At 40.7% G+C, this 60,948-nt stretch overlaps 8 protein-coding genes and 1 long non-coding RNA gene across 18 annotated transcripts in view; 5 read left to right on the top strand and 4 right to left on the bottom strand.

Moving 5' to 3' along the window:
- Nucleotides 1–218: 218 nt before the first annotated feature.
- On the top strand, nucleotides 219–8,543 carry bend3 (BEN domain containing 3). The gene is made up of 4 exons (XM_075448155.1): nucleotides 219–397; nucleotides 2,619–2,673; nucleotides 2,798–2,976; nucleotides 4,836–8,543. Exons 2-4 carry the CDS (start codon nucleotides 2,622–2,624, stop codon nucleotides 7,032–7,034), a joined length of 2,430 nt encoding a protein of 809 aa, XP_075304270.1. The 5' UTR covers nucleotides 219–397; nucleotides 2,619–2,621; the 3' UTR covers nucleotides 7,035–8,543.
- Nucleotides 8,544–8,734: 191 nt separating this feature from the next.
- On the bottom strand, nucleotides 8,735–11,898 carry mtres1 (mitochondrial transcription rescue factor 1). Of its 2 annotated transcripts, none has more exons than XM_075447676.1 (4): nucleotides 11,822–11,898; nucleotides 10,010–10,451; nucleotides 9,224–9,296; nucleotides 8,735–9,136 (listed from the first exon to the last, which is right to left on the bottom strand). In XM_075447676.1, the coding sequence occupies exons 1-4, from the start codon at nucleotides 11,838–11,840 to the stop codon at nucleotides 8,954–8,956; spliced, it is 717 nt and encodes a 238-aa protein (XP_075303791.1). In that variant the 5' UTR covers nucleotides 11,841–11,898; the 3' UTR covers nucleotides 8,735–8,953. The 2 variants fall into 2 exon arrangements, with proteins under 2 accessions (XP_075303791.1, XP_075303792.1); XM_075447677.1 differs by having other exon boundaries at nucleotides 10,010–10,445; nucleotides 11,822–11,877.
- A 7,178-nt stretch (nucleotides 11,899–19,076) lies between these two features.
- Nucleotides 19,077–25,674, bottom strand: tmem151bb (transmembrane protein 151Bb). The gene is made up of 2 exons (XM_075448666.1): nucleotides 25,165–25,674; nucleotides 19,077–22,812 (listed from the first exon to the last, which is right to left on the bottom strand). The coding sequence occupies exons 1-2, from the start codon at nucleotides 25,327–25,329 to the stop codon at nucleotides 21,403–21,405; spliced, it is 1,575 nt and encodes a 524-aa protein (XP_075304781.1). The 5' UTR covers nucleotides 25,330–25,674; the 3' UTR covers nucleotides 19,077–21,402.
- Nucleotides 25,675–26,593: 919 nt separating this feature from the next.
- LOC142366093 (uncharacterized) lies at nucleotides 26,594–30,780 on the top strand. Its single transcript, XR_012766715.1, has 3 exons — nucleotides 26,594–26,849; nucleotides 28,814–28,966; nucleotides 29,172–30,780. It is a non-coding gene; the product is annotated as an uncharacterized LOC142366093 (long non-coding RNA).
- Nucleotides 27,669–29,615, bottom strand: grxcr1b (glutaredoxin and cysteine rich domain containing 1 b). Its single transcript, XM_075447890.1, has 2 exons — nucleotides 29,084–29,615; nucleotides 27,669–28,930 (listed from the first exon to the last, which is right to left on the bottom strand). The coding sequence occupies exons 1-2, from the start codon at nucleotides 29,501–29,503 to the stop codon at nucleotides 28,886–28,888; spliced, it is 465 nt and encodes a 154-aa protein (XP_075304005.1). The 5' UTR covers nucleotides 29,504–29,615; the 3' UTR covers nucleotides 27,669–28,885.
- A 915-nt stretch (nucleotides 30,781–31,695) lies between the features above and the next one.
- On the top strand, nucleotides 31,696–41,801 carry utp25 (UTP25 small subunit processor component). Of its 2 annotated transcripts, none has more exons than XM_075447600.1 (12): nucleotides 31,696–31,874; nucleotides 32,478–32,517; nucleotides 33,276–33,462; nucleotides 33,536–33,751; nucleotides 33,831–33,919; nucleotides 34,011–34,427; nucleotides 36,012–36,228; nucleotides 36,312–36,514; nucleotides 37,554–37,736; nucleotides 39,140–39,249; nucleotides 39,425–39,670; nucleotides 41,155–41,801. In XM_075447600.1, the coding sequence occupies exons 1-12, from the start codon at nucleotides 31,774–31,776 to the stop codon at nucleotides 41,408–41,410; spliced, it is 2,265 nt and encodes a 754-aa protein (XP_075303715.1). In that variant the 5' UTR covers nucleotides 31,696–31,773; the 3' UTR covers nucleotides 41,411–41,801. The 2 variants fall into 2 exon arrangements, with proteins under 2 accessions (XP_075303715.1, XP_075303714.1); XM_075447599.1 differs by having other exon boundaries at nucleotides 31,697–31,874; nucleotides 33,533–33,751.
- A 4,392-nt stretch (nucleotides 41,802–46,193) lies between these two features.
- On the top strand, nucleotides 46,194–52,024 carry LOC142366222 (b(0,+)-type amino acid transporter 1). The gene is made up of 6 exons (XM_075448049.1): nucleotides 46,194–46,910; nucleotides 48,129–48,262; nucleotides 50,404–50,533; nucleotides 50,624–50,748; nucleotides 50,822–50,909; nucleotides 51,794–52,024. Exons 1-6 carry the CDS (start codon nucleotides 46,194–46,196, stop codon nucleotides 52,022–52,024), a joined length of 1,425 nt encoding a protein of 474 aa, XP_075304164.1.
- A 1,062-nt stretch (nucleotides 52,025–53,086) lies between these two features.
- On the bottom strand, nucleotides 53,087–59,147 carry adprs (ADP-ribosylserine hydrolase). Its single transcript, XM_075447570.1, has 6 exons — nucleotides 58,032–59,147; nucleotides 55,698–55,794; nucleotides 55,409–55,616; nucleotides 55,127–55,314; nucleotides 54,941–55,041; nucleotides 53,087–53,802 (listed from the first exon to the last, which is right to left on the bottom strand). The coding sequence occupies exons 1-6, from the start codon at nucleotides 58,216–58,218 to the stop codon at nucleotides 53,420–53,422; spliced, it is 1,164 nt and encodes a 387-aa protein (XP_075303685.1). The 5' UTR covers nucleotides 58,219–59,147; the 3' UTR covers nucleotides 53,087–53,419.
- A 1,207-nt stretch (nucleotides 59,148–60,354) lies between these two features.
- Nucleotides 60,355–60,948, top strand: part of LOC142366616 (zinc finger MYM-type protein 4-like) — a 56,992-nt gene continuing 56,398 nt past the window's right edge. For 4 of the 8 annotated variants that reach the window (XM_075448565.1, XM_075448562.1, XM_075448570.1 and 1 more), the window contains exon 1: nucleotides 60,532–60,567. Coding sequence is in view for 3 of the 8 variants with exons in the window: in XM_075448566.1 (XP_075304681.1) it covers nucleotides 60,529–60,567 (39 nt within the window). In the remaining 5 variants the exon portion in view is untranslated. Of the gene's footprint in view, nucleotides 60,568–60,948 lie in introns of all 8 variants that reach the window. The other 4 variants (XM_075448568.1, XM_075448567.1, XM_075448566.1 and 1 more) reach the window with 3 other exon arrangements.

The following is a 60,948-nucleotide window of genomic DNA, read 5'->3' as shown; positions in this document are numbered from 1 at the left end:
AGGAATACATTAAAGAACATTCAAAAGTCTTTCATTTTTCTTATTATTTACAAACTTAAGAGACTTGAAAAGAGCGGACATTTCTAACATAAAAACATTAAAGAAAGGCTGATTTTTCTGCCATTTTTGTTTATGAATAAAAAACTTAGCTTGCAAAATATAAAAGTTAATTTATTTTCCAGCCTTTCTCTCCGGAACTGTGCGGAAGTGACACAGCAGGCGCGCGCGCCCCGTCACGTCACGTCACGCGAGACAGCATTGAAGCCGAGCGAGGAAAAAAAAAGAAAAAACATCAACAACAAAACATCAAATCCCTGCGATTTAACCACGGCGACAGTCTGCAGACATGTCCTGCGCCCCCCAAACGGTCCTGAGGGATGTCATGGACTCTTAAAAGGTGAGCTCTGACCGGCGGTCACGCGCCTTTACCGTTAATTTACCAACAGTCACAACAGGAGGAGGGGGTCATCACCGCGTCGTTAAAATTAACAAACAAATTGCGCGTTGAGGCTCACGGCGGCGAAAAGTGTAAACATGGCGGGTTTTGTCGCGGCTTGTTGGGAGTCACATTCGGGTGGTTCGGTTCTGTTTTGGTTCAGGGGTTCATGGGCGGAGGAATGAGGAAGTGGCCGGTGTTGTGCCGAGAAATGCGTCCCCATTCGCGGGAGCGCGCGTAAACCGTTTCAGGCGTGTGGATTATTACATTTTTCCAATAAAGTTACAAGTGATGATATTGAGCTGACAATGTTTTTTCATTCGTATATCTTTTTTCTTCGTGTAGATGAATAATACATGTACAGTACACTTATGATAATCCCACAATTGTACAGTTTAGAGCATCCCTTACACCTATTATTATATTATTATTGTACAAATATTCCAAAGTGAGGGCCGTGACTATCACTTTTGCAGAAAGGAGACATTTTCTATGAATATCAATCTTTACTCAATGTAGCCCAGATAAAATAATCCAAAAATTAACTTAGAACTATGAAATTTGACTATTTAAATTTAATTTTAGAGACAATTTTGGACTTGTTGAAATTCGCATCTGTTAATTTAATCAGGTAAACAAATTCTAATGTAGTTAAATTAATCCATTCCAGACTCTCTTTAAAGCAGGGGACCAGCAGGGGATGCATTTTTCGGCAGGCATGCATTTCTCGGCAGGCATGCACTTTTCGGCATAACACCGGTTATAACTGCTGCTGGAGGTGAGCTAGGAGGGAACTGCGGCGTGGACAGCAGATTTACGCCCCCTCCTCCAAAAAGAAAGGCTCCTAATTTATTTTTCGGGTGTAAATAAACCGTCAGGTTTATGTTTTTTTAAGACAAGTTTGACGGACCCCGGCAGAACTAGATTATGTTGCTTAGCTACAGACCCACCGCTGGTCACGTGTTCGCCTTAACGGTTTCTGTTAGTGTCTTAAACAAAACAATATTTTTATCGATCATAGCTGGATTAAAAAGTAAACCCTCGTTATTAGTAATCTGCTACAACATTCATGCACTTTTCTTTTGTATTTTTAACCAAATATTTGTCCCTAGAACTGCAACTAACCCGTATTTCTTTATTAATTAACCAGCTGCTTGTTATCTCAATAGCTCACTTTAGGGTTTGGCTTGTTAAATTTAATTGAATTTTAAAAGAAAAAGACTATCACAACCATAGAGACCCCCTGGTGACATCTGTTGGGTAAAAATATTGGATGGTATAGAGAGATAATTGTGTGGCTGTGGGTTAGTAATGTGTGAAGAACTCATTTCCACATATTCTTTTCTTATGTAAAATAAGGGCATTGTAATAAGCCTAATAAAGTGTCTTTTATTCGTTATTAAGATGCAGGATATCATTGGAAATCATCCCAAAATGAAAGATTTAATAAGTTATCCGTGCTTCATGCAGGATAATTATTCTCTGTTTTAAGAACAACAGATTCTTGTATATTTTCATATCCGGCATTACTAACTCAAGGCCACTCAACTCAAATTAATTTCTACTCAGTCAAACAAGGCTGTGCAATACTATATTTCCCACTTTCGTCACCAAGTGGACACAACGTCGAGCCGAAATGTTGAAGCTTTTACCAAGAGGTAATCATGTGTATTGTAATATTTCCTCATTAATCAGTGGGTAATAAATGGTAAAAATGGGGCAGCGATGAGGATTTAAGCTCCTTAAGGAACAGTGTCTTCATCTTATGAGGTTTTTCCTTTTGTTACCTGATTATATTTAGCTTTATTTGGCCCAAAAAGAAAGAAGAAAAGACGTAGAAAAGGGACCGTACTGGATAAAAGATGCACTGTAAAGGAACAGGATGAACAATGTGAACTGGATTACTTAACCCGATGCACTTTGTCTGAGTTTAAAAGTTACAAATGACCATGAGATTACAAAGGTAAAAATTCTGAAACCTTTGTTTGTTTGTCGTGGACACAGATGTTTACTTCCATCGGTGTTTGTCCTCAAACACAATCAGTGCAAGCGGTTTCCTCGTAACATCATGCGTAAACGAAACCCTCAACACCCAAAGTTCAACACGGCTTGTCGTCAACTTCTCCACAGAAGAGGGGCCTTTAAGTTTTTTCACGTGTTTGTTATCGATTTTTTTTTCCAGGCTATGAATTCCTGTGAGCATGGAGAAGTTTCAGATGAAGCGATGCTTGAGAAAGGCAAGTCCCGACCTCTTTATCTTTGCTTCTGCTACAGGAAACTGGTTGTAGTGTGGCGTGGCCGTGTTAACTTATTCCATGAAGGAAGGGAAGTAAGTTGCCGTGAATCTTGTTTTATTTGCAGAACACAAGCATGTCCAGGATGTTAAGGAGGAGACAGAGGATTTTGCTATTTGCAAGCAGCCTCAAGGACGTGAAGGAGGATCTCCTGGGGCTGCGGAGGCTGGGAAAAGGTCATCCGCACAGATGGGCCCTGATACAAATCAGTCCGGCAGCAGTAAGAGACCCAGAGTCTCCAGTGAGGTAAAATAAGCTCAGATTGTTCGGTTGATCTGTGTAAAACTATAAGAACACTAGGGATGGGAATCGAGAACCGGTTCCCAGTGTTTCAATTCCTTGGAATCGTTTGGCAATTTTGCAATTGATTCCAGTGGGTGTGAATGACGTCACCACGCAACGTTGGGTGGCGAGTCCAGCGCAGCCAGCAGCCAACATGGCGCCCAAGCGGTACAAACGCTCGAAAGTTTGATTACACACCCCTAAAAAAGATGACAACAGGGCAATATATATATATATATATATATAATATTTCACCAGAGGGAGGAAATACTACCAACATGCAATAACTATGAATGAATGTCGCGTTTTCGATCTGCTCCGGACTAACGTTGGTGAATCTGAACCCAGCAGCAATGTTAGCAACGTTAGCATGTCCTCGGCTAACACTGCAGGTAACTAACTAACTAGACCCTCCAGAAAAACGCGGACATTAATCCTTGATTACGCGGGCTAAAATGCTTGATCTTGCGGGCTAAAATCCTGGATTTTGCGATTGAATATGCGGGTTTTTTAATGATTTTATGCCGTGAAATTGCGAGAAGTTGCGGAAACTTGGGAATTATGCAAAAAGTTGTGAATTATGCAAAGTTGCAAAATATGCTGCTACTGAATGAAAAAGAGTCATTTTAAAGACCTCCTATGATAAACAAGCATACTGGAACCAAGTTACTTCACAGAAGGTTTTTTTATTTTAACAAAAGCAGTTTCACAATACATACACACGCGCACACACACACTTCTCGGTCTCATTCTGTTTCATTTATTCTTTATTTGGCCAATTTCAAGCTTGTACGCTACTCACCTCGTTTCTGGTAGCCCTCGCAATGGTTTTGGAGGTTGATGCCTCGGTGAACGTCAGCTGTCTGGCTTTCCTTTCCGCAGCTGTAGAAAGAATTTTAAAATGTTTCGCGCTGGTAAAGTGGCACGTCACCGACGATTTTCTTTTATGCTCCAACACACAGTTGCACGGGGTGCAGAATAGTTTCCCCCCGCTTTCGTGCAAGACATTGGGGTACTGGTTTCCCGGTCTTTGGCAGTAATGTGCGTCGGTAGGTGAGATCGATTTGCTTTTTTAATTTTGTCTCTCGTTAATTTTCTACATTTTTTTCTCTTCCCAACTTTATGCAGAAAAGTGCGGAGATAGTGAAATCAAGCGAGTCCTGCATATTTTGCATATTTTGCATGGAAAATGTGATTATTGCGGTGAATATGCGGCTTTTTTTTAAATATTGACCCCCGCATAAATCAGCGGTATTTAGCTGATTTTGCAATAAAATCAGCGATCGCAAAATCGCGTTTTTCTGGAGGGCCTAACTAACTAACTAACTAACACTGCCTATCATGTTAGCACCATTTGCCTCATTGTAAAACCTGCTGTTAGTAACGGTTAAGGTTAAATGAATGCCTTCTCAGGCATTACATTTAGATGAAATCATGAGAGACAGAGCCTGACTGGCTCAGAGCCAGAGGCTGGTGGTACTACCCCCAGTTCACGTCTACCTCCAGCTTCTCCTTTCACCAGAGCAGGAAGAGTTAAATTACCCAGGCCAGGATAGACCAATGTGGACCTCACCGTTGTTGCGTTTGTGAGGTCATGACTCGTGTTACTTCTAAACTAAACAAAGTTGATGCTAATCGACCGGTTTGTTGTCCTTTTTCTCCAAATGAGAATCGATAAGGGAACCGACAAAGAACCGAATCGTTAAGCAGAATCGAAAATGGAATTGGAATCGTAAAAATCTTATCAATTCCCATCCCTAAAGAACACACAGCGCAGAATGAGTATTTCCCATGTTATGCTACCATGTGTTTTATCTGTTTAGATGAGGCGGCGCTTGATGGATGACAGCAGCAGACACGAACCACTTTGCCTCACCACCACCGGAGAGAGGAGGGACTGCGTCCAGGAGAAATCCAGAGTGTCCTACAGAAAGCCTCTTTTCAGCATCTCCCACAGGATCTCGGACAAGAGGAGCACGCCGAGTCTGGAGCCGCAGAACAATCACGGCGGCTTGAATCAGCTCAACCTCTGCAGCATCCTTTCGTCCAAGCTCCAAAGTCCAGAGCAAAACGGCTCAACGGAGACCTCCGCCAGCGCGGACGCTTTAGGCCCGGCCGCGTCCGCGGAGTCCAGCCTTTATCCGCTGATTGAGAAAATGTTTTTCATTCTCAACACCCTCAATTCAAGCATGACTCAACTGCACAGTAAAGTGGACTTGTTAACCCTCGAAGTCATGCGGATAAAGAAGCAGATCAAGCCGGCCGAGAAGGTGACGGAGTTCCAGCCTCCCCCCGAATACCTGCTGACGAGCGACGAACTGAACCAGCTGATGGAGCAGACGTCGGGCGCGGGGGAGCTCGGCTGTCGGCTGCTCGTGCATCTGTTCCCGGAGCTGTTCAAAGCCAGGGAGTGCTCTCACGACTGCATGGCGAGCAAGAGAACGCTGGAATCCCTCCACCTGCAGCTGATCCGGAACTACGTGGAGGTGTGCTACCCCTCGGTCAAAAGCAACAGCATCTGGCAGGAAGAGTGCCTCCTTCAGGTTAATGACTTCTTTAATCGCTTCTGGGCGCAGCGGGACATGGAGAGCGCTCGGCTGCTCAGGAAGCAGGCGGCGGCGGGCGCCGGAATAAAAGCCGAGCATCCTCAGTCCTATCGTTTCATTAACGAGCAGGGCCAGGAGGAGCACATATCTGTGGATACCCAGCAGGAACAAGCCACACAAGAGCTGGATGAGCTCTCCTCCCCCGAGGACTTTGTTATTTTTCTTATGCATCGTCTCTTCCCCGAGGTTTTTGAAGAGGGGAAAATGCCCGAAGGCTCCGGCGGTTTTAGTAACGCGGGGCAGCTGATTCTGGACTCGGATAAGATGGAAATTATAAGAAAGTACATGGAGGCTAATTTCCCCGACGTGCCCGAGGACAGCTGGCTTCAGGTGTGCATTCAACACATGGAAGATGCACTCGAGGGTCCTCACAGTAGCGGCAACGGGAGCGAGCCCGACAATATCAACGACGAGGGCTACGACCTGGCCAGCCTTCCTGAGGACGTTTCCATCATTAAGGTTCCGGAGGTGAGTGACTACGAAAGACCCGGTCGCAAGTCCAAAAAGTCGCTGCTTTCACCCGTGGATTTTGACAATCTGGCGATTCCTCTGCCTGACTTTACTGTCCCCCAGGAGTACATCTTGTCCCGGGATCAGCTGAGGAGCAACTATGAATGTAGCTTGTCCATCGGCAACTTCGCCTCTCGGCTTCTGGTGCTCATGTTCCCCGAACTTTTCACCCAAGAGAACGCGCGAAAGCAGTACAACTGCAGCGGTTCTCTCGGGAAAAAGCAGCTGGACCCCGTCCGCGTGAACCTGATCCGTCACTACGTGCAGCTGGTCTACCCTCGAGTGAAAAACGACAGAGTGTGGATGTTGGAGTTTGTGGGAAAGCTCGACGAGAGGTGCAGGAGGCGCGACACGGAGCAGAGGAGGTCCTACCTGCAGCAGCGCAAAGGTTACAGCACCGAGTCGGAGCAGGAGTTTCTCTGCCAGGTGAACCAGTTCAATCCGGACAACGCCAGAGAGGACCCAGATATTCCGTCTTTACCCCCTGAGAAAAGCAGCAAAGACTTCTGTAAAATCCCCCTCGACGAGCTGACTGTTTCCAAACCCGACTTCCCCGTGCCGTCCGTCCACCTGCTCTCGGACGGCGAGGTGCGGGAAATCGTCCAGCAGAGCCTCTCTGTTGGGAACTTTGCCGCCCGGCTGTTGGTGCGCCTCTTCCCGGAGCTCTTCACCCAGGAGAACCTCCGGCTCCAGTACAACCATTCAGGTGCCTGCAATAAGAAGCAGCTGGACCCCGTCCGGCTGAGACTGATCCGTCACTACGTGGAAGCGGTGTATCCCGTGGATAAGATGGAGGAGGTGTGGCACTACGAATGCGTGCCGAGCATCGACGAACGCTGCCGGCGCCCCAATCGCAAGAAGTGTGACATTCTTAAAAAAGCCAAGAGGTCGAGCACTGTGTCGTAGTCGGAGTTTTTTTTGCAGTTAGTCAACACTTTCAGTCATGAAATGCTTGCACACTGTTCTAAGCTGAAGTTGCATTGTTGAACTTTTAAAAAAAAGACTGTCTTATGTAGGATGAAGCCAAGCTGTCACAAGTTTCTTCAGCACTATTCTCACTCATATTTTACCTTTTTGGCTACAGCAGCAGATACTCTAGTTTGTGTAGTCTTATTATTGTTGGATTATATAAAAAAAAGAAGAAAAAAAGCTAAAAATGCTCCTATTTATAAGCCAAAACTGTCATAGGTCGTCTAACATGCTTTGTTGGTAAATGTTGTAGCCTTAAAAACAGTAACAATGATAGTAGCTAACAGCATAGGTCACACAATTCCTCTATTAATAGAAAAAGAATCACAGTGATGTGATGTATTTCCATTACAGTTACTAATGTAGCATTGTGCCACCACTGTTTTAATAACAATGTGCTTACAGGCGGGTCCATACGTATTCAGACAAGTAGGTTATTTTAAAGTGTTTTTTTTGCCTGTGTACGCCACCATAACAGAGTTTAAATGCAGCAGTTAAGGTGTTTCGTTCCGTATTTACAAGCTAAAAAAAGCATCTGTGATTAACGTACTTTAAGTTTAGGAAACTTTAATATGCGTCTTTATGGGTCCGTCTTTAACGCAGAAGCGAGCGCGCTCAGTCGGCTCGAGTTCAGGTGTTTTATTTGACAACGTGCTTTATTATTACTCGTTTATACCGTGAAGCAGCGCCCTGACAGTTCTGTAGCGTTGAGCTAAATCTCAGCAGGATTCAATCTTCATTATGCCGCTTCTCTCAGCAGTGATTGGGTTCCACTGACAGCCATGAATGCCAGTGCACATTTAGATCCAATCCCATTTCCTCTCCTTGGCCTTACCCCTCTGTTTTGCAGGGGTAAGATGCCCCCTTTTCTATTCACGACTAGTGGTAATTTATCAATCCAAATGGCCCCAAATGCTCAAGTTGATTTACTTGACTGCTACGCCTTTATCCCCAAATGAAAAAGGGCGGCTTGTCCCTTCAGAACAAAGGGGTGGAGCAATGGGCATCCATTTAGAGGATGTTTTTATCCAAAGCAACACACAAGCTTCTTTACAGTAAGAAACCCTGAATTAAGTGACAATAAAAGTGGAACAAATACAGAAGTAAGGGCTGGTTAGGCATGAAATACAAAACAAAAAGTCTGGATTTAGGCTCAGAGGTCGCTCATCGTGTGGATTCTGGTCCGTCTGTGAGGCTTATTTTTGTCTAAAAGATCGTTAGACAACTCGACATGCTTATCAACATTAGCTGTCACTTCAGTTGCATCTTAACTGCCTAATTTAACGAATAATTGTTGCGTACAGAAGCAAAATATGCAAATACTTTGTCTGAATATTTATGGACATGACTGTATGTTAAGCCTTCTTATAGAAGTTTATATTATAAAGATAATTTAACATGGCAATGGATCATGATAACCTATTTCTAATAAAAACAGTTACAAGTGACACGCAAAGTAAGATGTTTTTACTGTTTTTAGCACTAACATGTTCCTGTTGTAGGTGTGTTGTGAGGTTTTTATAGCCACCCATCTATTTTCATTCTTCTCATCCTTCTATTTTACATCTTTTTCCAGAGGATGAAGATTAACTCGAGACACGAGCAGCCAACAAACCACCAATTTGCTAAATCACAACTTTAAAATTCCACCTTTCTTTTTTTTTTATTCGTAAAATCTCACATTAGAGACAAAAAGGTACAACATTCAACTGCTTAATGTCTGCAACCACTCAACTTTTAACATTAAACCTCTGTAATCCGCTTACGGTCCAAAAGTCCTGAAGATCCTTCAGATTCCATTTCCCTCGTTCTGACCTCATTGGGCAGTAGCGCTCTGCGATGCGTCCGATAGAAGTTCACGGCTTGAAAGCCTCGTTCTTGGCGAGCTCGAGACATTTCCACCGCCTTATGGAAACTTTATATTTCTCTGTGTTACTGGTGTCGCCAAAAACCTTTCTGAGGACGACTCTCATCAGAGTAACAGTGTTTGTTTCGTGGTTTTCTGACACTACCACGTCCAAAGTGTCCCCGACTTTAACCTGAGCAAATGACAACACGAGTTAAAACGAACAGGAGGGCAGATGACTGTGCAAACATGAGAGGTGGAGGAATAGGTCGACACTCACCGATTTACTTTTCTTGATGAGTTTCTGTCCGTTTAGTCGTAGCTTGTTGCTGTAGAAGGCATCTTCGATTTTACTGTTACAAGAGGAGATTTAATCTGTAAACGGGTTGCTTTTTTTTCAGTTAATTCTGTATATGCTCGTTTAAAAGTTGTTATCAGGGCTCTAAATTAACTTTTTTGATCACCAGCCAATGTGGCAAGTAAGTTTCTGAAGTTACCAGCCAATCAGAATTTCCACTAGCCACATATTTTTCCGTGCAAAAAAAGACAGATGAGAGCCACTGAATTAATTTGATCAATTTATTAACTAAGCTTTAAATTAATTTTACAGTGAAATTGGGCATGTATATTTAATTAAAATGATTACAATAATTAAACTTATGTACATACAAAACTTATTTTAACATTTCATTACTCCTCAACCCTCACATACTATTCAGGGTCACATTTTTTGTACATAAAAAAATAAAAAAAATAACTTTAAAACTGATTTATATTCATGTGAACCCTGAATCTACAAAAGTGGAAATATTTAACAACTTTCTAACCATGTTTTAGTGCAGATAATGCACAAAATTAAACACAAAACTATGTGCAGAGATTAATTATGAAATTATGGATACTGTAGATAAATGTAAATAGATGGTAAAGTTCCTCATTTATCATCGGCCAAGCCGGCTAGTGAGTTTTTTTTAATACACGCCAAAAATGACTTTCACTTGCATTTGGCGGGTGTTAATTTAGAGCCCTGGTTGTAATCATCCAATAACAAATTTCCCAGACTCACTTGCGTGCTATATCCAGTCCAGCCTTTACGATGACATCATAGCGGAAAGACTGCACGTGTTTTTCCAAATCCTTGTAGTCCTTGGGTAGATTCGGGTCTTCGTCTTCATATTCGCTCTCCTCCGGGTCACTTTCGTCCTCAACCACGTCCTCCTCCTCCTGGGTTGAACCGTAAGCGCTTTTCTTCTTGCTTTTAAACCTCTGAGGATGCACAGACCAACCCCTGACAGTGTCTCTACCACGGAAAGCGGGCCTGTGGCCGCCAAGTGCCGGGAAAGTCGTGCAGCCCCACAGCTGGCGTGTGTGGATGGTCCTGGGACACCACTCGGTCAGCCTCAGGCCGTATCCAGCGGCCAGAAGGTGGCGAGGGCTTAACCTTCCAAGCTGCCTCATGGCGAGGGCCTGCACCACCAGACTCTGCATGTTGCTTCCCCAACCTGTCACTGGGAAAATGCAGGGCGATAAAACTGAAAACACTGACAATTTAGATGTAAAAGTCAGTTTGTCAAAACTATTGTCCTGAAAAGAATTAGCTCAGGATCACCAAACCTCCTTATGATTAAGTGAGAAAAAGTTGGCAGCATCCACCTGAACGTCTACTGTAGAGGTAATGGCTGCCACCTCCCCTGGAAATGTGGTTGTTTTCTTCAGCCAGTCAACGAAACTAAAGTTACAGCATCATCTCCATGTCCTATGCAAGTGATTCATCTCTGAATGTCACTTTCATCCAACCATCCAGTCCACTGTGACCTTGTTTTCTATCTTTAGGTCTTAGTGAAGGTTTATGTTTGACGTTTCTGGATGGAAAACGCTTTTTTTTATTTATTTTTTTTAGACACAGCAGACTAGGAACAACCAACATCTTTTGTCACACTCTGAAATTGAATCACCTTCTTTAAGGAGTTTTGAATAATTTCTATTGTTACCACTGACACCTCTCTGTTTGGGGCCACATTTTCTGTTAATTGACAGCTTGAGGTCTGCAACCACCACTACCTGCAACCTCATTTGCATATTAAAACTTATGCAAGTATTTATTCTAGAAATGAAAATCACATTGTGATGCCATGATATTTTCCTCGCTTTGATATTAAAATATATACATTTTTTAAAACTATTCTATTTAAATTCTTTTAGGCGTGTTTCACAAAGCCTAAATGTTCCGTTTGTAGTACAGGTTTGTGTCTTCTGTTTAATTTATTATTCAATTATTTTTTGACTAAATCAAACTAAGAAAATATCCTTTATAGGTTGGTGGTGTCAGATTTTTGGAAGTGATTGTATGACCAAATTAAATTGATCAAATTAGGGGCCAATACTTACTGGATAAATTTGATTCCCATATATAATTTGATTAAACCTTACTTTATTTCCAGTACCAGTCTGTATTGCTCATATTGAAAACATTAATTAAATAATTAAGAAAATGAAGAAGAAAAAAAATTGGCTAACTTTGTTTGTTGATACCGGAAGTTGACTCTCTGTCATCCGGTCAGTCAAAACAAAAATAGATATATACGACATAATCAGTTATCATGTTTTTACTTCAATTTCAGTCGCTTTTTGTGCATGTTCCTTCACAATTTTAAGTGTTTGTGTTCAAACAATAATAAAAACAATCAGGCTAAAGTTGTAACCCAGCTGAAACATGTACGGTTAGCTAGCTTAACTATTCCCTCAATGCGCTCGCGAGATGTTATTTCGGCCCATGCGCAACACACCGCGAGCTACTAAAAAACTAAGTGGGGCCAGTTTCACTGCATTGTCAAGCAGTCTTAACTTAATGTTGTTAGTTATTTGGTAGCGCACTCACCTATTGAATAACCTTTCATAGCTGATGTCTGCTCTTCGTCGGGTTCTCTAACGGGTGTCTGTGGCAGCGGTTATACACATACCGCCACCTATCGCATGGACGGAGAACTACATTAAACTGGTGACTGAAAACCAGAGCTATAGAGTAATACAGAGTTGCGACACGCTTTGAAGTCGCCGCTAGGGCTGTCACGTGGTTCATGTGAGCCTCCGGAGTTCCAAACATCACAGCGCTGTCAGTCAGTTTGAACGGGTTTTAGCGGGACGGAGCACAAAAACGATAACTTTAACATTTACGACGCAATTTTCGGTAAATATTGACCCATAATGTGCATTGATCACTTCACCGACTATGTATTTTAATCAACGTTTTTCTTTTTTGGAGCACAGAGACACATTTATCACCATTTTAAATCGTAGAGGGTACACCTGCATGCTAGCAGGGGGCAGCTACCTCGTCCTCCTTTATACTGAATCATGCCAGTGGTCCAGCTTACCTTCAGATCTACATCCTTCAACAGAGCCTGATGTTACTGTCTGTTCCCAGGATCTACTCCTGTTGTCCCAAACACTCCATCTGTAGAAGATGTCATTCAGTCTGTCTGTTCTCTCTGGTGTCAGATGGACAATGAGCCCCGCCCCCCGCGACCCGATCGACGGATTCAGCGGGTATAATGGATGGATTAAAATATGAATTTAACTTTTTTTCTGGTTAAAACCATATTAATGACAAAATAAATGTGTCAGTTGTGAAAAAAAATAAACAAAACAGATGTAAACCAAACATTTTATTATAAAATGTCATCATGGAAAATGTAAAACAAGCCTTAATAAAGAAGTTATTTTACTGCTATTTATACTGTTGGGCAGATTAATCTGCAACAATGAACTGTATTGGATCAAATTTAAAGCTGCAGTCTGCAAGATTTATTGTTGTCATACGTAAAGTCCTAATTTTTGGCATTTTAAGAGTTTACATGATCTATCAGAACGCTTGAAGTTGAAAACGGTGACCTCCGTAGTCGCAAAATGCAAGAAATGCTTATTTTTTAACCGAAAAATAAAAAGTTATTCAACTTCCTGTCCCGCCCCTTCAAAACACATGAGAACTCGTGCACGTAGCCAGATGCGCCTACACGACTCCTCATTCATCAACTCACCTGTCATTTGCGATCATGGAAGACACAGTAAGTAGACTAGCCCGTAATGAAGTTCAATAGTCTAGATAAATAAGCGTGGGGACGAGCCTACCTTGTATCGCGCGTGCACGATCGATGATTGACAGGCAGCAGAGCCCAGCTCGTAACCTGATTGGTTACCTTTTACCGGTCCGGTCTGCAATTTTGTAAACAAACCTGCTGGCTTTGGAGGGACCTAGCGGGACATATAGGGGACCTAGAGAACTCATTTTTTTTGTATTGGGGTATTTAATGTACTACTTTCAGAATCCCCGGACAGTTCCAGGCATTATGCTTGAAAAAGAGTTGCAGACTGCAGCTTTAAGGGTTTGGACATTGTAGAAATGTGCTGAAGACCTAATGAGGGTTGATCCATGGCAGCAGCGACCACCACATCTGCTGACCTCCCTGACAACAACAGAGAAATTAATAAATTCATTATCACAGCTGCAAAGTCATGCTGAAAAAAACTTAATTAAAGAACAGTCAGCTAATGCCTCACTATGCCAAAAATGTAGTAATTTAATCAATTTACCGGAGAAAATACGTCAGAAATACCAAAAATGTATTAAATATATAGTATTTTGGTAATGTTTTAAAACCTAACAATCAAAACAACTTTACACAATGTCACCTGACAATAAAAAGTTAACGGACTTTAGTGAAATGACCACGTTAATTACCTCACGTTAGCCTCTGTTACCAAGCTTTAAGCTAGGTCCCTAAATCCATTAAATTTTTAACATCAACATCGACATTTCATGCTAACCAAATGTAAAAATAACGATGTCTAATTGTTCTTGACGAGCAATTGAGGTTAACGGAGCTGCGTCCGTTGTTTGGAACTGTGGCGTCTCCGTGACCCACGTGACTTCCGCATTCCTTTCTTTCTATAGAAGTCTATGGGAGTGTCGCCACTCTCTTTTTACACCACTCTGCTGAAAACCAAACAAAGAGACGTTTATCTCTTGTTTTTTAATGCTTTTAGAAGCAGACTTCTCAGATTTCAGAGGCGTATATTTTATTTTTTTCTTATTGTAGAATTAATTACGTCAAAAGAGGAGTACAATTTAAAGTGTGGTTGGAGAGGCTGAAATGTTGTGCATGTGTTTTAATGTAACACTTGGAAATAATGAGAAAACTGAAGGTTGTAGCCATGTTTAACTCTCTGCTTTCACTATATTATTATTCACAGGCAGCAAAAACTTCTCTCAAACTCTTTGTTTGGTACGTTTTATTTAATAATAAACAAGGAAAATGCAAGAAGCGGAAATCTTTGTGGAGAAGGATTCGTTCTGCAGAACGATAATGAGCTTAAACTCAAAGACTGACGACTTTGTTGGACTTTCCTCCACAGTCATTTGACCTCAACCTCACTGCACATTTATGAGAAAGACAAACATTGCTGATATGACAAGAGACCCTTTAAGTCTTCATCAGATCCGGCTGGTAAAACATGAACAAGCATTAGAAATCCATGCAGTTTGAGGGCTGCTGTTACTGGAGCAAAAGTCAATAAATACTCAGATTTAGCTAAATCCATTACATTTTTCACAGATTCAGCTTTTTCACTTCCTACTTAGGCTTCCATGGACATTTTTTATGCACATTTAAAAGTTGCACATCTAAGAAAAACTTTTTATACTAACTTAAGGCAGTTTTTGACTCGATCATATGACCAATCAGCTGTTCATGCTCAGTGCTTGCTAATCACAACCTCTGGTGTAGTGATACCCAGAAATGTGTCTATACTTAATTTCTACTCTTTCTACTCCTTTTTTTTTTTTGTTATCTCTTAAGCAGCCTGTCAAGCAAAGGATAAACAAGGATAGAAACAGGGATGTGTAAGAGAATTGATCCCAAAATGGGCCAGTAGTATTTGGACTTTGTCACATCGTCTGCTGATTGAAATCAGGGAGTAAGGATCAGTGTGAAATTATTGCCTCAGCCGAACAACTATCCAGTGAAAGTGTAGAGTTTTGTGCGTTTTTAGGGTTTTAGGTTATAGGTTTTTGTTTTCTAGTTTATTCTGTACCTTTTTTTTGCTCTTTTGTATTCTGCTCGTGTCTTGTTTTATTTCCAGGGTTTCTTTACCAAGTCCTTCGAGTAGTTTCATCTTGTGTTTAACTCTGTTTGTTCTCATGTTGGTGTTCATGTTTCTCTTGAGTTTGAATGCTAAGCACCGCATGTCCTGTAAAGGTTCTATCTACCGTCAGTCCTTGGTTTAGTTAAGTTAAGTTCTCTTATTCTTGACATCATCCTCAGTTTTCCTGGTTTTCCCAGCTCTCCATGCACACTCTACTCATCGGCCCTCTCAGTATTTGTAGCTCTATTGTCTTCTTAATCATTTCCCATTTGCTTGTTTGTGCTTTACTTTTTTTATTTCCCTCATCTGCAGCTCCTTTCGTTTGTTTTACATAAAGATTTATTTGGTCCACTGTTAGTCTGCATTTGGGTCCACCATCATCTCCTCTTCAACGCAGGTTATGTCTTTGCCTTCTTATGAAAAGTAAAAACGGCTTTGTAACAAACTACTGAAGGTGAAGCACATCACAGCAGGTTAGAAGTGAGTATGTTCTACGATGACTAAAAAAATAAATGGGCATTCCTGCGTTGCACCACAGATCACAACATACCGCAATGAAAAGAATTCCTAAAGACCGTTTTCCATTTTTCTCTCAAACAGCGAAGCCCTTTCATGCTTTTATTTGAGTCCTAGAGTTTTTTTTCTGATGAGGAACTATTCTAACATAAGAAAATTCGTGTCTGAATGCCTAAAAAGTGTCAAAGTAGCAGCCACAATAAGAGCAGGTTGAACTGAATTGAAACCAAAGCTGCTTCGGGGCTTCCTTTTTTTTTATTTCTGTAGTAAAGGAGACACTTGACTGTCCTTTAATGAAAGAATGGAAAACATTTGATCCCACTCTATTATATCAATGCAGTTTAACTAACTGTGATTTGTGTAAATGAATAAAGACAAGAGGGTGAATGTGAGCAGCCTTACAATACTACAACAAATGCACACAGGTCCTCATTTAACGTTCATACTAAATCAGAAACTCTCTCAGAGGTGTACCCTGACAATAACATCCTGGAGTTTTTAGATATAAGAACAGCAACTTAACCGAGAAAATTAAACTTATGACAAGTTGTACCATTTAAATGTAGGGAGTTTCTCATATTTAATCACCCACATAGACCAGAAATAACACCTTGTATGTTTGATCACTGAGCACAACAGTGAATAAATATTCAAACATGATGTAGCAGGGCAACAGTTAATAAATGTAAATTGTGACAGGCCCATTTGTGATGATATGATTCATGCACTGAGTCTAAACTGACCTCAAACATACTGTGAATGTAAAGAATCTGAACTGCATTTAAGAATTAAAATGTTTTGCATTGTTTCAATCACAAGAATCTGAGCTTTCCACCGAGGCCTGTCGGAGGAGGGTTAACTTAAAGGCTGTGACACCAGAAAACGTAGCTGACACTTTGATAAGAAAGTGGACTTAAATTTAAGAATTAATACAGTTTTGAGGTCCCTCCCTCTCTGCTGTGCTTCAGCTCTTCTTTCAAAGCTTCTCTATAGACGAAGCTGTGACACTGGTTCGACTCTTTTTAGGTCTTTGACTGCCTGTTTTCACTCAGGCATGAGGAAATCATGCTAATTGCACCAGGCACACTAAGAGGAGCCAGAGGAACCCGTTTTTCCTTCTCCATATCATATCTCTCATGTATTACTCAGAGCGTTTTGTTGTGACAGTTTCGTCAGATGTAGCTAAGTCTGTTTGCAAGTTTTGCTTCAAATAAGAATTGTGAGCTAAGTTAAAAATCTTGACATCACTTATTGGTATGTGTGGTTTGAATTAGTTACCGATAGTTCATGTGAATAGAAAAACAGCAATTATTTTTGCATTAGATATTTTAAGAACTGTTGCTGATTCTTATCTTTCTTACAGTTACACTGACTGGAACACTTTTCAGGTTTTAGAGGCTCTTTTTACAACAGTCACAGCAAGAAGAAAAGCAAAAGGAGAAAGGAAGAGTGGGGTGAGTTGGCCCACTCTCTGTATCTTGGCAACCGTGCACTTTTATTGTAATTTGCTCATTGATTTTGGAAGCACCCATCATTTCTGCCACTTGTTATTTAACTGTAATGTTCATTAGTTTCAGTGACAAATGGACTCCAGCTCCCCGTAACCCTGAATTGGATTAAGTGTGTATAAAAAATTAATGGACTGGTTGTTTGTGACATTTATTTATTCATTCTACGTCAGTATTTCTTTAGTTAAGTTACCATTTATAGAATGAAATTAGTTTTTAAAAGATGCAGGTTCTCTTTAAAATAGGTTTGATTTAGATTCAATCGGACCTGAAGTAACTTTCCCCTAAACTGGGGCACACTGAGCCACGGGAACACTTTTTTTTAAACAAGAAGCCATTATTTTTAGGACTCTTTGTCATAGAAAACTTCTGACTATTTAAACCGGTTGTCCTGATGATGCTCTGATTGTGGTGTTTGGTGTTGAGCAGGCTGCAGGTCCTTTCCTTCAGGGTGGAGTCCGGCACACCTACGTCTCATCAAGCCTCATCAGGATTATCTGACCTGTCTCTGGCGTAGTAATCAGGTCGCTCTCACTGTGTCTTTGAGTTATGTTGCTTTAAATACTTGCCCGTGTTTCCCTGCGCCTCTTAGTTCTCTCCTCGATTCCTGGGAGCGACAATCCGTCCTGTGTTCGGATCTGGTTCTGCAAACGACATTCATACTCGCCTCAGTTGCCTGTTCGCACTCTTACGACTTAACCTTGTAGCAACCATAGTTGCAGATATGCAACAAGCTTTTTATTTATTTATATTTTTATTTACATTACATTATTTGATTTTTTAAATTTACATACATTATTTACATTCATGTGTAAAATTTTTTTACATTTTTTGCATTTTATATGTGCTTCACTTTTTCACAACAAAGATCTGTGAAATCTGTTTGATTTGTTGTTAAATGGAAAGTTTATGATGGTTGCGTTGTGCACTTTGTATTAAGAATGTTCAATAAAGGTCTATTATATACATTTTACTGTGGTAGCAGCAGTTACTGGTGAACTTTCACTATACCTTTTTTGCCAAACGATCTGCAGAGAATGACTTGGTTTTGTGAACAAAATTAATCAGGAAAGCCCACAGTTGCAAATATGCAACATTGCCTAAATGATCAAAAATAGCCCAATTCCAAAAATTCCAAAAATATTGGTTTATTCCCACCCAAAAAGATGCAAGAAGAGCCAAAATGATTTTTTTCAATGATTATTCATATGCTTGGGTGCTACAAGGTTAAGCACCTTCACCGAACAACCAGTGCCTCCCCTCAAAATCCCACCAGACCAAAAGTCAAATGTTGCGGTCTATGAGCAGATCTACGTTGTTTTTGTGGATTAAATGTAAACTCTTCAGCTCACAGAGGATGAAATATGAATTTCCCTGAAACTTTGACCTCTTTGGCTTGTCTTTTAAATCAATTTACCCATATTAATGGCTTACTTGTCTGTTTGCTTGGCTTTTTTACAAGTGTATTTATGTTTAATTAGTCTTATAACGTGAGCATTTGGGCTGATAGCATGATGGTCTGAGTCTGGGGTTTGCAGTTGTAAAAGGAGATGACTTCAGTAGTTTTCTTATCTCAACCTTTTAACTCAAAAGCTCAGACTGGCACCACCAGGCTGTCACCAGATATACCTGCATGTTATATGAGTAATCAAGCATCCATAGTCGGGGATAGTCAAGTGGATTTATACGTGATGCCATCTACAATAGCACAGCTGTCGCTTTGTTTCCCGTTCATTGTTTAAATCCTACAAATCCAGATGTTTCGGACAGTCTTCCTCTATACGACTTCCTCCTATAGTACGCAAACACGTCAGTTAGCTGCATAAGGCAAGAATATTCTTGCCTTGAGGTGTCTAAATTGAATTAAAAAGTCTGAATTTCATTAGTTACGCCTCTCTTCTTCCTACTGATGCGTGTAAAATTGTGTTCAGTGAAAGTTTGAACCACTCACGAGGGGAGCTCCGGACATTTATTTCAACTTTATTCTTTCCAGCATAATATTAATTCAAATCCATATTTTGAAAGGTAATCAAGTTATTAATACAGCCCATTTGATTGCAATGACAATAACGTTTGAAACTTTGTACAAGAAGCCTTTTTTTGTTTCATGTCTGAGCATTTATGTGGTCGTAGACGATTCACAGCAACATTCATCTCAACTACAATTCAGAATTTCTCGTGTGCATAATACTGATGTCACCACATTATCAAAAACAATAAAAGATGCCATAAAAACGTCTGTATTATGTGTGTAAATGCAAGTGCATTAACATATTTGCATATACGGCCTGTAAACTCCCCCCAAAACGAGTCTCCTTCAGTGGTGTGGTGGATCTGTGAAGTCACCATTTTACAGGTTAAAAATGGAGCACCGTCCCTTTACTACAGACACTTAATAACATACATTATATATTGATGCTGGTGGTTTACATTCATGTATGTTTTATTATGTTAACACAGTGTCTTTTGCTGAGAGAAATCATGCAAATTTCATGCATGGCTTTCCCGGTCTTCTCTTTTCCCACTTTTTTTCCCATTTTTTGTTGTTTTCCAGACGACGTCCTTTTTGTTTTCTGTACATATGATGGTGTACTGGCATGTCGATGTGTTTGTAGCACAGTTGCCGGCAGGTTTTGTCGTGGCAGTTGGCAGCAGAAAAGTAAGATTTAAGACAAAATTATTCATGTCGCTCGCTTCATTTTGGGTGATTTGAGTCCGTTAAGGTGACGATTTTTCAGCTTCAAAGCAAATTAACCAAATGTTGAAGCAAAAATCCATTCTTAACAAAGTTAAAAAACCTTTGATGAGGCTCTTTTCTTTGCGTGTGTGTGTCTTAGACCCTTGTAGATAGCAAAACTGTGCCGTATTGTAGAGGTTTGAATGTTTGCTGCCACATAGCACCAACAGTCAACAGTCACACCAGCAGGAGAGTTCATTGTTGAAGGAGCCGAGATGCACAACAACGTCAAATGACCACAAAACCGGTCTTTTCATTGTCCTCCAAACAACACGGAAGCTGAAAGGAAGCTCAAACCTGTAGTTTGTGGTTTGTTAAAAGGCATTCTGGGAAACGTAGGAAGAAAACAGATGAAGCTATTGATTAACAAAAACATAAATTACAGCACTTCACATGAGTAACGAAGATGTTCAGACATCACAGAATGTTTTCGTTTGTCTCGTTTGATTCGGAGCTCTCTGTGTTGACCACTGTGAACTGCATAAGAACAACATTTTGACTGATATTCCTCACTTCAGATGTTAACTTTGCTGTCAGTGTTATTGCTGTGATGACGAGTGTGCTGCGTGAACTCCTCCATCCGCTGGTCGATGATCGAATCAGCCCCAGCTTTACCTTTCTGGTCACGTCTGAAGCGTTTGTGTCGCTGAAATACGGTGAACGAACATGAGATATTTGATCTCTGCTGAGGTCTTGTGAGGTAACTGCAGCTTGAGATTTGATGTGCGCTGTACATACTGAGATCTCCAAAGCTATGGCGATGGTGTAATGTAACAGTCTTTGTCTCCTTGGTTGTTTACTGGAAGCCAAACAGATATAGTTTGTCCGTGTGTGTGTATCTTTGTAGGTTCCCAGATCTCTCTGTCACACACACTCAGAGCCGGCCCAAGGCATATGCCAACTATGCGGTTGCTTAGGGCCCCCACGCCACCAGGGGGCCCCGAGAGCAATTTTGAATTTAATTTTGATTACAACTTTATTTTTCTGTAAGATAATGTGAATGTCATTTGATTCTATTTTGTGTTTGTATTTTGAACATTTTGCACATCATTGCACATCTGAAAGAAATTAAACTATTTAACGTGTTTACTATAAATGCAGTCTCCAGCCTGCTGAGGTTACTTTCAAATAGTTAAATTAATGAACCATACTTATACATCACTCTTTATGTAGAAGTTAATTAAACCATATTTATGAGTTTGCTATCCCTTTAAGGTTAAAAACAAGAATGACACCTGTATAATGTAAGAGGATTACAAATAATGCTAATGATTGTGGGTCCGTTACACACATAACAGTGTAGCCTATGGAATAATGAGGCATCCGGAGCTGAGGTGATGGTAGGGGGGTCCCAAATTAAATTCTGCTTAAGGCCCCATAAAGGCTTGGGCCGGCCCTGCACACACTAACCACCGTTATTGCTTTGGTGATTCACACATTCAGGATTCAGGCAGTTGTTTCTGATACTCTGTGACATTACAGCATGAATCAGTGAGTCTGCACACCGGTTCACATGCTACAGAGGTGCTACACCGTGTTGCATCAGTGACTTTGTGATCACAGAGAAGTCTCCACGCAGGAGCCGTTTCTGTGGAAAGATCTGTGGCTGTGGCAGTTCTCACTGCAGTGGACGATGAGCACCGGGTAGCAGAGCGCGTCCTCGTAGTCTGGAGGCCCCTCCTCGTCCGTGGTGTGGCGCTCTGACAGGCAGCGGGTGTTTTCGCTGGGACTCTCCTGGTCGTCCAGGCTGCCGCTCCTCCAGAAGCAGCTGCGCTGGGAGCCGTAGCGCCGCGTCAACGAGAAGCGGCTGCCGCTGAAGGGGATGCGGGAGCTGGCGCCGGTGCAGATGCTGAGGGCGCTCCTGGAGAACACCGAGGAGCAGCTGATGGCTCTGTGGCAGCGCTCGCAGTTCTGACGCACCCCACTGAAGCTGGACGGACACTGGGCCAGGTCCATCAGGCCGGCTTCAGAGTAACTGGGAACCAGCTGCTGGTTGGAGCGAATGTGCCATTCCAGCTCTGTGCTGTCGATGGTGTTAACTCGAGGGATTCGCCGCCAATACGGCCGATCGTCACACGGGGTCACGGGGAGGTAATCGTGCCCGAAAAGCTTCTCGACTCGATAGTGAACGTACGCGGTGCGGTACTCGGTGAAGACTCTGAGAGGCCAGGAGAAAGTGAGGAAAGATGCAAACCAGAAGACGTAGTGGGACAGATACCAGGGGTGGTGCTCCGGGTCAGAGAGCACCAGAACATACTCCTTCAGGTCGATGTTTTTCAGGTGCATGCCCTCCCTGGCCTCCATGTAGTCATCCAGGCCCTCGTTGTCTGTGAAAAACCTCGCTCTCTGCGTCAGGTAGGAGTTCTCCGACTCGACGTTGGCAAAACTAAAGCACTTTGTGAACCGCATCTTGGTGAGAGGAGACTTCTCCAGGCCCAGCAGCTGTTTGGAAACATCTTTAACGCCACAGTGGCTGTAGTCGAACTCGGCCTCCGCCACGTGCGTATTTACGCGCTCGTGATAAACCTGGGTGCTGGTGTAGGCGTCTCCGTTGCGGTAGCGTGTGACCTGTCGGGTTCGGCGGACGTAGTGGTAGCTGATGGCCTTCCACCAGATGCAGGGTTTGGCCTGCTGCATCCTCTGGGTGCGCTCGCTGATGCCTTCCACGTCCACTTTGTGCTGCAGCTCGTTCTTCACGTGACAGTGCCAGCACTCCACGAGGTACACCAGGTAGAGCATGCCCAGCAGGGCCAACGGGATGTAGATGTAGCCGTCAGAGCAGGGGCTGTCGTGGTACATCATGGACTTCCCTTTGAAGGCACTGTCAAAGGTGAGGCGGGTCACCTTGGTGACGTGACACCAAACCATGGCTCCCATGCAGCCGTACATGAGCACGGACAAAAGAAGGCATTTCCAGAAACTCTCCCGGCACAACGACTTGCTCAGAGACTGCTTCAGAGGTCTTTGCTGTTGATTCAAAGCACAAACAAAACAAACGGGGAAAAGATAAAGAGTTATTATAAGATAAATAACCTGACACCACCTAAACTGCTTGTTGTTACATTACATTACACAGTGTTGTATCAAAGTAAAAATACTTCACTACTGTACTTAAGTATATTTTGGAATACTTTGTACTTTCCTCGAGTTTCACATTTTTGGACAACTTTCACTTTTACTTCACTATATTTCCAAACTTAATTGCATACTTTTACTCCGATACATTTTCATTGTTCGGTTTAGTTACTCGTTACAAAAAAAAGAGAGAGAAAAAACGCTTCAGATAAGCTTCAGTTTTCTCCTATTTTTTTCTTTAAACTTAGTTTATAATGATGGCAATAACAGCAGCAGCCTCTTTTGGTTCATTTTTTTCTTAATGGTGTAATGTACGCCTCATTTTCAGCACTGACCTTACTTGAAGAAGAAAAACTTAAAGGTTCACAAAGTTTGTATTTTCTGTCCAAACCTGGTCTAAACTTTGCCTGCACTTGGTTGTGTGTAGATTTTTAAGTGTATTTCACCTTCAAAGTTTACAAACATTTAAAAAAATGTCATTCAAACTGCATTTGCCTTGTTTACTTTTTACTTCTACTTTTCATTACATTACTTAAGTACATCTATTTTTACAGTAATTCTCATACTTAAGTACAAGACGTTTCGGATACTTTAAGACTTTAACTCAAGTAACATTTCAGTCAGTGACTTTTACCAAAGTCATATTTTGGAGGGGTACCTATACTTTTATTTGAGTGTGAGATTTCAGTACTTTATACAACACTGACATTACATTACATTACATTACAATACATTACATTACATTACATTACATTACAATAGATTACATTACATTACATTACAATACCGTCATTTTGCAGACGCTTTTATCCAAAGTGACTTCCAATAAGTGTGTTCCACATCGGTAGGCAAAAGAACTTCAGGTCACAAGAAATCATAAGTGCATTTCCTTCCAAAACCAAACAGCTAAGAGCATAACTAGTGCTCAGGGGTGGAAAGTAACGAATTACATCTACTCACGTTACTGTAATTGAGTACTTTTTATGAGTAATTTGTAATTTTCTGAGTAGTTTTTGAAATGTGTAATTTTTACTTTTACTCGAGTACATTTTGACCCAAGTACTTTTACTTCGCTACATTTGAAACCCCTCACGTTACTGAGTAAAACAAATATTGATGGTGAAAAATTGAATGCGGGCGGAAATTTAAACTTCCGTCCCGGAACTGAAAGTCAATTGCGTGGCCTTGCCTTGCGCGTGCCCTTTCCATTGTTAAATAATCTGGTGTGGTGGATCTAGTAGGCTACCTGCGCTTTGGAAGATGGCTGTTGCTAACCTAGACGTGGAGACTTTGGAGGAGGAAAGGTCCGAAGATGAAGAGGATACACATTCTGGAGGAGACGAAAGAAAAACCCGTGGCCAAATTTAGAAAAATTATTCGTTTTCAAACGCACGAAAGGCAATAATGTGATTATGCAGTGCAAGATGTGCCTGCCAGCCAAAACGGAGCTTTCGGCTTTCAGAACATCGACTTCAAACTTACTTCATTAATACACCTCGAAATCGATTAAAACAACTTGCACTGAATTTGATTCATGACTCATCCTTTTTAGTAAGTGATTAAGTAACTTTTACTCAAATTACATTTTAAATGAAGTAATTTTGTACTTTTACTCAAGTCAATTTTGAGATGGGTAATTTTACTTTTACTCTGAGTAGAATTTAGGCAAAGTAAAGATACTTTTACTTAATTACAATTTTTCAGTACTCTTTCCACCTCTGCTAGTGCTAGTAAGTGCAGTAAGTTAGGTACCGAGATAAATGGGAAGACAATTTAGGAAACAAATAAGTGTGTAAGGAGCTGGGACGAAACAGGTGATGTCCTAAGAGGGCGGATCAGGGTAGTGTTTCCTGAAGAGATGAGATTGTTATTGTGCATGATTAGACTTAAACGAATGAACCCAGTTACTAAGAGTGAGGTGTTACAGAAAACAAGGCTCTGCAGAACATGCTGCTCGTCAGGTGAGATTTTTTCAGGCCTTCAGAAAGGTGTCAGACAGGTGAAGATGCTGCCTGGACAACCACACATAAAAGCCACCTGGAATCCTTGCCTAAGATGACCAAAACAGGCCGTGATAGTAGAGAAATTTCTATTTCCCAAACCATAAGACAGTGAGATTTACGATTTTTTTTAAAAGAAATCCTGTAAGATAAGTCACCTGTGGGGTGTTTCATCCAGCACAGCCCTCAAGCTCTGCGACAAACCTAACAATCTCAACAAAGGGCTTCAAAGACGGTAACAAACCTCCTCTCTGGTGTCCTCCTCGAGGACGGTGGTCGTGCTGCTTTCACTCGCCGTGGCCGCGGATGCAGGAGGAGACATGGTTGCTATTGATAAATGATGACAGGGCGTGGAGTGGGAGAAGGGAGCGATTTCACTGCCTTTCTCTGCCTCTGCAGCGTCTCTCATCCGAGACGATCAGCGCTGCGTCTGCAATCATTTTGGGTCGAATTTCGGGACGTTTTGAGCCGAGTCGACCAAAGCCAGAATAACGGGATCATTCCGCTGGTTGGGAGGCGGCGTGTCTACGGGGGAAGCCCGCATCCCGCCCGCTGCTTTATCCGTCGGTGCCGCAGTAACATGATGGAAGATGTTGCCGGAGGATCGTGCCCTGCCCCTCGGGGAGGATCCGTCCGCGTGTGTGCAGGAGGTGGCGGTCCGCGGGGAGCTGTCCACGGTGCTGACTGAGGCAGGTGAGGCGTTGTTGCATAAATCTGCCGCTTAAAGGGAAAGTCCGACCCAAAACCGACTCGTTCATTTTGGGTTGGTATGATCAATGTCGAAAGAAAAATAAAGAATTAATTAACTGACCTGGTTGTTTGAGGCTGCCCACTGATTTACACGATTTGTCCTCATGACTTCTCACCCTCATCACCAACTTTTTTGATAAATGCAAATAATGAGTAATTATTTCTCATTATAATCTCATTAATCAATATTTTATTCACAATATAACATAGAAAACGTATGAAAAATGTAAACGTGAAACATTTTACTATTTAATTTTAAAATAGCAGCTCGTTTTTAATTTAATGGCAGCAACATGTCTCATAAAAGTTGGGACAAGTCCATGTTTCCCACTGTGTAGCCTCCCCCGAGGGCCGGCCCAGCCTTTATGGGGCCTTAAGCAGAATTTCATTTGGGGCCCCCCTACCATCACCTCAGCTCCAGGTGCCTCATTATTCCATAGGCTACACCGTTATGTGTGTAACGGACCCACAATCATTAGCATTATTTGCAATCATCTTACATTATACAGGTGTCATTGTTGTTTTTAACCTTAAAGGGATAGCAAACTCATAAATATGGTTTGATTAACTTCTACATAAAGAGTGATGTATAAGTATGGCTCATTAATTTAACTATTTGAAAGTAACCTCAGCAGGCTGGAGACTGCATTTATAGTAAACACGTAAAATAGTTTAATTTCTTTCATTTAAAAATGTTTAAAATACAAAATAGAATCAAATGACATTCACATTGTCTTACAGAAAAATAAAGTTGTAATCAAAATTAAATACTTAAATAATAAATACAATACTTAAATAATTTTGCCCAACGGTGGCAGCAGCCAACAGGAGGCATTAATAAACCTAGTATTAGTATTTTGTCAAAATAAAAATAAAAATTTCTGGTGTAATACAATTTCGTTTAAATTATTCAATGTTATTTTAATTTCATGTATATATTTACTTTTTTATCACAACGTCTCGGTGCTCTCTGGGGCCCCCTGGTGGTGTGGGGGCCCTAAGCGACCGCGTAGTTGGCATATGCCTTGGGCCGTCTCTGCCTGCCCCCTTCATTTAACAACAGTCTGGAAACATCTGGGAACTGAGGAGACCAGCTGCTGGACCTTTGGGAGAGGAATGTTGTCCCATTCTTGGCTGATAGAGGATTCTAGCTGTTCCTGGGTCTTCAGGTGGTGAAAGGTCAGTCCAGCACCTTGACTCTTCTACTACGAATCCATGCTGGTGGATGATAGATGCAGGGTGTGGTTTAACATTGTCTTACTGAAATATGCAAGGCCTTTCAGCATTGATGGAGCCTTTCCAGATGTGCAGGTTTCCAGTTCCATAGGAACTAATGCCCCCTGCTTCTTCATTTTATTAATAAGTGCATCAAGTCTGGCTTCCTCCTGACAGCATTTCCTAAATCTGAGTCCTTGTCCCTGATTGAATGGTAACAAACACAGGAAGGCTTCCTCGGTTGACTTGATCAGAAACAATGAAGAGGTACAATTTGAGACAAATTACATGTATATGTGTTTTTTTTAATTATCTGTAGACAACATTGTTGAAGATGGAGGTTTTTGTTGATGTCAAATGCAGTGAAAAATAAGCAAATAAGTTGGTTAAGGTTAGAAAGGTGAGATTATTAGATTTAAATCAGGGAGTAAAGCTTGAAAAACTTTGAGGATTTGGATTTCAAACGGATGAAATCAAAGAGATCTGTGACAATGTTTGGGAGGTTTTGATGAGTAATGACCTGTAACACGTTACTGTGATTTGTCATGATTTAAAACTAGAAATGAAGTTAATAGCAGATCAACAGAAAATTAACTGACAGCTACTCAGATAATTGATTGTTTATCAGCTTTAAAACGACAGAAGTCTGATTTTCTGCCATTTATGAAAGCAAACTTACTACCTTTGGACTGTTTGGAGAAGACGTTTAATTAACATTTTCTGACAGACTCAATTATATTTATTCCAAAAAAAAGAGAAAACAATTGATCAGTCATGACAAATCTTCATACAATATGAGAAATGTTTCCAAAAACCTTTGTAAGATTGAATAAAAGTTGCGAACAAAGCTGTATATGGAGCATAAAATCTAATGCAATGGCTGAAATAAGGCAAAAGTTAAAGTTTATGCAATATTTGTGAATCATGTGATATATGTAATAAGAAGTACAACCAGTCCTGTAAGAACATACAAAATGTTTACAAAATATTCCCAAAACTCACCTATTTAATGAGAGAAACTCCACCAGATATCAAAATCATATGAAATTCTGAGCGACATTTAAACCTCTAACATCTTATAAAAATACAAAAGTGTTTCCCCAAACTCCTCCTGTGTCTCTGAGCATGAAGTGAACCTCTTTAAATATTTGGTTTAGTTGTTTAAGTTGCACTTTTCTGTCCTTATTGAAACACGGTGGCTTAAATGGAAACTTTTCTAACTTGATTTCAGCAGGTTTGAATGTTTTAATCACCTGAAATTGTAGCCAGAATATAATGTAATGTGCTTACAAATGCATTATGGTCCATTATTTGATCTATAATCTTTTAAATTATTAGAATAGGGATACATATGAATCAGCACCCACACAGACTGGGAAATTGATATTATAAGGAAGCATTTGTTGATGAAGAATCCTCAAAATTATGTCTTATATCTTAAAAATGATGAGTTAACATCTAGAAAAGTTTCCTATGTCAAACATTTGGTGATTATATCTCATAAGTATGAGATTTAATGTCAGACTTTGAGATATTATCTTGAAATATCACACCATTATCTCAAACTTTTCAAATAATGAGTTAGTATATAAACATTTTGAGTTATTAGATCATTATTTTCTGAAAACTGAGATATTAACCTGTGTTGTTGTCGACATATAAAATGAATTATTTATCACTATAAGTGCTTTAAATTAGCAGAATTGGACTTTTTGGTATTAGTTGTAGCAATAAAAGTCAAATAATGAGTTAGTAAATAAACATTTTGAGTTATTAGATCATTATTTTCTGAAAACTGAGATATTAACCTGTGTTGTTGACATATAAAATGAATTATTTATCACTATAAGTGCTTTACATTAGCAGAATTAGACTTTTTGGTGTTAGTTGTAGCAATAAAAGTCACTGATGAGTATCTCTGTGCCCAGATATTCGTAAATTAAAGATGGATCCTGTAAGGCAGTCCTCAGCTGGTTCTCCCTGTTGAAATTCAACACCCATCACTCTTTTTCCCACGGCCTCCTTCTCTGGTGACGGAGGGAACCCTTAAAGGAGGAGAATAAAGCTCATGTCACCTCAAGGTCGGTTCGTTTTACAGAGGTGTGTAGATTTCACGGGTATTAAGACGAGGCACAAATGTTTGCATGATTCTTGGAGTTTAATTTTTATAATTATTTTATTATTTTGGAGCTACTTACCGAGTACGTGTTGGAGAGGTTGTTGAACAGCACTTGGCCCGCGCTCACTTTGTTCCTCACCCCTCGTATGGTCCCGTTCTTGCTGCAGATGTTGATCCTCTTGTTGCTGAACAGCATCTCTCTCTTGGCACTGGCGTAAAGGAGCAGGTCGTCGGGTTCGCAGCCGTTCTCGTCCACGGAGGCGTCCGCCGCCAGGCCGTTCAGATGGCGGTTGGCCTCGCTGGGGGTCAGCGGGCCGCCCGGCTCCGCCTCATGGCTGCCGGTCCCGTCAGAGTCCACGGAGTCCGCCGCTGAGACGCACCAGGTCCTCTCATCCTTGAACACCTCGGTCAGGACCCGGCCGCTGTTGGCAGATGCTACTCTGAACCTGACGGTTTTCCCAGCTCCTTCTTTCTCCTGTTTCAGTTTTGGCCCCTCCATGGAAAATACGTCTCACGTGTCTGACATCCCGCTCAGAAAAAGACAGACGGGATCTCTCAGCTTAAGCCATAATGGTGCACAACAGTCAACAATAACATCCTCACTGACATGAGCCGAAAATACCCAGAGTGCGACTACCACACTCCCAAATACTTAATAATAGATGGGCCGTTACCATGGTAACAGCTAAACCAGGCAAACAGTAAAGCGATATTACCAGGTTCAATAATTGATCGAGGTTAGTTTTCAAACTGCTCACACCTGGTGTCTGATCCCATAAAAACAATACAACCCATAATAACCTCCTTCATAACATTAATGTGCGGATTCTGTAACACTTCAAATGTCTGGAGTCTAACGTGTTTTAGCAGAAGGTGTTTACAAATACCTTCTTACTTACTCGATGATCGTTGATGGCTCATGAGAGCTGAGCATGAAATCAAGAGTAAATCAAACTAATCTTACTTTAAATCCAGCTTTCATCTGGATAAGTCATGCTGCTCCTCAGAGAAACTCATAAACACATCAAGGTATAAAAGGGAAAAGTGATTTCTTTTAAACAATTTGGATCTGTGTGCATGCATTTAAAGCATGTTTTCATTCACGTTGATGTCTAAAATGTGTCACTTTTTTTGTATTTTGCTCATTCGTTTCAATAGAATGTAAAAACTGAAGTTGTTATATGTGATGATCGGTGGGTTTTTGTGTTCTGGTGTCTTAGTTTTTCTATGCTCTGGTTTTCCTTTATATTTTTGGTTAACATCTCATTATTTCCTGTTTTATTTTGGTAGATCCTGATCTTTTGCTGTTAGTTTTACCACCTCCCCGTCGTTCATTTTGTAGTCCTCCCTCAGTTTATATTCTCTGGGTTTTCATGTGGTTCTGTTGTCACTTTCTGTTGGTTTTTCATCCTCTTTCTTCTGTGTTTCTCAGCCTCATCAGCGCCTTCTGTTTAGTTTTATTAAAACCCTTGTTCACCTTACCGCCTGTCTTCGCCTCCTCATCTGGTAATCCTGCATTTGGGTCCTTAACCTCAAGCTCAACATGAATTTTGACATTATAGCCCTCAGATGTAAGCACAACATGTTTGATATGATCAGAAATGAATGCAAATGGACCAGTTTTGAATTATTGGTACAGAAGCGTCTGAAGGCTGTTTTGGTTGGGATCAATGAGCCTGCATCAATCCCATCAAACCAGCTCTAAAAAGAAATAAATAGATAGATAATTAAATCTAATTACAGTGAATTATACTGATGTCCTGGCTATACCACCCTTGTTGGTCCCTGTGCGGCTCTCCAGATCTTGGCCTGGTCCCGTATCTGCTCCACTGCTCTGAAAGGTTCTGGTCTATGTAAAAATGTTGTACGTTTAGAATATTTATCTAAATTGTCTCATATTTTGCAGATTTTCCTCCCATTTAAGATGGAAATTAACTGTAAACACACTTGTAAACATGTACAGGGCTCAAATATGAATTCAATTCAATTAAATTTTTATGTATATAGTGCCAAATCACGACAAATATCATCTCAAGGCAATTAAAGTCCAATTCATTGTAATATAACCATAATCCAATCAAATTCAATTAATTAGATTCCAAATTAGTCTAGTTCATACATACAGAGCCAATTCAAAGAAAGTTGGAAACCAACAGATTGCATTGAAACTTCTCTTCAATCTGATCTTGAAAGAAAAAACTCCCTTTTAACAGGAAGAAACCTCCATCAGAACCAGAACCAATAACAGCCCATCTGCCTCAACCGTGTTCATATCTTACTTATACCCTGATTTATGGAACATTTTATTATATAAAAGAAAGTTTCTAATTTATTTTTTCGTGGCTGTAATAATTTTCTGTTTTAACGGTTAATTTAAGATATCTCTTTCCCCTTCAGTAAAAACATTAGACTGTAATATGTCACCAAACTGTAACAATACTGTATATTTAAACCATGTCTTTTTCAAATCCTTTTATTTCTGCCAAGGAAACGTATACAAACGACCTGACATCTTGATGGATGATACATAAATTACATAATTAAACTTAGAATTACTGTAAACTTTAAAGTGATAAAAATGTCGTAGTTTGATGGTGTTATTTGTTAGTTTAAAGGTAGTTTTTTACTACTGAAGCGTCTGTTTGAGTTAACAATGAACGTGCTGTTCCACTCCGCTCCTGTAGGTGGCGCCACAAAACGCTGCTGCGATTAAACAGCCATAGAAGAGGCTGGACCGTCACACGTGTAGCGGCATTTTAGAACCACAACATGGGGAAACGAAGGCAGAAAACGCAGCATTTCACTAATTTATCCAAGAAACAGAAGAAACACTTGAAGGAATATGGAGAGGAGCATCCGTTTCACGACGTGTAAGCCGCACAGCGATCTGTTTTAAACTGATAATGTGCTATATTTTATTAGCCAACTAGCTAACTATCGTTCAAAGTGCTGTGAGAAAGTTGACTTATTTTCAGCTAAAACTTTAAGCTAAAACCCCTCGACAGAGTTGGCTCATTAAGACTTAACGTAACAGACATCTCAGCTCATAAATTCCCGACATATTTTTGAACGTGTTTTGCTGAAATACCTGAAATATATCCGGTTATTTGGACTCGTAAAATTGTAAATAATTCGTCAGGATGCATTTCAAGTTAAATTTAAATGACCGGATTGTAAGTATTTAGTTTGGGAAGTGTTTAAAACTAACAAATCGACCTGTAATAAAGCACAACAGTATGTTTACAACATGACACAAATGTGTGTACTATAATCACTTTTTAATTTAATGTAATATGCACACATAAACTCATACTGACTGTAAAAAATTAACTTTTACAGTAAATAATGGTGTTATATGTTCAGTAAACAGCAGAAATTGATGCATTATTTTATTAAATGTCACTAATCAAACCAATAATTTTCTAACCTATTTATAAGTTTGTTGTCTAATGTGCTCTTATGTTTTTTTACAGAGTAAATGAAAGACCTGTAAGGACTGAAATTGTGGAACTGGTAAGAAGAGTTGTTTAATTTTAAAAACCCTGACATCAACTTACATTATAGTGCATAAGTCTTAAGTCTCGTTTCTTCATATATTGCCAAGAAAACAGGAAATGGGTGCAGTGGTGTTGCTAGTTCTAAAATTTAATGGCACTCTCTCCTTAAAAGCACAGTTTTGTTTTAAAATGGGAGAATATTTGTGGAACGTGTCAGTATTTCGCCATCGTTAAAGTTGTGTTTGGATTAACTGGGAATGGTTGATGTATGAACAACTGTTAACCCTCTAAAAAGAGACTTTGGTCATTTTCTGGAACATATAAAGTCCGCTCAGGGTCATAAATAGGACCTTTTTTTATTTTTATTTATAGAGGTATGAGATGCTGCGTTTAAGAGTTTAGGATTGGAAGTGTAGATTTATAAGACTGTGAAAAATTCAATTAAAAAACAGGGGGAAAAACAGGCTTAATTTGAGATTACTGAACAAAAGTAAACTGGTAGAAGATATGAAAAAGGAATTCAAACCCTACATAAATGAACATAGTAATGGAGAAACTGACCAAATGATCATCTGGGGTGTCTGGAAGGTTTGAGGGAAAACAAACAAGAATTGTACTAAGAGGTTCTGGGAATTAGAACGGAAGTGTTACGAATTACGAATGATTTTTATAGATCATCAGGTTAATAAATGGGCTTCAGATCAATCAAACTTTGATCTGAACGTATAAGGAAACAACAGCAGAATTTGTGTTTTGCTCTCGTCTCTGTTGTAGCCATCAAGCCCCGAACAATCAGATGCAGAGCTTGGTGAGCTGGAAGAGGAGGAGGAAGAACCAGAGCAGAAAACGGCCTATCAGAAGCTTCTTTCCACTTTAAGTCAACCCACCGCTGACACCCAGAGTGGAGAGGAGGAAAGCAGTGATGAGGAAGAGGAGGAGGAAGAGGAGTTTCTTGAAGACGGTAAGCTGTTTGTCCCTAAATCAAATTTTGGTTTGTTCATTTAGTTGAAAACTGTTGTCTTTTGATGCAGAAGGCAGTGATGGAGGTGAAGATGGAAGTGAACATGGTGAAGAAGATGGAGGGGAGGAAGAGGAACCTGCAGATGGAGAGGCAGCAGAGGAGAAGAAGGAGGCGGGGGATGAATTTGTAGACAAGGAACACGAGTCCGAGTTCTGTTTGGAGACTAATTTCGTGGGAAAAGGAGAGCAGGAGGAAGAGGAAGACTCTGAACAACATGACGACAGTAAAGGTAAGAAAGACATTTTTCCATAGAAAATGTTGTGAATATGCAGATAAAACATGATTTTGTTTTGATTCTTTACTTGCAGACGTGTTTTTACAACATTTGGACGCAGAGCTGACTGAGGAGGATGTAGAGAAGATAACATCTGGCTGCAAATCCAAGACTCAGATTACGGTATTAATCGTAGTTTCATTAAATAATCGTCCAATTTTTCCTTTAGAGTAGATTTAACTTACAGTTTCTGCCTATTTCTTCTCTTTCTTAGTGGCCAAAATTGGGAACTCTTCTCTGCACCAATCCCCTCGAGAAGTTCGGCCCCATTGGTCCTCAGAAGGACACGAAACTCCCAGTTTTCCACAAACTTTTGGAGACCAGTTGGAAGGATATGAACCAGGCTTCAAACCCTAAAGGAGCAGCTGAAGAGATCAGCCCTCTCCAGCTGGAGCTGCTCGCTCTAATGGGCTCTTACAGGGATCTGTATCACCCAGGGACATGTCCTCTGAAGCAGGGCCCACGTGTGCGCAGTGCATACTGCCTGCATGTCCTCAACCATGTCCTGAAGGCCAACTCCAGAGTTCTGGCTCACAACGCCCTGCTAAGGGAGCGGAAAACTCAGGCTAAAGCTAAAGCTGGAGCTGAGCCGCACGATGAACCCAGAGACCAAGGCCTGACCCGACCCAAGGTGAGCTACTAAAATGCACATTTGTGAGTTTTTCTTTAGTCGTAAATTGTTAATGATTGCAAATTGTGTGTGTGTGTGTGGGGGGGGGGTTCCTGGGCAGCCGTTCTGTTGTCATCAGGACCGAGAGTCAAAGTAGATGAGGCTGGAAGAGTCTTTAGTGGAGAATATTCTTTAAAACTGTGTACCTAGGGTCATACAGCTCACATGCATCAGAGTTAAGACCTCGAACAAAGAAATCAGGTCCTATTTATACTCTTAAGGTAAGTGCAAAGCAACACGTCTGTCTTCAGGTGTTATCGTGTGATTTCTAGAAGGAAAGTCCAGACATCTTGGTGCCATATATCTCAAGACTGACCCTTCCAGGGTCATGCAGCATTAATCAGGTCTCCCAAAACATACTATCAAAATGACCATTATCTCCCAAAGTCTGGAGGATGTTTCAGACACTTTGTTTTTATAGAATAAATCCCCTTTAACAGATCCCTCCAGAAGCGGTTAAATGTTTCAGATGAGTCTAAAAAAATTCACAAACTGTTTTAAACGATTCAAACATCTGTTGCATTTTTAATTTATACTGGTATTCTTTCAAATGAGGTATGGAATCTGACACCACACTGATATAATCTAACGCTATGTGCTACCAGTGTGTATTTCTTATGTCTTAGCAACATGCTGAGCTGTACGTGCTTAAAACGTCTTATTGTTGCCAACTTAAAGGGTTTCATATTTAACAAAGCAACTCCCTTTATGCCCGGTCCACACAGGGAGCCGGTGACGAGTTCATTTCAGCTCTCATTTGGACAGATTAGAGCACCCAGACCTGCTCTGTGATGGAGGTCAAGTCAGAGACACAAAAAATACAGCTTACCTCCTAAGTGATGGTGATTTAATCATATTTAGTTCAATTCAGTAGTTGCATGTGAGTGCTCTCATGGTGCTACTGGGCAGCTTTCACATTAGAGCTGAAAAGTAAAATAAGATGCTTTAAAATGCAGTGTAAGGAAGTTGAGACGGTAGGAGAGAAGCTAACAGATGTTAGCACAGCTGTACAATAGATAGAAAGCTAATACCTGCTGTTCTATGCTCCTGTTATCAATATCAGGAGGTTTTTGGCCAAATCATCCCAATCGTGGCTACATATGAGAGCCGGTTATGATTTAAATTTATCTCTTTTAAATAGTTATTATTGTTGAAGTATTTCTCGATTAATTGAATGAATAATCGATAGAACAGTCGATTACCTAAATAATAATTTGCAGCAGCCCTATTTCACATCAGCTGCATAAGATAGAAAACTGTATTTCTGTCATATTTCAGTCATTCCTAAAGGCAGTTTTATTTGTTTATCTAAATACCACCGCGACTTTTCACAGAAGGTGCCCAAAAGATGGTGCATTTTAGGTCACAAAAGCGTCCTGCAAAGTCCTGGAGAGGCTGAATATCATTAAAGGTTGATGATTAACCATTAATGATTAATTATTGGTTATCTTAATGATGATGTTATCCCTAAATCTGAAGCGTGAGCCAAACCAAAGCGCACGTGTTAGTGTTTAGGTGTTCACGGTGCTCTCCTCTCCGCGCCAGGTTCTGATTCTCGTCCCGTTTCGGGGCGTCGCGCTCCAAGTCGTCCACGCGCTCATCAGTCTGCTGGAGACCAAAGGCAAGAAGATCGCCGTCAGCAACAAGAAGAAGTTCAAAGAGGAGTTCGGAGAGGAGGCGGATGACAAGCCGCCCAATCTGCGCCGACCGGACGATTACCACGCCGTCTTTTCAGGCAACGTGGACGACCACTTCAGGATAGGTGCGGCCCGCTAACGGCAGGAGTTTACGGCGGCGTTCTGAGTGTGTCTCTGACGCTCTGCTGCGCTGCTCTCTCCTCTCCAGGTGTGTCCGTAGTCAAGGGCAACGTGCGTCTCTACGCGCCCTTCTACTCATCTGACATCATCATCGCGTCGCCGCTGGGCCTTCGCACGGTGCTGGGAGCAGAGGGAGAAAGTAAGAGAGACTTTGACTTCCTGTCGTCCATCGACTTGGTGGTGCTGGACCAGGCGGACGTCTGCCTCATGCAGAACTGGGAACATGTGTTGGTAGGAGACTCGCACCGCTTCGTGGCATCTGTGTAAACCTCTGCTTTGTACATCTGTGGAAGAAGTGGCGCCACCTGCTGCCCAACAGCATGTTTAGTTTCTATTCTTACCTGCAAACCAGTTATGAGCAGATTTGTTTTCAGGGCTCTTTTCCTTGACCAGGTGTTACTTTTTAAACCCTCACCCAGGGGTGGAGCAGCGATTTTAAATGTGGGGGTGTTACATGAGCCCCACATCAACCCCATAGACACGACGCTGAAGTTGGCATCCGATTCATGAATTAAATGGGCATAAAGGGCCATTTTACTGCATTTTTTTGCAGTTTGATCGCCCTAAACTAGGTCCTGTATGGAAACTACAATAGTTACACTGCTTAAATCTGGATGGAATTATTCTAAAGAGGCTGTAGATTCATTAAAACCTGGTTTGGGATTTGTGAAACCTTTTTCTGATTTGTGAAAATGCAGAACAGGGCCATTTTACTGCATTTTTTTGCATTTTGATCGCCCTAAACTAGGTCCTGTATGGAAACTACAATAGTTACACTGCTCAAATCTGGATAGAATTATTCTAAAGAGGGTACAGAGTCTTTAAAACACATTTTATGATTTGTTAAAACTTTATTTGGTCATTGAAAATTCAAAAAGGTGAAATCATCTTGCTGTAAAAGTGGGGGTGTCAAACCACCCCCATACCCCACGGGTGCGACTCCCATGTCACTCACATGTAATAATTCCCTGTAACCGCTCCTGTAATTTAAATCCTCTCCAGAGAAGCCATTCTTTCTTTCTTCCTTCAGCCTATAACGAGCTATAACAGGAATATCCTGCTCTATAACAGTGTATAGCCTTTCATTTATGTGTGAATTCTGCCTTATTTGTGCATTAAATTAGCAGGAAAGTGCTGAATTTGAACCCTAATATGTTAAATCTCATGGGTTTGATGTAGCTTTCAAAGGTTCGGATACTTTAAAGAGTCGTGTTTGATAGCTGATCAGTGACGGATAATCTATAAACGATGTGTCGTCTTCATCCACCAGCATGTGATGAAGCACTTGAACCTGCAGCCGCTGGACTCTCATGGAGTTGACTTCTCCAGGGTGAGGATGTGGAACCTGAACAACTGGGCCAGACACTACAGGCAGACGCTGGTTTTCAGCTCCATCCAGGACCCCCAGATCAACAACATCCTCACAAAACACTGCGCCAACTACAGAGGACAGGTCGGCCGTTGTACACCTTTTACATTTCATTATTGCTCATATTACTGAGGAAATCTGTTCTCCACTCGTTCTCTTTGGGCTTTAACTTTAAGATACGTCTTGTTTTACTTCCCAGTTGATAAATTTACATATCGGTGGGCATCCACAGGGATTTGGTCAGTTATCTGTAATTTCTTAACTACCACATGCTGTGTCTTCCATGAATGACTCTAAAAATGACAGTTTTGAGGTAACACGGGTCTGTTTCTTCATTCTTTTTCACTTTATGACCAAAATCTAAAAAAGTATCAACATGAAAACTGGTGACTTACTAAAATTTAAAGGTTTTATCTGAAAAAATGTTTAAATTAAATGTTTTTTTAACAAATTAGTAGCATTTTGATGTGGTGATTTATAGATCATCAGGTTAATGAAAGGGCTTCAGATCAATCAAACTTTAATCTGAACGTATAAGGAAACAACAGCAGAATTAGAGGCCGTATAATGAAGAAAAATTGTGTTTTGCTCTCGTCTCTGTTGTAGCCATCAAGCCCCGAACAATCAGATGCAGAGCTTGACTCTGTCACAGAGTCGATTTAAAAAGGCGTTTATCTGACGGTTGGAAACATCTGTCACTGGAAAGTTCAGTTGGGTTGAAACGACAGCTGATGACTACGTTAAATAGCCGCGCTGATGACGCACAGTAGGTGATCTATGTCGTGATAACACGGTTATCCTGTTGGGGTGTTGAGCCTGCAGCTGTCGCAGATCATAGAACTTTTTAAAATTGAATGCATCTTTTTTTAATGCTCCAAAATAAGTGAGTGACTGAATCTTATTCAAATGTAACTCCTGAGTTTTAGACGGCGTTGCTGTTCCTCTTCTTTAAGTGTGATCGATAGAAAGTAGAGAACAATAAATGCAGGCATCATGTTTGTCAGATCAGACATGCAACCATTCAGTCGCTCAAACACAGAGGATGTTTGGTTCTTTTTAAACCTTTTTAAAGCATCTGTGAATCCTGAAAGGTAGAATCCGGTGCCACCTAGTGGCGAAGTTGTAGATTGCAACCAACTGAATATACTTTTACCCCTTCTTTGGCCCCATAAGAACATGAAAGGATCATACTAGTCGGTGTTAGCTTAGTCTGTTCTGAGTTTCTGTTGGAAACATGTCAGATTGAGGTTAAGAGAACTGGTTTCTTTCATTTAAAAGCAGCCTCGTATTTATAATGGTGTTGGTGATCAAAATGCTCTTAAAGAGCCAGATTAGCTGCATAGGAATATAAACATGTCTCCACATCTGCTCTGAATCCCAAAGATCAAGTCCAGTTTTCGTGTTTGAAACCAATGTGCTTTTAACTTACAGCATTTCCTCTTGATGATGTCGGTTTGTCTTTTGTCTTTGTGCTGTTCTTGTCTCAGATTGCTACAAAAAACTTGCCAAAAACAGGCTCCATCTGCCAGGTGCTGGTTCAGCTGCCTCACGTCTTCCAGATGTTCTCCTCAGACAGCTTCATGGATCAAGATGCTCGGTAAGGACTTCAAGCATCTTCAGATTTTTCCCAGCCGCTCGTTCACTGTTCTGTTTTACATTCATTTATCACTATTTAGACCCGAGAAATCATTGAGCGTCTTGTGCTTTTTAGACGGCCAATTAGAAACGTAAAGAATAGTTGAATCCTTGCTGATGCTCGTTCTGCCTTTTAGGTTTCAGTTCTTCGTAGATAAAGTGCTGCCTCAGTACAAAGACTCCGTCATGTCCCACACTCTGATCTACATCCCATCCTACTTCGACTACGTTCGGTTGCGAAACTACATGAAGAACGAGGACGTGAACTATACCTGCATCTGCGAGTATTCCAGCAAGTCGGAAGTCTCCCGAGCCAGGCACTTTTTCCAGAAGGGGGAGAAACAGTTCCTGCTCTTCACTGAACGCTTCCACTTCTACAAGAGGTCAGTCCTGTCGACGAATCCATCGGGTGTTGGATGATTTTTGGCTCTTCTTTGCATTCTGCAGCTTTCATCAGTTATGTCTTGATCCGATATCGAGTGTCAAATTGGGGTCGTGATGATTTTTTATTGAATAGTATTTGAGAGTGTTGCTCAGGAGGGGGATGTGTGGGTTTCCTTCTTGGACCTGACCTTGGTGGAAGGAAGTGGAAGAGGATGGATGTATATATGAATCTCAGTCATTATGAAGCTTTTAGCCATGAAGGGGCGAAGACCCGCCCCAAATTAGTCATTTGCATGTAAAAATGGTGCTAATAAGCATGATAATGAAAGCAGCAGCAAAGAATAAGCAGAGTTTTAATGGAATACATTTAATTAAGACCTCAGGAGATAGTGTCAGCTTGAGAAAAAAGGGCAAGATACGTCTCATTTAATAAAATATAATCAAAAAATGGTGTTTAATTGGTTGATCTTGCCTATCCAGGTCCATATCACTTTATTTAGGGTAATGGTAATACCAAATACCAAGAGCTGTTAAGTGCTGGAAAAAATGTAATGAACTAGGCCTGGGCAACGATTAAAAATGTTTAATCTAATTAATCACATGATTTCCCTGATTAATCACGATTAATCGCATTTGTACGCAAAATCCAAAAATGAATCCAAAAGTAGTGTATAGCTTTTAGCATTTAGCTTTATTTTAAATGTGCTGCCATATGAATGAAAGTGCCATAACATTTGTTGTGCAAACACACTTTTAACATCAGCATCTTTCTGTAGTTTTTATGTAGAAGCCTCGCTCCACTGTCTGTTTCCTTGAATGACTTGCTGCTATCAGTTGTGTGTTTTGCCTTTAAGTGATATTTTAGACTGGAACTACTACGCTGAGAAGACAATTCAACTTGGCAGTGTTTACAGATGACTTTGGTTCTGTGGACTCCGCCCTCTGGAAGAACTTTAAAATGAAAATGGCCGAGTAAAAGTTCCGTACCCTTCTCCATGTTTGGTGGATCCGCCGATTACTTTCTTTTCCGGTTCCACAGCAGACAGCAACAGACTTTTACAAAATAAAAGCCTGTGAGCAACAGACTTTTACAGAATAAAAGCCTGTGAGCAACGGACTTTTACAATAATAAAACAGGGGTGGTCCGTGACGTAGTGGGTTGAGCAGGCGCCCCATGTACAAGAGGCTATAGTCCTCGCTGCAGCTGACCCCGCTGAGTCCCGCATCGGACGACCCTGTGCAGCGTGTCGTTCCCCCTCTCTCTGCTCCCTGCTTCCTGTCTCTGAACTTTTTTAATTAAAAAAAAAAAAAAACTTCGTGAATGCACTATGAAATATTTATCGGCGTTAAATAATAATTAATTAAACAATTAATGAGTTAATGCGACAATAGCGAGTTAACAATTAACAATTAACTCGTCCAGCCCTAGTAATGACAAATCATTCTGACCTTTAACCTTGATTCTGTGCTTGTTTTCATTCAGGTACACCATCAAAGGGATCCAGAACCTGATATTCTACGGTTTGCCCTCCTTCCCCCACTTCTACAGCGAGGTGTGCAACATGCTGGCAGCAGAGGGTCAGGGGGAGGAGGCCAGCTGGACCTGCACTGCCCTCTACTCCCGCTACGATACCCACAAACTGGCCGCCATCACCGGAGCACAGCGAGCCGGACAGATGCTGCACTCCAACAAGCCCGTTCACCTCTTCATCACAGGAGGGGAGGACACAGCCCCCTGAGGACCAAAGAGGGTCCGCTGGACTGAAAGCTTTTTTATTAAACTGGTTTTAACTTGTGAAAGTGGATGAGTTATTAACTTTGTTTGGTATGTTGAAGTTGGAAACTGCCGCGAATCATCAAGCCGTGATGTGAAGATACCATAAATTATATGATATTGTAAAATAAATTTACTGTTTACATGCGGTTATTATAACATATTCCTTATCTGAAAGGTTAGAGTTCATGTATGTAGCAATACCTGTGGTGAAGGAGCCATCAAGTGATGGAATTATTATAGATTTATGACATGGCTCGATATAGAACCATAGCGGGAAACAATGGAATCAGATTGATTAAGAGAGTGCTGTATGGAAGCCTATTCATGACAGTTTAATGGGAGAAAAAGTAAATATGGATGCTACACATGTCAGCATGTGTGTATTAATTCTAAAGTTGTTGACACAGTTATGAGGATCTTTAATTACGTCTGCTAACCAACTCCATCAAGGGTGTCCGCCATGCTTGTTTGTCATTGTTTACATTTGGTCAGAATGTTCAAATTCTTTTGCCTGCGTAAGTCTAATGGTTGTTTTCTAATGCTATCTCTTTATCATTATTTTTATATATAACTAATCAGATTTACATTTTAAAAATGCGGCCAACTTACTTTAGATATTTACTATAATGAGATGGTCATGTGAGAGTGACTTGCAGGAACTTTTTTATGATATTGGCAGCAGTGGGCTTCCATACTTGACTTTTCTGCTGAACTATTTCAAGAATTTTAAGCCAAAGGAGGAATTTAAAGCTAGTTTGAAGCATTCTGTGTATTGGCTGGCACTCAGCTGTAATACATCACTGCCTGAACCAAGAGAAAGACGCACAGCTTCAAAAAAAACAAAAAAAAAAACACATGTGGCCACCACTGACTTCACTTATCTTATTTAAGAAACACATAAGCTGTTAAGCAAAACAGGCATGTGTGTAAAATGAACCGCCCACATAATTATTAACTTCATGTGTTTATGCAATAGTGACTTTGGCCACACAATTACAGTGTTTTCCCCGCTGTGTCAGACAGCAGACGGTCTGTAACTGCTGCGATGCTGGACGAAAAGGCGCAGAAGCTCAGCCTGAAACGTGATGTGGGGCTGATGGGAGCCGTGTCCCTCATCGCGGGGACGATGATTGGATCTGGGATCTTTATGTCCCCGCAGACGGTGCTTTACTCCATCGGCAGCCCTGGAGCCAGCTTGGTGGTGTGGGCCAGCTGTGGTTTACTGGTGATAATGGTGTCTTTCTGCTACGCCGAGCTGGGCACCTGCATAAAAGAATCTGGGGGCGAGTACGTCTACATCCTCAAAACTTCCGGTCCAGTCGTCGCCTTCATGTTAGTCTTCAGCTCTGTGCTGTTCGTGAGACCCGCTGGAGTTGCTGGCATCTCGCTGAGCTTTGCCCAGTATGTCGTCGCACCTTTTTACGCGGAGTGCGCGCCTCCGGTGGTGCTGGTGAAATGCGTGGCTGCAGCTGCCATCATAGCTCTGGCTATTGTGAACTGCATGAATGTTCGCTTTTCGATGTCGGTGCAAGTGTTTTTCATGGTGGCCAAAGTTGCGGCCCTGGCGGTCATCATAATAGGAGGGGTGGTGATGCTGATCAGAGGGCACACGGCAAGCTTTGAAGACTCCTTTGAGAACACAAATGTGGGCATCAATCCAATTGGTATCGCTTTCTACCAGGGACTGTGGTCCTATGATGGCTGGAACAATCTGAATTCTGTTACTGAGGAGCTGAAACGTCCAGAGGTGAGTAAGAGGGTTTACTTGTTATTGCACTAAAATAAAGAATGATTTAGCTGTTCAGTGATGACCTGACCCGCATCATAAAAAAGAGAAAATGACAGTAAATCCATCAACAATCGATGTTCTACTAATCATGTTTCTGTATGCATCATACGGCACTGTACAAAAGTATTGAGCCACCCTCATTTCTTTATATTCTATTTATTTTACTTTAATTTTTAACTGATCTTAAACAATAGTTCAAAGTTATGTTTAGACATTTGCTGCTTTTTTAGTAATTTTCAGTCCAGTCCTTTAACCTGACCATTTTTCAGAGGAATAAGTGTGTTTGTTAAGCCACTTAACTCAGACCTATGAATCATTCAGGCTTAAAAAAGGTTCCTAACTCAAGGGATGAACCAGTGTTAGCAAAGAATCCATTTTAAATTAGATCTTTAGGCACTTTGTTACTAGCAGCCTGTCACAGAGACACATCATTTGTTCCCATTTCTTTAGTTTCTTCTATGCAAAACAGCAAAGATAACACAGTGTGACAGACAGAAAACAGGATTTCTGCAGCAACAAAATGATTCCCAAAGAGCTGTTAGCTGAAAACTTGGCATATCTCAGCATGGTGTGCAGTGTGTCCTTAAAACATTTGAGGAAACTGGACAAGTGGAGGACAAAAGAAGAAGTGTCAGGCCTAAAGAACTATCTACAGCAGATGAACAGGATCTGAAAGTGATGTCCTTAAGAAAGAGGAAAAAATCCAGCAAAGACCTGACACAGGAGCTGAGAGATGCATCTGGACCTTCAGCTGATCCATCTGCTGTTGGCCCAAGCCTCATTAGAAATGGGCTCCATGGAAGGGTGGCTGTCAGGAAGCCGTTCTTAAGGAAGGGAAACGGGGAGAAAAGACTGAGCTGTGCCAAAGGACACAAGAAGTGGGCTGAAAATCAGTGGCAGCAGGTCTGATGGAGGGATGAATCCTCCCCAGAGCCCGGAGCTCAACATTACTGAAGCAGTGTGGGATCATGTTGGCAGAGAACGCAACAAAAGGCAGCCCACATCCAAAGAAGAGCTTTGGGATGTCCTTCAAGAAGCCTGGAGAACTATTCCTGAAGACTCCTTAAAGAGAGGACAGAAAGCTCATCTGAGAGGGTTCAGGCTGAGTTGGAGGAGAAAGGAGCTCAGAGCAGAGGTTCACTTTAAAGTTTATTAGTCTACAAACTTCTTTTTTTCTTAAATACTCTATTTACATTTATAATCATTAGTTCAATTTATATTTGATAAATGTGATTTGCTGTTTTCCTGGCAGTATATGGATAAATGAAGGATGGTTTAAGGCTTGTACGTCACTTGATGAAAGCGTGCAGGTACACGCTGCAGTCTGTCGATAGCAGTCAACCTTTAGTTTAGATGAGCTGTAAAAAGTGGGTCAGGCCAACAGGCCATGCAGAATAAGTCTGTCCTTGCTCTGTTAATATTTCAAAGAGTGGGTTTTAAAACGTGTCACTATCATTCAGCTTGACTCAGAACAAGCTGCTCTGATTCTCCTAAAAGAAAGCTTGATTAGAGGCTGTTTCAAACAGCCGTGCCACTCCTTGATTTATTGTCTGTTTAAGGGTGATTTCACCTGTTGTTGAGTTTATTACCTAGTTGCTCAGAGTTATTCTGAGCTCTGTGCTGTGCAGTGTGAGCTCCTCTCATGAAGCAGCAGGATCTAACAATCTAACAATGGAGCCGAGACTCAGTCTGAAGAGGGAAGTGGGTCTAATGGGAGCCGTGTCCTTCATTGCTGGGACCATGATGGGATCTGGGATCTTCATCTCCCCTCAGTACGTCCTGCTTGCCATCGGCAGCCCTGGGGCCAGCCTCATTATATGGGCCTGCTGTGGGCTGATAGCCATGCTGGGGGGGCTCTGCTATGCTGAGCTGGGCACCGTCATACCAGAGTCCGGCGGGGAGTACATCTACATGCGTCGGACTGTGGGGAAAGTCGTGGCCTTCATGTTTGTGTTCAGCTTCGTCGTTGTCATGAGGCCCGCCAGCGCCACGGGAATCGCCCTGAGCTTCGCCGAATATGTCGTGGCCCCCTTCTACAGCGGCTGCGCCCCCCCTCAGCTGGTTTTAAAGTGTGTGGCTGCGGGAGGAATCTTGACGCTGGCCATCGTCAACTGTCTGAGCGTCCGCCTGGCCACTGGCATCCAGGTGGTTTCCATGGCAATCAAGCTGCTGGCACTGACGCTCATCATCGTGGGAGGAGTTGTGGTGTTCTTCCGAGGCAACACGGAGAACTTTGAGGACTCCTTTGAGGGAACGAACGTCGGTGTCAGCTCCATTGGCATTGCTTTCTATCAGGGCCTGTGGTCCTATGATGGCTGGAACACTTTGAATTATTTAACCGAGGAGCTGAAACGTCCAGAAGTAAGATTGTCAAAATGCACTAATATACTTTATAAGACTTTCACCAAATGTAGGTTAAAGACATTTCTGTTCTCATGTGTCTATGCATGAAATATCTTTTAACTTATCTAGACTGTTGCTTGTTTTTAAATTCATTTAAATGATTTAATTTGTTTCTCTTTATATTCTGTTATGTATTTTTAATGCTTCTTCCACTCCCTGCTGCGATGCTTTTATTTTATGTAAAGCACTTTGAATTGTTTTGTACATGAAATGTGCTATATAAATAAATTTGATTTGATTTTGATTTGAAGACCACATTAAAAAGAGTGTGAACCTGTAGGTACCATCAACTGTGAAACTTTGTGTTCACTCTTTTCTTCGTGGAAAGGCTGAGGTTGGTGTGCCAGTGCTGTCAGATGCATAACTAGATAAAGGCTTACGTAATGAGAGTTTATAATCCACAGCTGGATGTTAAAACATTTACAGGTACGGCTTGGTTTTTTTTAAAGTCCGGTTACTGTTTAACCTGCCATCTCTGATATGCACAGCTCAAGTCGAGTGTCTGGAATACTTACTGATCTTTTTGGATTCTGCTCTGTAAAAGGGGATCATTATGGCGGACAAAGAACCCGAAGCTCTGAAAATAAGGAGGGAAATTGGATTGGTTGGAGGTGTGGCACTGGTTTCTGGAACCATGATCGGGTCCGGCATATTCATGTCCCCTCAGTTTGTTATGGCGTACGTGGGAAGCCCCGGAGCGAGCCTGGTGATCTGGGCTCTCTCGGGAGTTGTGGCAATGTTTGCTGCGCTGTCCTACACCGAGCTGGGGACCGTCATCCCTGAATCTGGTGGGGATTTCATCTACATACTGAGGATCTATGGCCCGTGCCCTGCCTTCTTTGCAGCGGTCACTTTTATCCTGGTGGTGAAACCTTTCAGCATCGCTGCAATGGCAATAAGCATCGCAGAGTACGCCATGGCACCCTTTTACCCCGGCTGTCAGCCTCCTGAGCTGGCTGTGAAATGCACCGCCGCTGTCATGATTGTGGTCGTCGCTACAGTCAACATCTTGAACGTCCGCCTTGCCGTCAGAGTCCAAGTGATCTTCTTGGTGGCCAAAGTTATAGCGCTGACAGTCATTGTAATCGGTGGGATGGTGGAGATCTCACAGAGCAGCGCTATTATTGTGGAAAACTTGAATGTTGAGAACTCTTTTAAAGGGACTCACTACTCTGTGAGTGCTTTAGGAATGGGTTTCTTTCAAGGACTCTGGTCTTATGCCGGCTGGTACAACTTAAATCATGTAACTGAGGAGCTTAAGAGACCAGAGGTGAGACTGTGAGGGTCTTAACTTTACTTTCTTCCAGGTGAGGTGATAAAGATATAAAGGAAGGATAAGAAGGATAAAGACAGAGATAGTGTCTGTACTGTCAAAAATGCTTTTTAAAACAGAACTTAAACAAACATACTTATCAAAGTGTCGGCATTGCAAAGTGTCAGAAGTTATCCGAGGGCACTCAGGGTTTGATAAGAAGAAATTATCTTGTTTTTTATGATTGTAATTGTTATCCTGACTGTGATGAGATGTGTTTCCTAACAATGTTGTTATCCTATCATTGAGATTAGTCATCCTGACATGTGAAAATGTAGATAGAAAGCATGTTTTTACGGCAAAATCAGGGAAAGAAAGCCTCAGTGTCTCAATGAAACCAAACTTAAATCTAAATGATTCCAATTAAATTAAAACAAAGAAAGATGCAACAGATATGTTACCGCAATGTTTTCTTTATATTAACGTTATAATTCTTAATAGTTGACCTAACCAGTTAAATCGCAATACAGAACTTCAACCAAGAAGTCCGTAAAATGTTAAACAGAAGCAGCAAATTAACCCAAATGGGGACTTTGATGCTTTATTTTCATGACTTTTTGACAATATGTGGGGACACAGTGTTACTCTATGTAATTATTTTTCTGACTTATTCGCATTTGCGGTGAGACTGGGCTGTAAAATCGGCTAATAATGTAAAAACCGTGAATAAAATAAAGAAAAACATGAAACTTAATGAAACGTGCCGAAGCAGAGGAAGACAATCGATCAACAGAAGTTTGTTTTTAAGTCCCTGTGAAAGCATTTAGTCTCCTCATATTTACAAGCTAGAGGACAGATATCCACAGCTGGATGCAGGCTCACTCTTCAACACTTTAAAACAACTTTAAAATACAGTTTATAACGCCTGCAAAGCTTTTTTTTGTATCAGCACACGTGTGCAGGTGATGTACAGAAGACAGGTTGTATAAAAACACTGATTTCATGGAGAGTTTAAGAAGATTTAACTGTTAACATCCACTTCAGTTGCTCAAATAAAAGTCCTCCAAACTGCTGTCTAAGATTTATCTCATTTATCCAAAATAAATATGGATAAGAAGGTAGTAGCTGTTTAGCAGGTGACTGTTTTTGTTTCAGAAACTGCATTAAAGTCATATTTGACCAAACATTTGGGTAGAAAGCAGAAAAAACAGTTACTCACTGCTCTTCCTTTCACAGGTGAATCTTCCCAGAGCGCTGCTGATTGCCATCTTTCTGGTGACCGGCTTGTATCTGCTGGTGAACGTGAGCTATTTGACCGTAATGACGCCTAAAGAGCTCATGTCCTCCAATGCTGTAGCTGTCACCTGGGGGTAAGAACACACCCTTTATATACTTTTTTTAAAAACATTTCTTTATTAAGGTTTTGTTCTTTTATACAAACACACAACAACCCCAAACCCAAGGCACAAACTGAAATAACATAGAAAGTCTCCCCTGAAAGCATGAGCTCTGTAAGTGTCCACCTAATATAAAGGAATAAAGTCTCTTGAAGACAGAAAGTCCTTGTTGTGTGGTCCAAAAACAACCCAAATGTATGTTCAAAGACACATTACGTATTATGTAAAGCTGATTAATGTCTCAGCCTCAATGCAATACACACAAACAAAAGCAATCGGTAAAGAACTGATAAAGTTGTGGGTTCTTTGAAAGGGAAAAGGAAAATACATAAAAATTAAATAAATTTAAATAAAAACAAACCAATAATAATAATAATAATAATAATAATAATAAATTAGAATAGAATAAAATAAAGTTAAAGGGTGGGGGGGGGGGGGCTCATTTCAAATTCCAACAGTATCCCAGCCTTCTACTTTAATATTATTATTTTCAAGAAAGTCGCAAAATATGTACCAAATCTTCCAAAACTTGTCTAGCTTGCCTTTTGTGGTATAACTAATTCTCTCCAAAGCAAAATAAAAGCACATTCCTTTCAACCACTGCGCCAAAACACAGGACACTTCTGTTTTCCATTCTTTGGCCAAACAGCGCTTAGCCTCCAAAAAAACAAATATTCAGCACCTGTTATATACTTTTAAACGGTGGAGAAAAAGAAACACACAGTAAACTGAATAAATCAAATGGTAAAGAAACAAAACTCGTTGAGTGAGATGGCAGATGAGCTCGACAGATATTTAAAAATCTACATGTATAGCTTTAAATATGCATGTCTGGAGCCAGATATCCAAGCTGTCTCGTTTTTATAGTTTTCCACAACTGTTGGTCCTCTTTATGAAGGAAGAGAGATGGGACGCAGCCCCTTCAGCAGCCACAGTCCATCTTTCAGTTGACCTGCATCCTTCCGGTTCGTTGCGATCAGCCTCTCAGCCGTCATGCATCCAGTTATTAGAATTTATTTGTTAACTTTGGACAAAGCTCCTGCAGCATTACGGTTCAAAAGCCATAAATCCGGATCACAGTGAAGAGTAGAACCAACAATTTCAGCCAAATACTGTGTAACATTTTCCCAAAAGTACCCTGATCCTGAATTATCACACATTAAACCCATATTGTGCAGTCGAACGGGGGTGAAATATGATCATTTATCGTTCTGTTCTTCACTGATTTGGATGTTTTGTGAAGGGTTTTCCAGACATATAATCCCATTCTTCAGTTTTTAAGAGTCTGCCGAAATCAGAATTAAGAGTATTTATGGTTTAAAGCAACACTAGATACGTTTCTGAGCCACTGACTTATTTTGATGTTTGGATCAGTCCAAAGTTGGCTTCCTGGGTCAGTAACCTTTTTGGATTTTCCTGATGTGAATAAATGACTGAAAATGTGTCTAAAAGCAATGCTCTGATGCCTCTGACCTTCTCTGTCTGGAAGAGATAACAGTAAAACACTGTATTGAATGTAGACGTTTTTAAATCCAGGTTAAAAACATTTCTTTTCTCATGTGTCTATGCATGAAATCTGCACGATATCTTTTAATTTATCTGGACTGTTGCTTGTTTTTAAATTTGTTTAAATTATTTTATTTGTTTCTCTTTATATTCATGTATTTTTGATGCTTCTTCCACTCCCTGCTGCAATGCTTTTATTTTATGTAAAGCACTTTCAATCAATCAATCAATCTTTATTTATATAGCGCATTTCATACCACAGGCAACTCAATGTGCTTTACATAAAGACATAAAAAATACAACACAGAAATACAGGTATATAAAAACATTAATTTTAGCTAACAGTCAGATTGGTATAACTATAACAGAGCAAAATTAAATTTAGCTAATAGTAAGATTGGTATAACTGTAACAGGTAATTTGAGTAAACTAACAAAAGCTAACAAACATGGATAAACTTTCCTCTAAGAGGAGGCATTTAAAAATATAGCTAATAACAGAACGGTTGATATAAATTGTTTTGTTTGAATTGTTTTGTACATGAAATGTGCTATACAAATAGATTGGATTGGATTGGATTGGATTTGATATTGAAACTTTTCCTGCAGAAACAAGGTGTTCGGCAGCTGGGGGTGGATCATGTCAGTGGCTGCGGCCTTGTCTGCTTTTGGTTCCTTAAACGGGACGTTCTTCAGCGGGGGGCGAGTGTGCTTTGTCGCTGCCAGGGAAGGCCACATGGTAACGTTTTCTCCTTCACATCAAAACACGAACAGCTGTTTAGAATAAAGCCGTGGCAGAGTTTCACCCGGACTCGTGTTGGTTCTGCAGCCAGATATCCTGTCCATGGCTCACGTACACCGGCTGACTCCGTCTCCGGCGCTGATCTTCACCACAGCCGTCTCTTTGGTGGTGCTGATCCCAGGAGACTTTCAGAGTATCGTCAACTTCTTCAGGTGACGGCTTTTTCTTACATAAAACACCGTCTTTTAGCTTTTAACTGACATTCCTCTTCATTGCTGTTATCAGTTTCACAGCCTGGTTTTTCTACGCCATCACTCTGTCTGGGCTCCTCTACCTCAAAATCAAGAAGCCGGAGCTCCCCAGGCCGTACAGCGTCAGTGTTACGTACTATTTTCCCAATTTCTTCTCTCCCACAAGTATGGAAGCCTGTTTCCGCCACTTAATAAAAATACATTTAGAAATAGGCTACTATCTCATAATTATGAGATACTAAGTCAAAATTATGAGATACTAAGTTGAAATTATGAGATACTATCTTATAATTATGAGATACTAAGTCAAAATTATGAGATACTATCTCATAATTATGAGATACTAAGTCAAAATAATGAGATACTAAGTTGAAATTATGAGATACTATCTTATAATTATGAGATACTAAGTCAAAATTATGAGATACTAAGTTGAAATTATGAGATACTATCTCATAATTATGAGATACTAAGTCAAAATTATGAGATACTAAGTTGAAATTATGAGATACTATCTCATAATTATGAGATACTAAGTCAAAATTATGAGATACTATCTTATAATTATGAGATACTAAGTTAATTATGAGATACTATCTCATAATTATGAGATACTAAGTCAAAATGATCAGATACTAAGTCAAAATTATGAGATACTATCTCATAATTATGAGATACTAAGTCAAAATTATGAGATACTATCTCATAATTATGAGATACTAAGTCAAAATTATGAGATACTAAGTTGAAATTATGAGATACTATCTCATAATTATGAGATACTAAGTCAAAATGATCAGATACTAAGTCAAAATTATGAGATACTAAGTTGAAATTATGAGATACTATCTCATAATTATGAGATACTAAGTTGAAATTATGAGATACTAAATTTAGTATCTCATAATTATGAGATAGTATTTCTAAATGTATTTTTATTAAGTGGCGGAAACGGGCTTCCATACACAGGAGACTGTTGTCATGCTTGTGTTTCCTGTGTCCACAGGTTCCCATTATCCTCCCCATACTGGTCCTCATTGTGGCGGTCTTCCTTGTGCTGGCGCCCATCATAGATGATCCTCAGATTGAATACCTCTATGTGACTTTATTCATCTTGAGCGGAGCTGTAGTCTACGTCCCGTTCATCCACTACAAGCTCTGCCCGGGACTGCTGACCAAGTTGACTACGTTCCTGCAGCTGTTCTTAGAGGTCGCCCCGGCAGAGAAAAACCTGTGATGCACAGATGTTTAACATTTACAAGGTGCTGCAGGTTAACATAAAACTCCCTTCCTTGTTTAGAAGGACAGGTTTTTATTCTATTTTATTATAATTATCTTATATTTTGTCTCTTTTTGCACAGATGCACTTAAATTTTTGATCAAATTTGTTTAAAAAATCTGTTTTTGTGAATTTGAACCCTATATTGTGTAAAGAATTGTTTACAACATCTTGTTTCCAGCTGTGTTTTTCATGTTATTTCAATAGAATAATCCTGTGGGAACTTAGCTGAAGTCACTAGTGGAGACATGACTGAACATTCTTCTTCTTCTTCTTTTAAATTCTGCTCATTATTACAGGAAACCGCACGATAATGAACTGTTTTCACATCCTAACTACCAGTGAGCTCAACTTAACCTGCTGCCACCATGTAATCAGGGGTAGATTAATGATCTAAAGCAGTGATATTGCTCTAATAAATTGTGTCCTTTAAACTGTTTAAATAAGAACGACTAAATTAAGCACTATCAGTTATTTTAAAAGCTAGAACAGATGTATTAGCAATTGTGGTTAATCAAATTTTCCAAAGTTTTGGCAGCTTGGACACAAAGATGTTGCTTCACCATGTTGGTCAGAGTATTGCAGTTTAGGTGAATATCGCAGAATAATCTTTCACTTTGAAATACAAGCACTGGAACAACCCAGATGGCAGCCATTTTCAGATCAAATTTTCCATTTTCTGTCATAATTTGATCAGAAATTAAAGTTCAGTGGGACTAAACTGTGGTACTCCCTCTTAATTAGTTGACATTATTTTTTATAAGAGAATGTCAGGGCACAACCAGAGTACACTGTCTAAAAAAGTAGTTAAAAGTAGTGTCTAAAGAATTTAATACAACTGTGCAAGTATGGCTTGTTTGTAAGGGCTGCAGGAGAAAGCCTCTTCTCTCTAAAAAGAAATTAAAAAACCTCACAATTTAAGGAGGGTGTACTGGACTCTTCTTATAACAGCAGCTCGTGCTGCTTCAGTTCATCATTTTTGGGTCTTCAATTCAAAATAAATTCACAAACGTGTCAGTTAAAAAAAAAACTGTTTAATCACCATCAAAAGGATAAAACGAGACAAGGCCAATTTATAGTGCAACTTTCCTCAGGATAAAAGATTGTTCAGCACATAACAGACAAAGAACAGGTAGCAGATTTATGTTTGAGTTGAGTTCATACAAGTTTGTCGGATGTCTTTATTATTTACTCTTTGACGTGTTATTTTTGTTGGTTCAGCTTTACAAACAACATGTGGACAGTTCTGAAACAACTTTTTTTTTTACTATAAGCTTACGAGTCTTAACACCAGCTGGATCCAAACAGCTGGAAATATCAAAGTCCTTTTCATTGATGAAAACAGCCGAGGCATCACTCGGCTCCGGTTTTCTTCTCCGTACCGTTCGACTCCTTTTCAGATTTTTCCTCGCGGCGCTGCCTCGCCGTCTCACTCCTGCCCCCCTGTGACGACTGGTGGTACAACTTGTGGAGGCGCTCTGCGTTCACGTTGGCGTCCTCCGCGCCCTCGCAACACCTCATCCAGGACTGAGGAACGGCCTCGATGCCGTAGTGGGCCCCTGCGATGGCCCCGGCCATGCAGGCTATGGTGTCCGTGTCACCACCCAGGGCCAAGCTGTATGCTATTGTCCTCTCCAGGCCTCCGTACTTCTCTGGGAGGCATTCCTGGGGCTGCAGGCAGTGGAGGACGCAGAAGATGGCGGTGGGGACTGAGTGGAGCGCTGCGATGCCGTTACCTGGGAGAAAAAAAGAAAAGAGAAAAGCAAAACTAACTTCTCCCGTACGACTGGAATACGTCCAGTGTGACTCAAAGCAGGATGAATCAGGGCTGCGTTCCATTTAGAGGAAGTTCTACCATGTGTGCAGAAGTGGAATGCAGCCCTCATTAATCCACCTTATTTTAATGAGATTTTAATGAGATTAGCACCATTTATTTAACATATTTAACACAAGTCACATCCTGATCAATATCGGATGATGATAGCATGCAGCCCTGGCAAAAAAAAAAAAAGCTTAAAGCCTCCATATAATGCACATAAGGAGATTAGCACGCATGTTTAATTTAAAATGATTTCAAATCAAATCAAACTTATTTGTATAGCACATTTCATGTACAAAACAATTCAAAGTGCTTTACATAAAATAAAAGCATTGCAGCAGGGAGTGGCAGAAGCATTAAAAATACATAAAAGAATATAAAGAGAAACAAATAAAATACCTTAAATGAATTTAAAAACAAGCAACAGTCTAGATCAATTAAAAGATAGCGTGCAGATTTCATGCATAGACACAAATGTTAAACGATTTGAAAATAAAATGCTGATTTTGAATTCTCCATGAATATCTCACAGGTAAGTGGCCACAGACTGTAACAAGATTGGGTTTAAAAGTGGAAATCACTGCGTGGGCTTAGGAACATTTTTCCAAAAACCAGTTGGTGAATTCAAAATCTGGAGGGCTCTGACGAATGAGTGAGGACACTTTAATCACCCTAACCCTCAAAGAAAAGATGTAAGTTGAACCTTTAATTTTATTTTCTCATTATATAATGCTCAATTTTGACACTTAAGGTCATTTTTTTTATATTTATAGCAGATACTGCTAGCCTTGTGCTTCATTTTTTGACTAAATGCATCCGGTTTTGTCCCGTTTAAACAGATTTGACCTCGACTGGTTCGGGCGAATAAATGTATTTCTAAGAAGAGGCCGCGAATGTAAAGATGAATACCTTTAAGGCACCTTTGTAAGCAACCAAGTAACATGTCGCTGACATGGATCTGTCTTTCAAAATCTGTTTTCATGTCAAATTTAAAAGAAGAAGGGACTGAAAGGGATGGAGGGACGATGAAAAGCCTCATTCACACGGATACTGACCGAGCTCAGAGATGACCTCCTCTATGCTGACCTTACTCCTGCCCATCAGGTCTCTGACTCTGTGGAGACGCTCACAGAACGGCCTCTCGGCTTCTTTCAGTCTGGAAAATAAATCGTAAACCTTGAAAGAAAATCGCTTTCTCATCTTTCCTGACAAAAGCGAAGCTTTACTCGTCCACAACTCACACTCTGGCGTCGCTGCGTGTCGCCTCGTCGCCTTCCACTTCTTCCATCTCTGTGATGAGCCTGCTTATGAACTGCTGAGGCAAGTCTAGAGCCCCCTGCAGGGAAAGATGGACGGCCATCGCCTGCAGCACTGCTCCATTATAACCCAGAGAGCAGGAGTGTGTCAGCATGGCGCCAAGACAAGCAAACTGCAGAGGAAAAGAGAAGAAAGCACTTTAGCGTTAGGGTAAATTTACATGAACAAGTGTTTTGTGCTGTTTTAGGTAAATATGCACCACTCACCCTTTTAACATCAGCTAAATTAGGGAAAGCCAACGCAAAGGGGGCCGCCCTCATGGCCCCTCCGTTCCCAAAGGAGCCCCGACCGTTAAACTGATCTCTGGCCGGCTGATAAACGTCACTCAGCTGAGGGGAGGCGAGCTTCTTCAGCACCTGGATCACTCCGGATCCGTAACCACGACCTGGAGAGGCACCGTACTCCTTCGCAAACCTCGAGGGGTGAGACACAAAGTTTCTGATGTTAGACCTCAACCCTCCAGAGGAGCTGAAGAGGCGTCGGCTGTGCGTCTACCTGCGAGCCATGTCCTGCTCATCGAAGCCAGCCCGGGTGAGCAGAGATTGGACCACACAGCGGGCCATTGCTGTGTCGTCGCTGTATTCGAGGATACCTGGAACAAACAAAGGCACGCAAAGGTTATGGTTCAACACGTTTCTTTAATCACAAATAGTCAAGTTTTGACCATGAAATAGCGGCAGCAAACTTTGTAACGCAACACAGACACGTTTACGTGACTCGAATGATTAATTCTGGTAACTTCTCAGTAACTGCCTCTCGCCTAATGACAGCTGGGATGGGCTCCAGCCCCCTTCGTGTCCATGGGACACAAACCTTCCTAACGTCATTTAAAAGAGCTGTTTGAATTCTCTAAATACTAAAAAAAGGAGCTCTGATGCTGCCTTAAGCATTCAATTTAAACTAATTCACTTCAATAACATTATGATATGGCTGCTGAATTGATTATTATCAAAGAAATCCTGGTGTTACAGATCGGTGACAAAATAAAATGTATATCAGCTGATAAACCTGTAGAAAACTGACGTGTAGCAGAGAGGAAGGTGTGGTAGAAATCTTCAGAGGTCGCCATCATTTAATGATTATAAAAGGCTTTTTCAGGTGTTTATTACATCCCAGCTGGACTATTGTAATGTCCTATATGCTGGCATTAAGGAAGCTTCCCTCGTATGTTTCAGGATTGACTTCAAGGTTTTATTGTGAACTTTTAAGGCACTTTGCATCTTTCTGACCTTTTACAACCATGCATCTGCTGATCAGTTGCCTTTAGTTGTTGTTTTAGAGGAGACCAGGCCCCCAAATTATGGACACACTTCATATTTTTCTACAACACACAATGATAGTTTAATCAGTTTGTCCTTATTTTTTCTGCATTTTTGTGCTTTCTTAATTGGTCTACTTTGGTCCCAAGGCATTTGCTTTTAAACGTGCTTTATGAATAGATTTGACCATCAAGTTTGGTGACGCGTATCTTAAAGATAACAGGTTAACGAATCCTTCCCAAGCCTGCAGGACAGTTCTGCACAGGTGAGATGCACAGATCGATGACACACACTAGACATGCAGTGGGAAAGTATTTTACATTACCTAAAGTGAGGTCAAATGCTTTTAAAAGAACAGTGATTTATAGGGGCATGCAGGAATGGAATCAGCTTCCAAAACTCATTTCACAAATTGATGGTAAATCTTTGTTTAAAAAGACCTTAAAAAAGTACCTGTGTAATGGTAAGGGCCTTGTGGACTGATTTAGTATGTATGGAACTATCATGACTGGATTAGATGGAAGGAAACTGTGTATTTATCAGAGGTGGGAGAAAGTCCCTATGTTGCAAGTCCAAGTAGAGTCTCAAGTCTTTGCTCTCAAGTCCAAGTCAAGTCCTATGATTTTTGTTTTCGAGTCCCAACCAAGTCCTAAGATTTTTGTTTCGAGTCCCAACCAAGTCCTAACAAATCGATTATAATTAATTATACGGATCAGGTCCACGCTCAATTAAGTTGTTTATATTTTATTGTTCATGTTCTGCCACTTATTCATTTGTTTATTTTTATTAATATTGTGTTTAGATGCTTTACCAATATAAGCACTACCTTCTTGTGCCAATAAAGCTATTTGAAATTTAAAAAAATTGGCCGATATCTTTAGTATCTTTTTTTTGTGTGTATTGGCATTAATTAACCAGCCAAGACTGATAACAGGAGTGCATTTGTAAATCAATTGACAATAGACTTTGGGAGGTATTTCTCCTTTTATTTCTACACAAACTTGCTAAAACTTGCACATAAAAAAATCATTAAAAAAAAACACCATTCAAAACCAGCTGCACCCAGATGTGACCAGGTTGAACCACTGGTTCACTGACAGCTGGGATTTCTGGCTGGTTGCTACAGTATTGATGCGACACTTATAATAAATATTTTAATATTTGTGCTTGCTGCATGTGAATTGACTCGAGTCCAGAGGGTTAAGTCCAAGTAGAGTCTCAAGTCTTTGCTCTCAAGTCCAAGTAGAGTCCAAGTCTTTTTTTGATTTGGTCAAGCAAGTCTCAAGTCATCAAAATCGGGACTCGAGTCCAAGTCAAGTCTCGAGTCCAAGTCCCCACCTCTGGTATTTATGTTCTGGATTTCATGTAATTTGAAATGGAATTGTGAATTTTGATTAATGCATTATATAATGTACTCAATGCCACGAAATAATTTTTTGTAAAGTACTTTATTTGTAATGTATTTTGATGAGGGTCCCCGGGAAGAATAGCGGCAGATTGCTGCAGCTAATGGGGCTCCTAATAAATAATAAATAAATAAACAAAAACATCACGTCCTCCAGTCACTAACCGTTTCCTTTAGTTTCGTCGTCCAGGCTGCTCAGGTGCTGCAGGACGCTCTCCATGGGAACCTCCTCCGCTCCCTCGAACTCTCCACCGACGCAGTCTCCCAGCACAGCCGCCACCAGCGCTCCCCGGAAGCGGGACAAAGACGCCGGGCCCCCCGCTGCCGCCGCTCTCACTGCCGTCATTGCCATTCATCCGCCGGTTAAGGGGCTTCAGCCTTACGCCCTGAAAAAGCTTCGCTGATCCTCCGAGCAGACTACCTGACAGCGAGGAGGATGGAACAATTCACGGAACAACAACAAATATGGACTGAACTCCTCCACTAATCTGCTTCCTTCTTCTTCTTCTTCTTCTTTCGTTTATTGGCAGATTACATATTTTGGTTGTTGTATACCGCCACCTACCGTACAGGAGTGTGTAGAGTGATACTATGGCGATTTCATCTGATCAGTCAAGAGGGTGTAAAATAAATCTAGAGATAATAAGTAATAACAAAACAAAACCAACAAATAAAGAATATAAAATAAACAATTAAATTTTTTTTTAAAATTCTTTTCATTAATTCAGTGTCTTTCAGGAAGGTAAATACCGTAAGGCTCTAATTCTGTCTCTTTGCATTCCTTGTTCCCCAAGAATATCCTCAATATGATCATCTAAGTCTTGCCATATCTTTCTTGCTCATTGTACCTCCTACACCTAAATAAAACATGATCCACATCCTCCTGTGTTAGGCATTCAGTACATAGACCATCACTGTTACCTAATAGTTTAAGTGTTGAATTCAATCTTGTATGTCCCATTCTTAATCTTGAGTACACTATTTCTTCTTTTCTATTTTGCATATTCATTCCTTTTCCTCTAATATTTTTCTGAATATTGTAATTGTGCCTAGCCTTTGGTTCAGAGTCCCATTCCTGTTGCCATCTCTTTATCATTTCAGACTTAAGTTTAGCTTTCGCTTCTCCTTTCCCAATTAGAACATTGATTTCTATTTCTTTATTTTTTAGAGCCTTTTTAGCTAATCCGTCTGCCTTTTCATTTCCTCTCATTCCAATATGTGCTGAAACCCAACAAAACTGAACCATTAAACCTAGGCTTCTAACTCTTAATAAGATGTGTCTCCTCCACTAATCTGCTTCCTGGGGACGCTGATGCCAATTTGACCCTCCGGTGAGAAGTTCGGGCCGTCGGACATAGAAATACACCAAGACAGACAGGCTTGTCAATGAGAGATCCTCCCCATGTCTGATCTAGTTGATCTATATCTATAATAACAGACCCGCCTGCTACCGAAAGTGATATTATAAATGCGCAAGAAATTTTCCTAACACAAAGTCCAATTACGAAAATTATTTTAAAAAACTAATAAATTAAGAGAAAATTGGTGGCAAAAGGAAAATTATAGAAAATTAGGTGATTTATTTGCGAGTAATCGTTAAATAATCATTAAATGTGTGCTTTTATATACCTATATACGTGTGATGTTGAGTACATATACTATATTTTACGGTAGAGTTGTAGAGATCCAGTGTGAATACTGCCCTCTTGTGGACAGGCGATCTAATACATCAGAGACACTGTGTTCTGATATAAATTAGCCTCGTTAGATGGCAACAGCCAGAAGTAAATTAAAAAAATACAAAAATATGCGTAATCTACTGGGAATATGACCAAACCGATTAATGACTGATGGCCAGTCACTCGGTTTACAGCTCAAGCGTGAAACAAGAGCACACAAACTGCCATGACGCTTTAGTTGCATTCGCTGTCTGCCTGGAACTCGAAATTCTTAAATGCGACAAGGAAAAATAAAAATATTCTAAAGAAAAAATACTGCAAGAGGTCCCGTTTCCTTATCAGTTAAAAAAATTGCCAACGTGTTTGTCATTGATATTTAAACATTAAATAAAATCCGGAGGTAGCCATGTCTCTTTGCCTACTTTGTGCATCGTAAACAGTCGAAAATAACGCAAAGCCAAGTTTCCGACTTTTACTGTACTCTGAATGCAGCATTAGTTCAGTCATTATGAAGCTTTATTACCGTACTCACCCAAATAGAGACGCCATTTTTTTCTCCTGTTGATGAATGAATAAACCGATGTTTGACGTCAGTTGATGTCTTTCTTTGAGGAATGAATAAACGTGCCAGTTTGTATTTACATCAGTTGACTCAGCTAATACAAGAATCACCGAAACGGGTAACTTTTTAAAATAATTTTTACAAACCTACAATAATCCAGTCTAGAAACTACTCGAATATTTACGGTAACGCTTAACCGCATCTCCCCCAATAAAGTACTTTTCTTCGTCTATCTTTTAAAAGTTTGCTTCAAAGTAAAAGAAAAATAAGAAAAACGGGATGACATGTTTATATTAATTTGGCACGGTTCAATATTGGTTAGCTGGCCTCCGGTTGTTGCTCCAGCTGGGGGTTTTCGTGACCCATAACCCTCCGAGGAGGTGGGCGTTTGGAAGCGCGGCGTCTGCAGTATAATTAAAACATGGCGGACTCGGAGGAATTTAGACTTAAACGTTTACAGGTAAGAAATATACATCAATGCCATAATCGCATGAGCAGTCAGACTCAACATAGACGTGTTTGCTGAACCAGTTTAGATGTTATGGTATTGAAATATTGTCAGCCAGCTTCCGGTCGAGATGTGCTCTTTTAAGCTAACATTAGCTAGCTAGCTAGCTTGCTGCATGCTATTCAGTACTGATGCACGCAGCTACACCTAGTTTAATTAAGCAGCCTTGCTAATGGACACTGAATACGCACATACCGTTCACAATATCCCTTTATTTCGGCGTCAATAGTCTTTATTAACCCAGCAATATAGCCCTATGTTGCAGTTGAGTGTTGATCCAACAAAGCCCTTGCATCGCCAAGGGGTGCTGTGAACAATTTAAGAAAAAAAAAA

This window comes from Odontesthes bonariensis, chromosome 17, assembly GCF_027942865.1.
Source record: "Odontesthes bonariensis isolate fOdoBon6 chromosome 17, fOdoBon6.hap1, whole genome shotgun sequence".
In the NCBI taxonomy this organism is placed as follows: Eukaryota; Metazoa; Chordata; class Actinopteri; order Atheriniformes; family Atherinopsidae; genus Odontesthes; species Odontesthes bonariensis.
Note: the sequence above shows the minus strand (reverse complement) of the source record. Positions and strands in the feature narration are given on the sequence as shown.

Excerpts from the sequence above, each read along its gene's own strand:
- bend3 (XM_075448155.1), top strand. The coding sequence starts at position 2,622 with ATGAATTCCTGTGAGCATGGAGAAGTTTCAGATGAAGCGATGCTTGAG. Across the intron at positions 2,674-2,797 it reads TGAAGCGATGCTTGAGAAAG|AACACAAGCATGTCCAGGAT; the intron begins GCAAGTCCCGAC and ends TTTTATTTGCAG. Across the intron at positions 2,977-4,835 it reads GACCCAGAGTCTCCAGTGAG|ATGAGGCGGCGCTTGATGGA; the intron begins GTAAAATAAGCT and ends TTATCTGTTTAG.
- mtres1 (XM_075447676.1), bottom strand. Across the intron at positions 9,297-10,009 it reads GGACTGGATATAGCACGCAA|TAAAATCGAAGATGCCTTCT; the intron begins GTGAGTCTGGGA and ends CTCTTGTAACAG. Across the intron at positions 9,137-9,223 it reads TCATCAAGAAAAGTAAATCG|GTTAAAGTCGGGGACACTTT; the intron begins GTGAGTGTCGAC and ends TCATTTGCTCAG.
- tmem151bb (XM_075448666.1), bottom strand. The coding sequence starts at position 25,329 with ATGAGAGACGCTGCAGAGGCAGAGAAAGGCAGTGAAATCGCTCCCTTC. Across the intron at positions 22,813-25,164 it reads AGGAGGACACCAGAGAGGAG|CAAAGACCTCTGAAGCAGTC; the intron begins GTTTGTTACCGT and ends TTGAATCAACAG.
- grxcr1b (XM_075447890.1), bottom strand. The coding sequence starts at position 29,503 with ATGGAGGGGCCAAAACTGAAACAGGAGAAAGAAGGAGCTGGGAAAACC. Across the intron at positions 28,931-29,083 it reads ACCTCTCCAACACGTACTCG|GGTTCCCTCCGTCACCAGAG; the intron begins GTAAGTAGCTCC and ends TCCTCCTTTAAG.
- utp25 (XM_075447599.1), top strand. The coding sequence starts at position 31,774 with ATGGGGAAACGAAGGCAGAAAACGCAGCATTTCACTAATTTATCCAAG. Across the intron at positions 33,752-33,830 it reads ACAACATGACGACAGTAAAG|ACGTGTTTTTACAACATTTG; the intron begins GTAAGAAAGACA and ends CTTTACTTGCAG. Across the intron at positions 34,428-36,011 it reads AAGGCCTGACCCGACCCAAG|GTTCTGATTCTCGTCCCGTT; the intron begins GTGAGCTACTAA and ends TCTCCGCGCCAG.
- LOC142366222 (XM_075448049.1), top strand. The coding sequence starts at position 46,194 with ATGGCGGACAAAGAACCCGAAGCTCTGAAAATAAGGAGGGAAATTGGA. Across the intron at positions 50,534-50,623 it reads CTGCCAGGGAAGGCCACATG|CCAGATATCCTGTCCATGGC; the intron begins GTAACGTTTTCT and ends TTGGTTCTGCAG. Across the intron at positions 50,749-50,821 it reads AGTATCGTCAACTTCTTCAG|TTTCACAGCCTGGTTTTTCT; the intron begins GTGACGGCTTTT and ends TGCTGTTATCAG.
- adprs (XM_075447570.1), bottom strand. The coding sequence starts at position 58,218 with ATGGCAATGACGGCAGTGAGAGCGGCGGCAGCGGGGGGCCCGGCGTCT. Across the intron at positions 55,315-55,408 it reads ATTTAGCTGATGTTAAAAGG|TTTGCTTGTCTTGGCGCCAT; the intron begins GTGAGTGGTGCA and ends TTTCCTCTGCAG. Across the intron at positions 53,803-54,940 it reads GGAGGTCATCTCTGAGCTCG|GTAACGGCATCGCAGCGCTC; the intron begins GTCAGTATCCGT and ends TTTTTCTCCCAG.